General features: G+C 42.5%; 1 protein-coding gene across 1 annotated transcript; it reads right to left on the reverse strand.

The window, feature by feature from the left end:
* Positions 1 to 1,616: 1,616 nt before the first annotated feature.
* Positions 1,617 to 42,048, reverse strand: IGFBP5 (insulin like growth factor binding protein 5). Its single transcript, XM_063288840.1, has 4 exons — positions 41,066 to 42,048; positions 10,830 to 11,059; positions 8,447 to 8,566; positions 1,617 to 7,868 (listed from the first exon to the last, which is right to left on the reverse strand). Exons 1-4 carry the CDS (start codon positions 41,394 to 41,396, stop codon positions 7,737 to 7,739), a joined length of 813 nt encoding a protein of 270 aa, XP_063144910.1. The 5' UTR covers positions 41,397 to 42,048; the 3' UTR covers positions 1,617 to 7,736.
* Positions 42,049 to 72,089: the final 30,041 nt, after the last annotated feature.

The raw sequence follows: 72,089 nt of genomic DNA on the forward strand, positions 1-72,089 counted from the left end.
TATGCACTAACAGTGTTCTTAAACTGAAAATAAAGAATGTAACTTACCTCTTTAATGTGAAGTTGCCGAAATTTAAAATAATTTTTTAAATAAATCGTGACCTCCCAGGGAACCCCTAGTGACTTCTTGCAGAACCCTCAGGTTCCATGGAACCCTGGGTGAGAAACCTTGATCTAGAATCTATGCAAGTATCAACTTTGGTAGAACAGGGAGAGTTTGGAAAACAAAGTCAGTGCAAGAACCCATGTCCTTCTTCGTAGTCTCTGGGTTGGACTATTACCCAAAAGAGTAGCCTTTTTTTTGCAGACCTATCTCAGGACTGTACAGCATTTGTCTGGCAGAGGGCATACTCCCAAAGGTAGAAAAGATCAGAACAAAAAAGTGAGCAGAGCCAGAACAAAATGAAATTCCTATTTATGCTAAATAAAATAAAAATTTAATTATTAAGTACAGGCCAGATGAGAATAAAGTTAGTTATTTCCTTCTTCCATCACATTAAACACTTCAATTTGGCAGTAAATTTTAGATAGGCCCTGATGGCTTTAGATTTGCAAAATTTTGGAGGTCATGTGGAGCCTCAAGTTGTGCTTTTATACTTTAACTTTTCAAACTGACAATAGCTAGCTATTCCTGCAAAAATATCTCTCCCCCTACAGAATTCTGTGAGTTTGAGGATTGCTCAAATTGTCCCTGTTAGATCACTTCCAGCTATGTTGACTTTAAACATTTATGCAAGAAGAGCAATTCTGCAAGAATGAAGTGTTCCTTCCATTGCCCATTCTGGTGGGATTCTGTCCTTTCCTGCTTAATAGTTCTTTTTCACAGAAAGGGAAAAGTTATGTGTCATACTGGGAGATTTATCCATGGAAAGATGCTCTACTCCCTCAGTAAATTTCTGCAAATGAGGCAATGTAGTTTAATCATTCATGTGTTGTTTGAAAGCATCCTGGGGAGCTTGAGGCAATCGGTCTTAAAATAATTGGTAGGGTCTGAAATGATTGATTTAAACTCTAGCTCAAGATAGGGAAGAAGGATTTAGGGAGTCTAAAACTGGAATGACCAAGGAACAGGAAGTGCATGTTGCTATGTGACAGGGAAGAGGCCATGGCTTGAGACCAGTCCTTGACACCTTCTATCAAACAGTTCAAATAGGCAGATTTACTACTATCAAGTGAAGTAGGGTACATGGTATAAGGCATGTTTTCATGATCTGGTTAGGAATAATTTTGATACACAATGTCTGGTGTCATCATGGTGTAGATTTGACTTTGACCTAAGGACATTCCAAAGTGTACCTTCTCTTGTATGAACAAATGGATGCTATTTTCTCTTAGTGGAAAAGTAAAGTAAAACAGGTGAGGACTCTGATGCATTAAGGATAATACTAGCCAGTTCATCACTGATACTCAGCTATGCCATCAGGTGCCCTGTATCCTCCAAGTCTCTTGTAATATATACTGTAGGTGTTCTGTCCAGGCAGTCTCCAGCAATTAATATGTTTGGTAGTTCCAAAGAAAGTCCGAAGGTTCTCCATTGGCTCCTTTAATAGCAGGCTGGCCAATTTTAACCCAGCACATATTCCACACACAGACATTTTTCAGGCCATGCACACAGACTTAACTGAATGCATAACTTTATTAAATAAATGCTTTGTCATAAGAAAAGACAAAGATCAAAGAGTAACATAAATTATAAGTTGAATAAATAGTATACAGCAATCTTCACCTTTTAATAAAATGTGAGATTCTTTTTTTTTTTTAAGTACAAAATGCTAAACAGAGCATTACACTCCTCATCTGTTGTCAGTTTTTTTTCACAAACTGCATTTCCCCCCACTGGTAAGAGTATGAATATTGTTTACTGCAAAGGAAAACAAAAACAAAATAACCACAGAACTACTGTATGCATGTAAAGCTATAAGAGCTACTGTAAAACGTGTAGTGACTAATTTGTGTAATGAAAAAAAACTCAGGCAGGAATCTCGGAATCTTGTCTGTTCACTGTGCTATCATGGAGGGTAATCATTGTACTGTAGAGTAACTGTCCCAGAGCTATTTCGTGAGAAGGGCTTAAAGCGGGCAAGGTTAGAAATAGAAGGACTCAAGCCTTGGGGCATTAGCCAAGCTGCTCCTAACAAGAAGAGGGCCTGGGAACTGGAGTGACTGGCTAACTGCCTAAGTTATCTAGGCTCTGTTAAAAGTGAAAAAAGGAGGGAGAGAGGGATGAAGTGGAGAAATAGTGCAGTCATGCTCTTTGAACTAGTGGTTTCAAAATACAACTGTCCACCACAGTGCTTACAAAGGATCTTTTCCGCCTGAAAAGAAGTCTTGGCTACTCTAGAAGCTGCCTGCCTTGAATATTTCAGCTGCAGTGTGACTCTCTAGAGGATCCTTCCCTGACTTGGTGCCTTCCAGATGTATTGGGACCCTAACTTCTGGCCAGGGTAGCTAGAGATTTGAGGAGTGTTAGTCTAGACACATCTGGAGATTCTTCAGGTCAGAGAAGGCTGCTAGAGGTCTAGGTATGCTCCTAATTCCAACTGGCTGATGATGCTCTTGGAGATCAGAATTTACTTTCTTTGGTGCCTCCAAAGCCTCCTTGGTACTTCCATTCTTAATACCTCTGAAGGGAGCTTTCCCCACTGCTTTGTCCTTTATTGTTTTTCTTACCTCCTCTCATTGTGATTCACTCTTCTCTTAGGAGGAGGGTCATTTTTAGGAAGAAAATCAGGGGAGCCTTTTCCCTTTGGTCAAGGATGAAGATGGGATGCAGAGCAGCTAGGTGGTTGGCCAAAGAGACTTGCTTCCCTCTTCCTCCACCCAGGGTGTGGTTGATCAAATTATTTTGGCATTGGGCAGGAAACCTAGGAAGACCTCTCCCTTGGAGGAAAAAATACAACAGGAAGGAAAGAAGATGTACTGATTTTTATGACACCCAGAACCAGCTGCCTGAGGCAACCTCATCTTTCTTGCAAATGGTGGGACTTGAAGGTAAAACAGATTAGTAGATGGAGAAAGAATAAAGACTAATTTTAATGATAGCTGCCCTAGTGGGGAACAATACCCACCCACCCACCCCATTTTATTTACCTCCCCTAAAATAATCATAGCTTGCAGAGATGGCTTAGAAAAGGAGCATCACTGCCTTTCTGCTGAGATTTTAAGTGCTGTGGCAAGAAGTCCAGTGAGGTGGTCTTCTACGGGTTGAAGTCTACAGTGGTGATGTGTCCTCAAGGCTATTTAAGTCAATATTAAATAATACGGAAATAAGAGAGGTTCTGCTATAGCTAATGTACTTGGGTTGGCTTCTGTTCTTGCCTCAGCCAGCAAAGTACTGAGATGATGGGACTATCCTCAGAGGCAGTCTATGCGTTTCTGGGATGGTGATGGCAGAAGCATTGCATTGGGACTGGCAAGGGAACAGCTATATGGGGAAATTATTCCCCTGAGTCGCTTCTCTTGACCATAGAATTTGTCCTCATTATGTGTCTCAGGGATAGGAAGGACAGAGGCTTTCCTCAAGCCTGTTTACTGAGGAAGAAAGGTGTGTATTGTCTATGCAGGGAAACGTTTTCAAGGGTCAGGAAACAACACAGATACATATCAAGAATGATGGAGGAGGAGGAGAAAGAAATAAGATCATTTGAGTTGAAACTAGTCCAGGGAGGGAAGGAAGAGGGGTTTGCATTACATTCTTTTTGTCTTATGCAATTTAGGATGTATTTGCATCTCAGACTGACACTAACTTAACAATAATCTCTCTTTCGAACTTAATGGTCACTTCTCTTTCTAGGAACCTTAGGAAGTTCAGTCTTATAGCAGGATTCTGGACACTCTCAGCAAACTATAGCTGTCTGGATTCTTTGGGAAGAGCTAAGCAAACAAGCCAGGGTAATAGAAGACCAGCAGGGCCTGTAAATTTGCCCCACTTACTTTTCTTATGTGCCCAGTACATCTCCTCCCACTTCATATACTAGGCAGATTGCATGTGCACCTCACCTGTCTTCTTTAATCTTACTTTTACAAAAGGAGGCATCAATTTTAAAATCCTAAGGCTTTCTCTGTCTTAGAACAATTCTGTGTATCATTTGCATGGAGAGAAATGCTTTTGTTAAGAGTCCCTGCCCTATAGAAAGTAAAGAGTCTCCAACACATCCTTTGGCAGGGTCAGTTTCATTCAAACAGGGACCAAACTCAACCTCCACCATCAAACTTCAGAAGCTAGCAGATATCATATACATGAGCAGGACCATTCTGTTCCTCTGTTTAGTCTAGTTATAATGGAAGGAAGGCAAAGGGGTTTTCTAGATGAGTTTTTTCCTGGAAATGTCAAGAATTCCAGAGTAAAGACAGGAATAGTCATGGCAGCAATTGGTCATTTGAAGGAATTCTAAGACAAATTACTCTTTCACAATATTAGGTCATCCCCGCTTGGAACACTGGCCATTATCCCTAAGAGACCCCTGTCTGCCATTGGGCTATTGTTGGAGAAGAAATTCTGTCATCAGAACGTGGGAAAGCTGTGATCTAGCAATGATTGATGGGGATTGGATTCAACTCTTCTCAACACCTAATAGAAAGTCTGACAAAATCTAAATCTTGCACAAATCTCTTGCTTGGGCATAAGTTGCCACAGATCAAAAAGACATCTCAAGTTGCTAACAGCAGAGATTCTCTCCCTTCTTTCACCATCACATTAATATGTAGCCTTTTCATGCATCATATGCTTGGGACAGAAAAGTCCATTCATACAATTTCTGGATTTATTATATAAAACAACCTTCCCCAACTTGGTGCCATGGAACAGTGTTGGTCTACAGCTCCCATACATCCTAACAGTAGAGCTTTTCACTGGGAATTTTGAGTATCACTGTCCCAACACATTTGAAAGTCACCAAGTTGGAGAGGCTGGCATAGAATTTCTAAAAGAGCTACAGTATGTGATCATTGACTAGCATTGGTGGTCTCTAGCATTTTATCCATCATAGAATTGTAAAGGAAGGTTTAGGCTTCTGACTAATTATATAGCCAGCAGAGTTCTTTAGGATTTCCTTAGAGCAGAAGAGACAGAAACCATTCAACCAGTGACCAGCCCAGTGCAGATAGTAAACATAGGCTTATTTTCATCTTCCTAAAGCAGGATGGGAGGGGGGGGGAGGTACTTGGATCCAGCTGTCACAGGAGCAAATATTTCAGTCAAAGCACAGTTCAACCTTTGTTTGTATGAAAGCTCATGGTAGGCTCAGCCTGAACTCTTAGAAGAATAGCTATGAAATCATTGCTGCCAAAGCCCAGGAAAGGTGACACAAGGAGTACCTAGAGGTGACAATTTCTGGAAATCTGAATGTGAACAAACAACTGGATCAGATATCAGGATCTGGGACAAATGGATAGATCTGAATTTTTCTTTCACTGTTGATAGTTGTAGCAGACAATTAATCAGTCTTCAAAAACATGTATACCTACTGAAGAATTAAATGTGAATATCCATCCTTAAAAGGAGAGGATTATAAAGATCCATCTACCTCCCCCTTCCATAAAGTGAGGCCAAATATCCCAATTTTCTTGCAACTTCCCATATCCTTGCTAATGCCAGATATTTGTTAGCTTTTCAACTTAGTTTTGCAGCCTGGCTGAATATTAGTGGTGAAGGGAGGGGAGCTGAGGAGCAAAACCCACCACAGTCACTTGGATGCAGTAGCCAATCCTGTCAGGAAGATTTTTTATTTCCTTTCATCTGTGCTAGCTGTGAGTATTATGCATCGTGGGTGTCCTTCTTGTTCTCCTATCAGTGGCACCCTTTCCAGATGCTGGATGGTCATGGGCTTGCTGTGCCTGCTCTCAGGAAACCAGCTCCTTTCTCCATGCTTCTGATCAGCACTTTGCCTGGAAATGCTTGCAGCCAGCCCCAGCAAGGTCCTCAAGTCCTTTGGAGTCCTCCCTCAGAAGGGAAATATATTAAGGGCTGTCTTACATTGGCTAGATTGTGGTGGTCCAATATTTCTTGGTGGCTGCTGTTTCAATGATTCCTCCTACAGTCAGAATGGGAGATGTTCCCTTCTTGTTGTTTCCTTGCATTTCATTCATTGTTATGGGCATTGGAAAAAAACAACAACCTTGTTATGGCAGTGTCCATGGAAATATAACAAAGATTTAAAGCAACAGTTATAATTAAAAAGCAATTAAATGGCTTTAGTGGTCTGCCCGAGCCTGAACGGAAAAGCTGTCAAATCAATGGTTTCTGCAAGTGGTTCTATGGGCTCTGTTCTCTTCCTTTCCTGACAGGTCCCTAGGTCTTTAACAGTGGGGCAGTGTCAAAAATTAGATAGATACAGCTTCTCCCCAGGACAAATAACACATTAGCGTAGATCAAACCTCCACTGTTGAATTTCTGCCTACTAAGCAGCTGTTAAAGATGCTGAGCCTCTGTCTAGGGAGAGGGACAACCTATTTTCAGCCATTCACTCAAGTATGCTTTGAAACAGTAGAGGCCTCTGCCTACAGAGACTTCCTTAAAAGTTGTAGATATGGGGAAATGGTAAAACATTTCTCTTATTATGGATCATGTTTACATTTCTAGTATGTGTGATTTTATGAATATGAACTAGCTTCTTGGAAATGTCATCGCAAAGGACAACACTTGGGATATTATAGTGAAGTATCAGGTGTCCTTCCACAGTAAAAAAAGCAAAGGGATCTTACCGTTTTAGCCTATCAGAAGGTGGAAATCCACAGGTGTGTTTATATAAGTAACAAACATGTCATGCTTTAAATGCCTGCAGGATGTCTGGCAAACCATGTTTCAGCTTGGGCACTTATCCTGCAAATACACAACTCTGAACACCTTTGACTTATGCAAGCAGCCCTGAACAAGTTGCTCGGCTTTCATGCACAATTAAAATCAAAGGGCTTTGCATGAAAGGAAACGGGATTGTTCAGTTGAGAACAAAGAGTAAACATGTGCACACATCTGTATTTACATAGGAAAGGGCTGTACAAGACACTTTAAATAATCAGGTTGAACCCTCTTGCTCTCCTGGGAAAGAAACCACTTCCCACTGGGAACAGTAAGTTTTTAATTCTTAATTTTGCTTCATCCCACTGTAGGATTCTGTTGTCTTCTGACCTTTTGCTTTTTAGTCAAAGGGAACTCATAGAGGGCAAGGGCACCAACAAGCTTTAGTCCTTGGGAAAAGGGAGGAGAAGTTCCAGAAATGAGCTTATTTTAAAAGAAAGAAAGAAAGAAACATGCCCAAATAGATAATTTATATAAATGAGAGGCCTGCTTGTCCTAAGAGTCATCTGGTTAAACTAAGTACTTTTTAAACTGGAAAGGTCCTAAACCCGCAATATTAAAGAAGGGAGAAAAGGAAATATTATTCAAGTGCCTCTGAGAGCTTCCTAGGTCAGTGCTTCTCTGGGTGGCAGCATAGAGTCACGGGCAAGCAGAGTGGCCTATGAGCTCCTTTATGGCCCTGTCCCACAGAGGTGGCTAGCTTATCGTTATCATCCTCATGGTCATCTTCCTTCCTTCCTTCCTTCCTTCCTTCCTTAATGGGTTGCCTTTTCTCCTTCAGTCTCTGTCATTGCCACTGAGAGAAGCTGATGACGTGCTGTAGATTCCGAGGTCCACAGTTTCTTAAATGAGATGAAAGGAATCAGTCTCTTGGGGCATCGTGAGGTGTGGGTGGGTGATGGGTGGGGAAGGGCTCTGGCAGGGAGAGGCAACAGGGATATTCATTCTGTGTTTCCACTGTCAAAGTTGTGACACTGCAGGTCTCCAGCTACGTAATCAGTTCCTGGCAGCTTCAATCCATACTTGTCCACACACCAGCACAGCCCACGTTTTCGGCCCCGAGATGGTTTGCACTAGAGGGGAAAGGGAAAGGATCAACAGTGAGAAGGAGGACAGCTGGGATTGCCACTTCTAACACCTTGTTCATTTTGCAGGAAATTAATCTGAACTTGCAATTTATCATCAAGATATGAGGAGGATGGAAATATAAATCTGACTGGTTACTTAGATCAGCAGTACAGGTCCTATGGAAGATTCCCCCACTGCCAGAAATTCAATTATTTGGTATGTAGGAGAGGGCTATGGAATGCACTCCTGAGGAGTTGCCTCTGGCCTCCCCTCTTGCATAGGGGCAAAGATATCCTGTCTGGAACCTTGCCATATACAGCATTTGCAGTGATTCTGGATCTAAAATGTACCCCTGTCTCCCCATGGTATTCTATAGCCCTCCCGCAGCTGAATGACTTTAACTTCTGTCTCAGCTATGGCCCATGATGCATCACTCCAAGAATAGCTGTAAGACAAGAGGTTTCCCATGTGTGGGAACTCAAACTTTGTGTCTGGATTGATGATGAAAAAATAGTGTCAATTTGTCCCTGCTCCTTATCTGCAAAGCATATATTCTTAGTTTGAGTCCAGCAGGAAATAATACCTGTTTCCTTTTATAGAAACCTTTCCTGTCACAGTTGGGAAGATGGACAGCACGAGGGATCATTCGCTGGCTAGATTTGAGCTCCTGCAATGATGCTTCCATCTGCCGACGGCAGGGGCCCTGAAAATGGGAAGCAACAACAGAAAGGTTGGTTAAGGAATACTAAGAAAGTCCAGGCTAAAGTAGATGAACACTGAGCTTCCAAGTTGGGGCCAGATTAACAAGAACCTCACAGGGATGGTATCTCATAGGGATACCAGCCTTGGGAATGGTTCAGTTTATCTGAGTGTGAAGAGTAGTATGATTCTTTAAACTTATCGGCTGCCCAACTCCAGTGGACGCTGGGAGGCATACAAAACAAGAAAAAACATAAAAACAGCTAAAAACATAAAATCAGACAGTCCAGACTAAAATAATCTGAGAAACAACAAAATGAACAAAACAAAACAGGAGCCTTAAACAAATAGTAAACATCAACCACAGGCCTGGGACCAGAGCCAGGTTTTCAAGTCTTTCCGGAACCCCAGGAGAGAGGGTGCCATTCAGAGCGCGGGGGCCACAACAGAGAAGGCCCGCTTCCTAGGTCCCACAAAATGGCAATATTTAATGGAGGGGACCTGAAGTGCACCCACTCTGCTGGAACACACTGGGCGGGTAGAAATGATTGGAGATAAGCTGTCTCTCAGGCATCCAGGCTCTGTGCCATACAGGGCTTTACAGCTAACAACCAGCACCTTGAATTGCACTCAGAAGCCAACTGGCAGCCAATACAGTTCACATAGCAGTGGTGACACCTGGGCACACTGAGGGGCACCCATGACAGCTTGGGTCACTGCATTTTGAACCAGCTGTAGCTTCCAGGTGGTATTTGAGGGCAGCCCCAGGTAGAGCACATTGCAATAATCCAATTATGAGGTGACCAAAGCATGAATGACTGAAGGGCCTCCCAATCATGGAAAGGGTGCAACTGGTGCACAAGATGATCCTGTGCAAAGGCCCTCCTGGCCACAGTAAGCCACCTGCTCTATTGCCTTTTCCAAATTTGTTGAAAGATTATGATTGTTCCTTTGTCACATAAGCAGTAAGAGCCTCCCTCTTGTGTGGCTACTGCAGACATGATCAATGAGCCCCATTGGTTTAAGTTATGAAAAAACAGGGATCCAAACAAATTCCTCTGAATGAAAATCCAAATTGAGTTAATATTTCAGCATTTTTAGCAGGAACAAAATTACAGAAACTTTCTGATAGTGTCTCTTCAGATCATAGAAAGGTTACTGGAGAAAGCAAGAGAGAGAGAAAGCTCTCAAATTGACGTGCATCTATAAAATGGAAATTTTCATCTGAAATTTGGCAGGTCTGATAACCTCATAGAAGCTTGACAATGCATTGTTTGGATGGAAGACATGTATAGGAATGCCAATTAGAACCCTGGTTGGTTCCCCCACTTAAGTCAATGGAAACAATGAAAACAAATTGAGAAAAATGAAACAAAACTTTTGAAGTGAAAACATCAGGAAAAAATGGAATCACTGCTGATTCATGTTCAGACTGTTTTCTCTGTAGTGGCCCCCGCCATCTGGAACATCTTGCCCCTGGAGGTGAGGCAGGCCCCTTCACTCCTGACCTTCCAGAAGGCCTTGAAAACTTGGTTCTGCCATCTCGCCTGGGGCGGGAAAGTGGGTAACCATTCTTGGGGGTGGCTCACACCCTAGAGGCCCTCCCACCAGCTTGGAATTTTACACCCTCTTGGATTTTACATTTATTTATTGCATTTTATAATAATTGTAATGGGTCTGGTTTTATGAGATTTTAACATTTCTGACTGGAGTTTGATTTTATTGTAAACCGCCCAGAGTCCCTCTTTTGGGGGAGATGGGCGGTAATTAAATTTGAATAATAAATAATAAATAAATAGCTTTTGTTTCTCCTTATTAAATGACATCATGCTCCTCTCAGCCCAGTCTTCCAACCTGTCCAGATTAGACTGCAATCTTGTTCTGTCATTCTGGTATTGGCCAAAATGTTGCTCTTGTTCTGGTATTAGCCAGACCTCCCAATTTTGTGTCATCCACAAATTTGATAAGCAGCCCACCAATCCTATTGTCTAGGTCATTAATGAAAAGGTAGAACAACACTGGCCCCAAAATGGTTCTGGTTACTGTTTCCCACTCAGTGTTGAGCCTTTAATACTGCCTCACTGGGTGCACACATAGTGTTTGATGCTGCCTCACCTATGTCTCCCACATAGCGTTCCAAGCTCCTCTGTGTAATGGCCTCCACTCAAAGTAAAGGTAGCAGGAATATGAGAGAGAGAAAGGCAAGAGAGAAAGATACTGAAAAAGGAAAATATCTGTCTTAGAGGTCTAGGAAGGGCTGCTCTTACCAATTCAAATTCTGGTCTTAGCTCAGGAGCAGCAACTCGAGGGTGTGCGGTATTTTCTGCCCCACCCACAATCTTAGACAAAGTCATCTTCTTCTTGCGGTCTTTCTTCACTGCCTCTGCCTTCAACTCTGAGAAGCGCCCAAGCCCCTTGTTTCTATACAGCTTGGATGAATAGGTCTCCTCAGCCATCTCAGAAGTGGTTGGTTCTTCGTGCTCCCGGGATTCCCTTTCTAGATGGGAAAAACAAGAAAGAACATTTTCTAACCATGTTTGGACCTGTCATCATGTTCATCAGTGTATCTGATCCCGGCTATTACAAGAACAGGCACAAGATCCAGAAAATTCAGTATCTGTAATTGGGCAACAAGCACAACCGACATTCTTTCCACATCACATCTTTAGCAAAATCTGACATCCAACCAGGCAGTTGAAGGACTCTCAAATACAAACCCAGTTTGAAAATAAGCAACTATGGAAAGACAAAGGAGAGGAAAGAAGCATCAGATACTTGGATCCCCTGGTGGCAACCCCTCACTGTGCTGAGACATACTTTATTAGTGTTTAAAATTGTAGGCGTCCTCCCCACAGCCCCAATTGCATTTTTATGTAAAAAGTGTAATATGCCTCTTTGGGGGTGATGCCTCTCCTCTTTTTGTTGTTGTTGTTTGAAATCCTTTAGAGCAACCTAAATACATCCAAATTTTATTAGTATATAACTTTCTGCATTTACCATATTTATTCAAAAGCAGTGGGCCTCACTCAAACTCAGACATGAACTTGAAGCCTCACAGGCAGAGATTTATGGACCCAGCTTTTGATAAGAGAGTTTTATTGCAGATACTAGAGAATCTGTAAGTAACAAAGACAATTGTTAGACTCAAGACACATACACAGCAGACCAAAGGTTAGCTGTAGGCCTTTTTCTCCTGCCTGTGCATTGTGACACACTGAGATCCATTCTTTTCTGCAATTGATGCCTGTGCACTGTTATTGTGATGGACCTGTTCTGATCCCCATCTCTTTGCTTCTAACTCTGCCCATTCTAGACCTCAAAAAAAGGAAGGGGACTTTTCATTTAAGACTCTTAAACCAGGGCTGCCATTGCTAAATTTTTAATGATGATTCTTCCATTTTAAAGGCAAATTATGGGGTGGGGCTGGGTGAGAGAGAGCTAGTTTTCCTTTCAGGGAAGGATCACATTATGCTACAAACTTTTAAAGGCTACAGTCCAGTACATAGCCTGCTGTGTGAAGGCCCCAGAGATGTCTGTCAGCAAAGATTCATTTACATTGTCTATATTGAATGACTTGCTTTTGGCTGAAGGAGACAGTGGACAAGTATACCATGTTTATTGCATCAAGCCCCAGTTAACATGTGGACTGCTGCATTTTGTACCAAGTGCAATTTATGAGCAGTCTTTAAAGGCAGTGCTATGTTAAAGTGCACTGCAGTGGTCCAACCAGGTGGTGGTAGGAGAGTGTGTTACCATAGCAAGGTCCTCCTGCTCCAGGTAGGCCTATAAATGGTGAAGTAACTGAAGTTGCCCAAAGGCTGTTCTGGCCATGGCCTCCACCTGCTCATCCAGCAGTGAATGTGAATGTGGAAGACACCCAAGACATGGACAGTACCACCCCTTCAGGAGATCAGCACATCATATTTTGGCTTCAGCGGACATTCCTCAGCTGAATTTATTATTCCTGAGAGTAACGGTCACTATTGTCAGCATTGTCTAGAAGTGTACCTTCTGACAAAGGGATGGAAAATTTGGTCCATCAGAATTTTTTAGGTCGGTATTTCTTTTTTAGATCTCCTAAGACAAGCCTGAAATGCAGGTGCACAGCTAATTTTTTAACATGGATCACATCTGAAAAAAGATCCCCCCCAAGCATGTATTAGATAAAAGTATGCAGAAAAGAAGCATTTTACTATAGGAAAATATTTGCATTTAAAAGCAAAAGCATGTACAGAAATTCATATGTTAGGAAAAGTCTATGCAAAACTGGACTGATTTATGTTCATGTTTGTGTGAGAGAGGAGGAGGGAGAGAGGGAAGGGCTGGTAAAGTAATAAATCTGGGACAAATGAACTTGACAGAATTACCTGCCCCTATTCTGACTGTGGCTTACTGGCTGGAAACTAGCTAAGAAGTTTCCAAGCAGACAAATTGCTGATACCCTCCTCTTGCTAATCCTCACTATTGGATCACTAAAAATACATTGCCACTCAAAAGGAATGTTACTTTTCTGAGTATCATGGTCTGGCTGGTGGTTGTTCCTTGTCCAGGTATTTGTTTTAATTTTTTCAGAAAGCAATTTATGTTAGTGTTTTCCCCCATGTTCTTGTGGCAGTGAATTCCAGAGGAAAAATTCATCCTGTCTCTTAAATTCTGTACCTGATCCCTGCCAATATGATCTCTTTAATAGATGGTCATTTTCAGAACTCCAGAGTGGTTTATATATAGGAGCAACTTGGTGACAGTTATACTTAGCTAACTTGTGACCTTTAATATGGCCCTTAAAGCAAAAGAGGGTTATTTTTGGTTCCCAATTTAAATGAATCTTAACTCCCAGAGTCTATGGAATCCTGTGCTGACCATTTCTACTACTAGAGAGGTGCATGGGAAGCAGAGACTGGTAGCAGGGAAGGGTAGAAACTGACTTTTGGCATCCATATATCCAAAGAGGAAGGAACTTTCTGAGCACTCTCCAATCCCAAAATTGTGCTAAGCTTGTTGCCCCTTTTCCAAAAGAACTTTCCTTCCATGCTCATGTGACCAATGGGCATTTAATCTTTGGATCAGCCTTTCTCAAGCTGGCGCCCTCCAGCTGCGTGGAGGTGCAACTCCCTGAATTCTGAGGCAATTGGCTGATTCGAATTTCCCTTCCGGCTGAGAATTCTGGGAGTTGCAATCCCAGTTTATCTAGAAAGTGCAACCTGGGAAGCTTGCTGAGGAGTGCAAGATGTGGCTCCTGAAAATCTTTATGGAGAATAAACGCTCTTGGTTTCAACAAGATTATCTAAGTAAGTGCAGTGTAATCCTAAGCAATTAAAAATTTCTGACTGCAACCTTGAGAATATACCACTGAATTCTAAGATGCTGCCGGGCAAAATCTAAACCAGGGAACAAGTCAGTTTCCAGTGGTCCAGGCTTAGCTGGTATGCTAGCTATGAGCTGTCTTGAAGAAAGGTAAGTTGTCCAGCATTCTTATTATCTTCTGGTAACAGCATTATGGCACATTGTTCATTAAGCAGCCTTTGAAAACTGCTGAGAAACATCAGTTAATTCAAAATAGGCTAGTGGCTGAGAAAACGATTTCCTAGTATAGAAGACACTTCCTTGACTTCTAATCCCAAATGGATGTTCCTTGATTACATTTGTTGCTATTGCAATCTGGCATTTGTGTCATTTTTCTAGGCACAGAGATAAAGTGGTGACAGAATGCATTGCCTGCTCTTCCTATGCAATATATTGCTGTTAAAGGCATAAAAGCAGCAATAATAACAACAAGACCTGTTAATCTCACCTAATTTTAATTTTTTACCCACCTTGGTACATTCTCAAGATTGCAGTCAGAAATTTCTAATTTCTTAGGATTACACTGCAGTTACTTAGATAATCTTGTTGAAAACAAGAGCATTTATTCTCCATCAAGATTTTCAGGAGCCACATCTTGCACTCCTCAGCAAGCTTCCCAGGTTGCACTTTCTAGATAAGCTGGGATTGCAACTCCCAGAATTCTCAGCCGGAAGGGAAATTCGAATCAGCCAATTGCCTCAGTATTCAGGGAGTTGCAACCCCACACAGCTGGAGGGTGCCAGCTTGAGAAAGGAAGCAAATCTGACTATTGCTATCAAGGTTAACATGCAGTTTTTGTCTGACTTCTTTTTGTTGATTCTTAACTTTATATCTCACCTCTTCTCCAGGAACTCAAGGAAACCTAAATGCAGATTTCCCTTCATTTTATCTTCACAACAATCCTGTGAGGTAGACATGAGAAATAACCCAAAGTCACCCCCTAAGATTCCATGGTAGAGGCCAGATTTGATCCTAGTCTTATGCTTTGACAACTGTGCCACAGTATAGTAGCACTCTAGACTATGCTATTGGGCTATTTCAGGGCATGTGAGTGCAATTCATTTTTGTTGTTGCTGCTTTTGGGTCAATGCTGACTCCTGGCGATTGACTGGACAAGTCCCTGCAGTTTTCTTGGCAAGGTTTTTAGAAATGGTTTGCCCTTGCCTGCTTTCCAGGGCTGAGTGGGAGGGACTGGCCCAAGGTCACTCAGCTGGCTTCGTGCCTAAGGTGGAACTAGAACTCACGGTCTCCCAGTTTCTAGCTTGGTGCCTTAACCACATAATGTTAATGTGGCCCCTTAAGTCCCAATCCCAACACAGCTCCATGCTCTAAATGGTACCTGCTCCTGTCCTGACTTCATATTAGAGACAGAACCGAGCCCAAATCAAGTTCTATCCGTGGGATAGCCCAATTCAAGTTTAACCAACACTGGGCATGCATCAACCATTTGTTTGCTTGCTTAAAAAGAGTGTTTCTTTTTAAGGCTCAGCCACCATTCTCTGAAATAAATCAAAATGCTTAATGCTCTCTGATGGAGCTGCTCTTTTCCCCCCTCTCCAGGGATATGGCGTGAGAGTACAGCGAGAGAGAGAGAAGACGTAGTTTTGTGTAAAATTTCTTTCCCACGGATAGATTATTATCCTGCATCCTGAAGAGGGCACCAGAGGCATGCATAAAAACCTGAGAAATATAATCTGGTTATAAATAAACTAGGTTATAAATTACAGAAAGTATAAACAGTTTAAACCTGGAATCTGTTGGCAAGTCACAGCAGGAAAGCATTGGCCAACTTCTAATTCCTTTTGGGCCCTGGAATGGAGATCTGAGCAGCCCCCAGGAAGAAAAGAAAGATCTACTTTGGGAGGCTTGATGCAAATATGATAGAGGGGCGGTAATGCTTTGAATGATCTCTAATTCCTCCGGCGGATTTTAGCTTTGCCTCTTTAAGACTAGTTCATATGATCAGTGGCAGAGATTCTGGGCAGAATGGCTCTAAAACCTGGAAGATTTCAGAAGCCACAAAAAAGGAGGGTTGTTTGTGTGAGGGAGAAACAGAGAGAATGTGCACTCCAGCACGTTGGAGACAAGGAAAGTCTTCCTGGGCACGCCTTTTGCATATCTAAATGAAAAGCTGAATAGCAGACCATGAAAGCAATTGCTTTTTTTTTAGATCTTTTAAAATCCCACCTTTATTATTTTTATAAATAACTCAAGGTGGGGAACATAGCTAATACTCCTTCCTCCTCCTCTTTTCCCCACAACAACAACCCTGTGAGGTGAGTTGGGCTGAGAGAGAGGGACTGGCCCAAGGTCACCCAGCCAGCTTTCATGCCTCAGGCGGGACTAGAACTCTCAGTCTCCTGGTTTCTAGCCTGCTGCCTTAACCACTAGACCAAACTGGCTCTGCCTGCGTTTTTTTTTTTTTGCTGTTACTACAGTTAGACCTCAGCCTCTGCTTCTAAAAAGATACACTGCCTCTGCACATGGAAGTTTCATTTAGCCAGTATGGTTACATCGCTGACAAAAATAGCCACCAGGGAAAGCCATGCAGGATACTGCTGCCACTTCTTTTGTGAAATATAGTTTGAGGAGTAATGATGACTTGAGCTGTGCTAGTTTTTGTACATCTCTACCATCTCAGCCTTATTCTACTTCATTCAGCAGTATAGGTAGACCTGGCCTAGTCTGGGACAGGCCTGGGCTGCCCAGTTGCCAGAACAGCCCTGGTGTGGGTAGGGGTAACATTTTCAGCCCTTTTTGTGTGATTTGGGAGATCATTCCTTAAGCCCTCCCCCAACTGGCTCAAAATTCCTGTTTTGGGGGAGTGAAATAAAACACCCATTTTGTCCTCATGTCATCCAACAGACTATCCCACAAATGGCAGAAAGACACTGGTCTCTCTGGCACTGGTGCCGTTATAGTTCACCCTCTACTTTCCTGTAGCCTTGAGAAGTTTCAGTCGCACAAATAAGAGAAGTGCCATTCCTGGCCACAAGAAAGTTGCCAGTCACAATTTGGACCCACTGCATGATCATTCTGCATGCCATGCATTGGCAGAAGTAAGAAGGATCAATTAAGAAAAGATAAAATAAACACAAGATCATGGCCTGGGCATTGGCAGGAAAGCGATTCCTCTTTTCAACAGCTGCACATATAGCTTGTATCCTGTGGCTGATAAACAGAGAGCATCCATTTGAAAAGAGCCTTGTGCTTATGGGCTTCTATATCAGCTGACTGATATTAACAGCAGGTTGACCTGGGAGGGCCAGGCTAGCCTGATTAAACAAGAGGGTTCTTCCCCTCTTTCCTATCTTCATACTACTTAGAGAGCAGGCCAGATATGCACAAGCATAATTTGATTGGTGTGCAAATTGGTAATTTTAAAACTTCCCCATGCAACAGTGCCCTCCACAAAGCTAATTTCACAAGTTAAAAACAGCAGGAAGGAGGCTTGCTTAGGATGAGCTAGGAGATGCATCCCTGTAAACAGAACAGAAAGGATGACCAGGTTAAGCTCTCTCCATCCCCAACCACCTTTGCTAATTCTCCACCATTGCAACTGGTTTGAAGAAATAGTCTCATGCCCTTCTCAAGAAGCTGTGGAAGGTCTGATGAAGTTTTATATCAACTAAAACACTGCATAGATTCATTGCAGCCGAGGTGGATGTGACAATAAACCTGTTGGTCTTTAAGACATCGCACAGCTACAGTATTTGTTTTGCTGAGACTGACATGGCACTAGTCCAGAAGATGACCCATGGGAGTTCCATTTTTTGTGGGCAAAATAGCAACTTTTAACAGGAGTCCCAGCCTTCTTGCTAAACTACAACTACAGACTTTTTTTTGGGGGGGAGCCATGATAATATGGGATAAGTAGAGATATGCCTCATGTGTTGAAATAGAAACTGTAAAGAAAGTAAACTCTGGAGAAGAACGGAGATCGGTAACCCCAGATTAAGCTGAGTTTTGATGACAAGAATGTCTGAGCCATGCTGGATCTAACCTAAAACTTTTCTAGTCCAAGGTTTTTTTCTTTTGGAGTGGGGGAGGATCAATTTAATCATCATCCCAGTGCAGATACACACAACACTAATTTGCATAACATTTGTCTATGCTAATTTATACATACAAATGAAAATGTAGGGGGAAAAGGGACCTGGTGATTTGTTTGCTTGCTTGCTTGGTCCATTACTGTTAACAGGCAATTGCTAACTGCTAATAGGCTACTGAAAAACTCCTGGGCTTCATTTTTATACCAGACAGACAGGACAGGTGTTACAAGCATACCAAGCCCTCTTCAGACAGAGTACTATCTTAAGGCACATGGGTACTTATTAAGAAGACGCTAATGGACAATTAAAAATCAGGCTATAAGGAAATGGCCGCTTTGTTTCCAGGGGTAATATTCAGAAGTATGCTACTGATAAACCTGGTGGTATTATATAGTAATCACAAATGAAGATATAATCACGTAGATGGAATTATGTGGGACAGATAGGAAAGGTAGGCCAGTGACAAAAATTAGAAAGAAATAGTATAAGGAAGAGACCCAGCATTATATTATTGAGAAAAAACTGGAGGGATACTTAGGTGAGGTTCACACAATATACTAAACCTGGGTTAGTAAAACACCAGTGCTCTGTTCATCTAACATGCAGTGCCCAAACAAACCATATTGTGGCATCAAGTAATTGTCTGGTTCACTTAACTTACTAAAGCAGGGGCTAGGTTCCCATTGGGAAGTGGGGAGAGAGGGGATGGAAGCAATCTAGATTAAATAAAGGGTTTGTGTTTTATAGACTGAAATCATTGTAAACACTACTTGAAATAGGGTAGCCATGATCTTACTCTGCAACATTAGATTGGAAGTCATCTACATTTTTAGTTTTATTGCCAGGCAGGTGCATATCCATGCCTGTGCATTGGTAATCCCGAAATCAAATTTCAGCTCTGATGCCATGCCTCACTTGTCATGGGATGTGGGAAGGAGACCGAGAAAGGCAATAACTCAAACAGACTACATTTTGGGCTGATCTCTCAGCCAGGCCTTGGTTTTAAAACAAAACAAAACAAAATCTGGCCAGGTGGCAGACGTAGCAGCAAACTGGTTAGACTGGTTGAACCGTAGCCAGAGAGCAGTGCTTGGTGGTCTCTTCATCTTCAGAATTCCTTTCTGCCTGTTGCAGTGAGAACAGGGAGGAAGAGGGGGACGGCTCCTGGGTATTAAGGGTGCCTGGAACTGACAGGGTGGAACGCTAGCTGGAATTCTGAAGGGCAGGGGTCTCTCTGCTTTCCTCTCCCTGCCCAGAAGCTTGGTGGGTTTGTCCAGGGATCATGTGTCCTCTGACTAGAATGCAGAGGAGCAGGCTGCACCGGTTAAAACAAACCCACTCCGTCTGGACGTGTTATTGGTTCTACCTTGTATCATTACCTGCTATTGTAGCTGGGCTATAAAAATTGCCCTGAGAATTTTCTGTATCTCTTTGCTGCCATCTGATGGCCATCTGGAGTTCTGCATGCCAGATCTGATAGCCTTGTTCTTGCTACATAACGTGAGTTGAGCTTTGCACCAGGCTTACTTGGTATAATTAGAGTTCTCTACCCAAGTCAAACACACATTAAAGCATCTAACTATTTTAAGGATCCTCCTCCTACCCCTACCACAAGAACATGACAGAAAGGGATGTTTGATACTTTCATCCTTAAGATAACTAGAGAATGGAGTAGGGAATTTGTAATCCCAGTAGACACCAAAGGAAGGGACCTTGACAATCATATTCATGCCTCCAGACAATAGTCCTTATTCTTAAAAGTCTGGAGACATCCCTATTAATGGTAGCTGAAGATGAATCAAGGATGCCTTTTGTCACAGAGCTTGAGCAAAGCAACCATATGGATAGTTGGGGGGAAGTTGAATACAGGTAAACTGGAGCATGATAATCCACCACTTCTTACATCTTAGGATCAGTGTTTGGAATGGATAACCCTGGAGAAGTCAATGCTCTTGCATTTTCAAAAGCATGTCAACATTGGTTTCCAAGTTACCATGCCAGGGGCAAGTTAACTCATAATGCTAGAAGTTGAGGTATTTCCAAGTTTCAGAGAATGAGTTATTGTAAAACCAGAGGTCACAGTGAAATATATTACCCTTCTTTTGTCTGAAAACAAACATGGAGACTGAACTAGTATTTGTACTTTATCCTAAGAAGTATACACCATTAATATTCTTAACAGGATTCAAACCTCAGTTGGGATTATTCACTGATGTGTGGCAGTGTTTCAGAAACAGAAATGAGAAGTAAAGTGACAATATAACTATTTGGATTACATATTCAGGTATATGTTCTACCAAAATACTTTGCATTTTGGCCTTGACACACCCTTTTCAGTGAAAATGATGCAGTAGAATAACTTAAGATGTCCTTGATTCTCCTTAAATGACTAATCCTCATGTAACTATTGTTGAGCCAATTATTATGAGATAGAAAAAGCATAGCTAAATGTACTGCCTATTTCTCATGGCCTGGGGCCAGCCTACAAATAGCATCATCTACCAATTGGATGCAATTTCAAGCTTTGTTTCATCTTTTACTTTCAAAGGGCAAATTCTTTAGTTCATGAAGTCAGCATTTTCACCATTTTTTAAAATCAGCTTTCCAAGTGGATGGCCAAAGACCATATTGGTTGGGAATAACAACTGTTATAGTCCAAGACATCTGGAGAAGAAAATCTAATTCAAAATGTTTTTCAGGATCAGGAATTTGGAACACAATTTCTAGAAAATGTATCTGGCAAAGAGAAGAACAAAGAAACATAGTAACAAAATATTTTCCTCCTCTAACCAAATGAACCAATGTAGAGGAGTACAAAGATGACCTTGGAGAAAATATGCTGTGACCATTAGTAAAACACGAGCTTAGCCTGGGAAAACAGGAATGTGTGAGAAAAAAACTCAAGACTATCCTGCCTTGAGTCTCTTTGGTATAAGAGGGAGGGAAGGGGAAACACAGTTAGGCTTTCAAAATTCTGTTATTATAGTTTATATCAATAAAGTGGACTTCTTGTATTTCTTGTGATTCTGTTTCCTGATCTGACCTATCTTGAAGAGCTGGCAACCAATGGCTTGATACAGATGGTAATTATTTTGAGGGGATGGCAGAGATTGGGTTAGGAATGATAAGGCTTTTTGCCTACTACCACTGGGATTAATTTACAAAAAAAGCTAGTTATAACCTTGAAATCAAGACAGTTGCATGTCAGTGATAGTAAGCATGTTACCATATACATGATCATGCTTTACAATATGCAAACAATACATTTTTTGGTTTACACTTTCCTGGAATAGTCTATAACAAGTCATCTTGCTTGTTCATATGTATTTCTAGATAGTGTTTTTCATCTCATCCTTAATAGAAAATGTGTGTTTGAAGATTTGTGTGGTTTAATTATTCATAAATCTCATGTATTGATGGTACACTTGCAGCCCCCTCTACCTTCTTGTTTAATACAGTCTTGGCAAACTCTAAAAATATGGCCTTTAACTCTAGAAATCCGAGATCCTATAACCTGGGAGACAAGGTGGTGAGTGAATCAGACTTAGGCTGCAGGGTGAACATAGTGCAAAGGCTGTTTGCATAAAGTGCATAGTCTTTTTTTTTTTTAAGTGATGGTGATAGCCTTATCCTATACAGGCTAAAAAAAGTTAAAGGCAACTATCACTGAGTGTGTTTGTGTGTTTTTCTTCCCCCTGGCCAGCTGGTAACTCTAAATATTTTGTGCCAAAATAAAGTAATTCCTTGTGATACATTCAGACTTGTTGACCTCTGTAATGTCGCACTCTGCAGCTCTGATAACAATCACAAACTCAGCAATGTGCAAGTGAATTTTACATTTTTCACCAAATTGGGAGCAGCTGCTTGTTGAGATTGCATCAGGACACCAATCCCCACTCCCCCAGCAGCATGCTTCAGCTCCACAGTGATTGCAAAACCAAACAGAAACAACCCCATTGCTTTCTCCAAATGCATATAAGTTCTTATAACATCTTTTGGGACTTGAAACAGACATGCCAGAGTAAAGGATCCCCATCAGAAATGTCTCTCTCCTGGCTATAAATGACTCCAGAGATGAAGGGTAGGTAGACATAGTAGTTCAGAATCTGCTCCCAGTGATGGTAACAAGAGAGGGATCTTTTGCTTCTAAGATTCTCATTTGGGCTCCTAGCCATGTGAGTGGTGAGTGAAAGCTGTTATCAGGTGACAGCTGTTGGTGCCCAGCTAGCAAAGGGGTGGGGGGTGGGGGGAGGGGAAGGATTAATCACAGTTTAGTTTCTAGAGATAAAGTATCTCAAAGTATCTCTGTAAGAAACTGTATCCTTTGCTAATGCATTTTAGTTCCTTTCTTGCCAGAAAGGCCACAAGCTGGAAGGTCTAGGGTACCAGGACAGAGATGCTATCTTAAGAAAATCGTATTGCTAGGACAAGCAGAAAGGATTGAAGGTGAAATACCTGCACTCTGCTCATGGTTTGCACTGGATATGCTGCTGATTCAAAGCAGCCATTTCCACCATGGGCTAGGGTGATGCGGAGGGAACCCCTGTACTGATTTAAGCAGGGTCAGGCCTGGTTAATACTTGGAAGGGAGTCTTCTGGGAATTTTGGAGCCGTATGATAGATCAGTCAAATAAATAAATAAACAACTTCAACAAATCAAATAAATAACCTCAAAAAAGACAGTGACAAACCACCTCCCTGTTGTCCTCAAGAAAACATCATGAAGTCATCAGGTGTTGAACCTGGCTTAAAGGATACTTTATCTTGACCTAATCAGGTAAGGGGGAAATCATCAGAAACCGAGAGGTAGGCTGGACAATTTTTCTTCCTGTAACTGGAGGCACTGTGCATTTTGCAGCTGCTTTTTAGAATGTGAATTAATGGATGAACATGGGGGAAACGTGTACCTTGTCTATGATGCAACAGTTAGGGGCCTATAGCCTTCTGCTAAGGTTAAAAAATCATAACTGATCCAAGGCCTGGATTTGTGCAATTCACGTACACAAAAAATCCAAGTCATGGATTGGTACAATTCACACATGAAAGTTTTTTTTCAAATCATATATATCCTTCACTAGTTTGCAAAGCATTCAGCATTTTGGATTCTGTACTGTTAGGGAGTAGGTAAAACTGCATATTCCTGTCTTTCTCTGTATTTACAGTATCTACAGGGTGTACCAAAAGTCAGGCACCATAGGCCATTTATTATATAAATTATATTAAATGTTTGAATTAGTTGTCTTTTTCTTCTTAACACTTCCTATCTCATTTAACACGTGATCTTTGAACATTCCTAAGTACAGTAACACTTCCTCTGGAAGAAATAATAAAAGATATTATGATTGACCTATGGGATCTGACTTTAGGTACATCCTGTGTGTATTTATAAATTAATAAATAAAAATTAATAAAACATATTATGATGAGCCTATGGCTCCTGATTTTTATTACATTTTATTATATGTATGTGTATAAGATTATACTGTATAAGATTCTTCCAGGATCTTTGTCAAAGGTGTCCAGGTCTTAATTAATTCCTACAGCTGTTGTCCTTTGAAGAATAAATTAACCCATAGGAATTAAGAGATGATGACACTAACTCAAAAGAAGGCACTGACATAACTATTTTTCGTAAGTGGACATTTCCTTTTGTGATGTCTGGAACCAGAATCTAAAGTGGGGAGAGTTATCGTATCTCTCTCCAAAGAATGCCCATGAAGCAAAGTTTCTGGAATCCTTGGAATGAAATGTCCCATTGGATCATCAGCCTAACAGGAAAGATATGTTAGGGCATGTAAAAGCTTCCTTCATTGATATCTTGCCAGCCATTTCTTGACAATTTCCACCTCATAATAAACTGTCAGGCAGTTTATTCCATCATGAAACAGTTCTTAAAGTTAAGAAATGTATCTGAATGCTAACTCAAACTTTTTCCTTGTTTTCAAATTATCATAATTAGAAACAGAACATTTTCTTTATACCAAAAGAAAATGTAATAATAACCATACACAAGCATCAGGAGAGGACTGGAAAGAGACCAAGGAAACATATAGGTCTCAGCACTTTGTGCCTGCTGCTTTATTGACTAGTGCAGCCTGAAAGATGTAGCAAAATTAACTAATTCATTTATTTACCTTTGAACACTGAACACCCTTAATGCGGTATATACAGTTTACTCCTTGACTCTTTCCAATTTTGATAGATCTCATTTATTAAATATAAAAGTAAAGATGGCATTGTAAAATGTACGGGCCTCAGCCCACCTAACTCCCTCTAATTTAAGCAAGAAGGTAACCTATTTTTTGGATCTGCATGCTGGCTTTTGCCTCTGGATCAGCCATTCACCTCCAAGGGAGTTAAAAAATCTGACTCTTCAGAGGTGGCAGAAATATAGCTCCCAACATCCCTTACCATTTACCATTTTGGCTAAGGTTGTGGGAAATTCTAGTTCAGCGACATCTCCAGGGCGGTTGACCTCTGCTGGCTGAAATTTCAACATCTACCAGCTAGTCCGCCTTGGGTATGAAAGCTGGCTGGGTGACCTTGGGCCAGTCACACTCTCTCAGCCCAACTCACAGGGTGGTGGTTGTGGGGAAAAGAGGAGGAGGAAGGAGTACTAGGTATGTCCGCCGCCTTGAGTTATTTATAAAAAGAATTAAGGCAGGATACAAATAAATAAATAAATAAGGTTGGGTTCTCATGACTTTAGGGGGTCCAACATCTCCTTGTCTGGAAGCCATGCTGCAGTCCTCCCTTCAAGATATGAAGTGGGTGGTGCGGTCTGGAAACAGGCTTTCTCAGCCATAAGTTCCTTGCACTGGAACTGCTCAATGAGGTCATATTGGGCCCTTCCCTCTTGCTCTTCTGGAAGAGCATTAAAACAGTGTTCTTCCAAAAAGCCTCCAGTGCAGGGAAAGAGCTGCCAGTTGAGGGTTGTTCTCTAGGGTTCAGATGATGTTTTAGATTACAGTGACCGTTTTTAATTTGTATTTTATTGTGGTTGTAAGCTGCCTAGAACCGACAATGAACTGGGCAGCCTACCAGTTTATGCAATAAAGTATGCTGTAACAATGCACAAATAAAACGGTACACCACTCCGTAATAGTACACAGAAGTAACCTGCGTGAGAGGTTAACCTTCAACAGGTGCTGTGCTTCCTGCATCGGGACGGACCCCCAGGGAAAGATGCAGCTGTTGACGGCGGGGCGATGGTCAGGTTATCGGCAGTGACTGACTTGCGAGAACTAAAAGGCTGCCAAAGAAACCCCACTCGACATTTCACGGCCTGGGTACCCAAAGTGCTCCTGACACTCTGGAGGAGCCCATTTATGTTTCAAACGGTCTGCTTGGGTGATGCTGAGTCAATCCTGCCTGCTGGGAAGAATGCGATGTGACAGCTGCCAACTTTTTCTTTTTTAAAATTGGCAGGGCTCCTGCACTGACAACAGGTGTGTGACAGACCGAACTTCTAGAAATGAAGCTTCTCTTTCTCCACGCTGTTTGCTTTGGAGGTGAATTATTGGTATTGCACTTCTTTTAAGAGTGTTTATTTTGGTTTTCACAGACTGTTTTTAACCAAGGCTACAGAACCCTTAAGGTTTCCATTGTAAAGGGCTCCAGATGCACTGCGGAACAGAACAGAACAGAACAAGGTGATCCTCTTGCATCATTGCTGAGAAGGAGAAGGCAAGGCAAATTGGCTCTCCCACTCCTTGAACTCGATATTTGGAGTGTGGAATTGACCAGACAGGAAAGCCAGCGAGAAGCAGCAGTATCTGCATCGGCCTCCCTTCTTAGAGGATGTGCCTGGTGAGAAAACTCTTGTATGGAAGCTATCGCCATTATGTAAAGGGATGTCTTAAACTGCTTTCTAGGTGGTGGGCTCTCCCAAGTAATTCTTTTCAGCAAGTGACTTAATGGTGAAACCCCCCCTCAGGCTGAGTTCAAATCCTGGTGATTTTGTGCTAGCACTGATGGGTAATGAAATGCCTGCAAGCAACCAACCAAGCTCAGGGAGCACCAAGGATGCCACAGTTCAACCCTGAGCCACATATATTCTCTTCTATTGGTGATTTCATGGACAGGTCCCTGTAGATTTCTTATCAACAGTCAAGAAATGGTTTGTCACGGACTTCTGGGATGTGATTTTCAACTTCCGAGTCCTGGCATTTCCCATCCAAGAGAATTCTTGGCTCCCACCCAGAGATCTGACTCTGCTTATGCTTTTCTGTTTCAGATCAGCTGGGGTCAGCTTGGTCCTGCCACCAAACTGGGCAATTTATTTTAGGTTCCCACTAAAACTGCACCCAAAGTGCATTTATTTTAAAGAGAAAAGATGGTTGGTTGTTAAATATAGTAACCATTTTGGTTGCTTCTATAAAATCTCTCTGCTTTTTAAAGCAGCTTCTGATTCAGCTGTTTCGCTGATAACCTCTTTTTCTCCCTTCGGTTGCAAACGCAGACGGACTGTCTCCACCAGCAACCATGCAGCTCAAACAAATGACACAGACAGACAGGTGGGATCTCAACATAACAAAGTCTCAATCACACCCTACTGCTGAGCTCCTTCAACCCTTTCTCTGAAGTGGCTTCTCAGCACTCAGCAGGATGGTCCCCCAGGGCAGCTGCTTGGAGGACATACACCTGGTGACTTAGGGAAACCCATTTACAATGTATTTATCCTGTTTGTTTACACAATGTATTTCTGTCCCTGTGTTTTGGCTGAAAGAGGGATTTCAACGAGATCCCTGAAAGGCAGAATACTGGCAAGGTCTGCAGGGTGGAGGAGTTGAGTGATAGGTAGGTGGGTCCTTGAAACAGAAAGCAGGGTTTGGTCTCAAAAGAAGCATCATTATTTTCTTATATTTGGTCCAGCCAAAGAACTGCCTTGATGTGGTGGGGGAGGCGGCCTGGTTCCATGAGAGCTAGACAAATTTATAAGCCCTCAGTTCCAGAAATTGCCAAGCCTAACAGTATTAACTTGATTAATCCGTGTAATTAAACCTATCAATAGCTCAGCACCATTTCATTTCAAATATTGGCTGGATTTGCCAGAACCATCTGGTCTGCCAGTGAGGCTTGAACTCCTCCAATCTCTGGAGATAAATGACAAGAATGTCCTCTTTGGGCATGTTGTGTACATGTATGTGACACATAACAGTCATTTGTACTGCTAACTAATGACCATTTCTTTTAGATAACAGTGTAAACACTGGTTCTACTTTCTGATTCACCCATCCGAATGCCATCCATCCAGCAGCTTGGTGGGTGAGTGCAGAGAGATATCTGTGTATACTTTTATCTGTGGCCTCTATGTGTGTAAAGATCTGCAAATGGAAGGATGCATTGTTCAACACCGGCCAAAGAAGTAAAATAGAACAGGATACGGCTCATCTCATCCTTTTTTTTTTTAAATTCAGTTTCTTCAAGTCAGTTTTGACTCCTGGTAACTGTCTGGACAAGCCCCTGCAAGTCCAAGTTTCTTGGAAGTGATATGCCTTTGCCTTCTTCCTAGAGCAGAGAGAGAGTGACTGCCTCAAAGTCATTCAAAGGAAGACTAGAACTCATTTTAAGAGCATAATTGGTCATCAGCCCTGGATATTAGAAGTGAGCAGGGGTATAGTACTCTGGTTAAAAGCTGTTGGCTTGTGGTTGTACTTAGAAAAACCTAAAGAGAGGAGAATCTCTAGATTCTCTGGATTATTATGAGCACTTTTTGAAGTTTGCTGCAGAATAAATTGTTTTTCTTAGAATCTGTTTTTCATCCAAAGCTTCTCTTCTCAAATCCCTCTGGCTGGGCTGATAAAACAGGCTGGGCTGATAAAAATGCTGAACCCCCTGGAATAATTTGCTCTGAAATGTTTCGCACATGGATGCCACAGTATAAGGAAATCCTCTCTCCAACAGGAGGAAAAAGAAGGCATTGTATTAGGGACCAGGAATGGGCAGCCACAGTTATTCTTTTACAGATTAAACAAAACAAAGGTTCTCTTTCCCCAGATTTGAATCTTAATTTTAACAAAGTACAAATTTCATCATTAGCTTCCAGCTCAAGGGAATGACCTTTTGGAGTCCACTGGAGTTGGGTGGCCAATACATTTAAATAAATAAATAAAATATTCACGCTGACTGGGCCTAAACTGTGGCCTGTCCTATACAGATGAAGTTGGCAAAATAGCACAGGTATCAAAGGGAGGCACTATTGGAGTTACAATATCCACATCAGTTGCAAGATGCAGATTCCTTCTTAAATGCACCACTGATTTGGGAGAAGAGAGCAAGGCATCATTTCAAACCTTGACCTATTCCCCCACCCCACTCCAGCATTATTATTTTTTTGTCAGTGTATTTTGTTTGGTATAATTGCTCATTACAGTATGCAGGACACAGGTGGAAGAGTTAGGGATTAACCACTGAAGTCCAGCTCATAGTGGGTTAAATATCTGAACAGTTCAGGCTATGCCTGTATCCTTTAGAAAGTCAAGGCCTCTACCTACTTGCACATGCAAACTGCTCTGTCTGCAAAGACAGGTCAGGACAGCCACAATGCAAATCAGAGCTGGAAAGCAAATGTTAACAGCCCCCTGCAGTACATTTCACTTTATGGCCCCAATCAAACTGCAAATTCTAATATGGTGTGAGCAGCTCAGCTTTAATGCCTCTTCATTTATCTCACCCACTTTTGGGTGTTCCTGATAATAGTGTTACTAATTCCTGATCCTGCCTGGGCTTAGAATCCATCTGTACACATTTATTTATTTATTCTCTATCCCGCCTTTATTATTATTTTTATATAAATAACTCAAGGCAGGGAACATAGCTAATACTTCTTCCTCCTCCTATTTTCCCCACAACAGCAACCCTGTGAGGCGAGTTGGGCTGAGAGTGTGTGACTGGCCCAAGGTCACCCAGCCGGCTTTCATGCCTGAGACAGGACTAGAACTCTCAGCCTCCTGGTTTCTAGCCCAGCACCTTAACCTCTAGACCAAACTGGCTCTCTCCACTCCCTCCCTTCCTCCTTCCCTTCCTATCTGTAAACAAGTGGTACAGCAGGCAGAAATCAAGCAAAGAAAAAGCAGGAACTCAGTAACTGAAAATTTAAAAAGAGAAGCAACTTTATGCTCATTTATTTCTTTTGCTTTCAAGATCCCTGCTTTTGTCAGCAGCTGCCTCTGTCTCCACAGTAAAGGATTCTTTGAGAAGTGCTATTCAGTGTAGACAATGCCTTATAGATCTGTTTGTTGTCTAAGGATGGTAACTGTGGATAGAACTAAGGGTAGTAGTCCTACAAGGACAGCATTTAGCCCAGGGGTTAGAGAGAGGGTTCCACAAAGGGATGGAGAGGCTTACTAGAGAGGGTTCAACAAGGGATTTTGCTGCCCAAAGCTAAGTCAACTGAAGTGGAAATTGGATGTCCCTTAAAATTAGTGACTGGAATGACCTCTACTACTGTATATCTGAGGGCAGCAAGCTAGCTTAGCAGGTGCTGAACATGCACACGTAGATCAATTTACTCATGGTTAATTGAACCATCGTTTATTCAGTCAACCCACTGAACCAGAAACTAAAAATACAGGTTGGGCTCTGCGCAACACTCTTGGCCAGGAGTGGTCAAGAGCTACACATACCATGACTGAGGGCTGCAAAGTAGGTGTGGCCCTATCTCACACGTGGGTGGGATTTAGGGGCTTTCTTCATCTTAAAAGTGGAATGTGCCTATTTTAGAGCTTATTATGGTAGGTATGGGCGTCCTACAATCCCAAGGCTACATGTGCCACTCAAGTCCCCATTTTTTGACCCCCACAACTCCCTCTGATAATAATGCCTAAAAACTAATGGCCAAATCTGAGATGGGAAATTGTAACATAATTTCCCACCTCAAATTTGGCCATCAGTTTTTAGGCATTATCATCAGAGGGAGTTGGGGGGGTGTCAAAAATGGGGACTTGAGTGGCACATGTAGCCTTGGGGTTGCAGGATGCCCATGCTTGCACAAGGCTCAGATGGGGTCAGCTAGTTTGTTATTTAGCACTTCACATGCCAGGTGCTAGATATTCTTCTCTAACATTTCACTCCCATTCCTGCTTCCTCTTTCAGTCACTGCTGCTTCTGGTGGCTGGCTCAGTTAACCTCATGGTAAGGCTGACTCCACTGTGGAGGATGTGCTTAGCTTTAATGCTTGGCCCTGTTTTCAAAATTGGCAACTTATAATGGGCTAATCCTTTCCCCTGAGACCAATGGTAACTTTACCTTCCCTAGGATGGCAGGACCCTGCCTATGCTAGCTGCCACTTATTCCGTGCTATCTTCTCCTTAGTTTCCTCCATCATAACCTATAATAGGGGTATTAATTGTCCAATGGGAAAACAGGAAGGAGAAGAATGAGCCTGGCTGGCTCTTTAACAGTAGTTTGGTATGCAAAAGTCAGCAGCTGAAATGTTTCAAAGTATGGAGCTATATATTATCAAGTGTTAATTGCTGTAGATAAGACTGCTGTTAAACAGACAGGGAGTGTAAGTTTACATCTTACGTTCAGTTGTAAAATGATTTGTTTGGTTTGGGCTTACCCTGTTGTGAAAGCTCAACTGATTGAGATACATTCAATGAACCATAGTCAAGTAAACCACAGGTTAGCTGGTTGTGTGATCCCAGCTGCAGTATCCTGTTGAGGAGCTGGTAATCCTTCCCTGGGCTTTGAACTGCGTAATACCCTGTTCATCTAGTTGGCTACACCACACAACTCCAATCTGCTGCTGAAGGCTGGTTTAGCTAATCTCACCTAGCTAGTCTGTTTTAGAAAGCCTCTAGTCTACATTGTTTCTGCCTATTTCCCAGGATAGATGGATGGAATCATGAAAATAATATAACTGGTACTAATATAGGGTTGGAAACCCTAACCCATTAACTCTGATTGGAAAAATAACACAAATATAGCCCAAGAATATTCAGAGTATTAGGAATTCTAGAACTGCCTAGATTCCAAGAAAGAACCATGGACAAGATAAAGATCTATCTTACAGACAGGGATGGAGGTTGTCTGGGGAAGAGGCAAGCCTCATCATTTGTCAGTGATGAAAATAATGGTATTGAAGGGGGACAGCCAGCTGAACTGGTTGCCAGTCTAGTTTTAAAGTCTTCATACCTTCAGTTCAGATTCAGTGTTAACTGTAGGAATGCAGTACCCAAATATGGTAGTTTTCCTTTATTAGACATCCATCATGGAATTTTATGCACTACAGATCTAAATCTCTGTAACTGCTATATAGCTCAGCTCCCAGGTAAGAAATACAAGGAATGGTACTGGTGTAAAGATGCTAGGAATTTTTGCTAGAGATAAGCATTATTTCTAGTTAGCAAATATCCAGTTTTTATTCAAGGAATAAGAAAAGTACAAATGGATTTATTTTTTTAAAGAAGCAATTCTGCTTAAAGATTGCTTATCCTCTTCTGCCTGAAAAAGCCCAGATGTTAAAGACTGTGATTGTAAACATAGGTACTCAGGTCACATCCTGTCTGAACCAATGGAATTACCAATAACATTACCAAGGTATAGTGTTATCCACGGATCCTTGAACTGCAAAGAAAATTATATCTGCAGTAGTATTTCCAAAAAATGATGGTGCCAAGTTGACAACATGTGGACATATGCATTGTCATTGCCTGCTGTAGACCATCTATATATTCCAGCATGAACTTTGCTTCCCCATTGCCGATCCCTATCCTGTCTCCATTCCCGGTCACTGCCAGTCATCTGTCTTCTCTCCAAGACAATGGATGCCAAAGCCTAACACATGTCAATGCATCTTGCGGCTACTTCCAGATGGTGTTGGAATGAAGGAGAAAACACTCCTTTAACACTGATACAGCTAAGGATGGCTTAAGCTGTCTCACTCATGGGCTGAGGACTATCTGAAGGAATTGTTGTGGGGATACAGTAGAAGAAAAGATATTGCCAAGGCGTGTTTGTGTCGTGGTTAGGTCCAAGTGGGAACACAACATAAAGCTGTGCAGGGGTGGGCTACAACTCATTCACTTGCTAGAAGTAAACCTGGTTGAGTTCAAGTTTGCTAACTTCTAAGCAACAGGATAGTAGGTGAGTTTGATGCAGTAAAATGGATTTTACTTCTGCAAACTGCAGGGAGCAAAAAAGGACATGCTTGAAGTCTCCTTTGCATTTTTTTTAAGGTCAGCAAGTTGAAAACTATCATACACAGAAGCAGGTTGCAAAGAATTCTTTGACTTGGTGATGGCTGAGGTTAATCAAAATTGGACTTCCTACAAATTTGGAGACAAACAGATTCCCCATCCCAGTTCTAATGGCTGTACAGGGCGGGCCACAGCGGGCTTTGTTCTGAGTAAATTGCTTCCAGAATCTTGAGGCAGTTACTTAAGAGAGACAAAATTCTCATCCTTTTGGGACTTGCCCTTTCATAGTGTGATGAAATACAGTCAGGAGGAAGATTAACATTTCTGAGCACTTAATAAACAGTGCGCCCTGTTGCTGCAGTCAGCTCTCCAGTAACATCTATTGTGGATTGTGTCAGAACTGTGCAATGCTACAGTGCAGAAAAGCAGAGGAATACTGTCCTTGTCTTTGTCTCATCAGCCATTATAAGAACATTATAGGCTTTTATAAAAACAGAAGCCCCTTGTTCATTCTGAGAAAGAATTACGGCTTTGAACTGACAGTGTATAGAGCAGCATTTCATAGCTGATTCTGCCACTAGGCAGGGCAAGCACCCTTATCTCAGAGATTGGCCTGTTGGGCCTATGTGGTGGTGATGTGGGAAGTTGAAGAGCTAGATTAATACCCATCCCTCTTGGAAAGGCAAACTGGGAAGTAGTCAATGAGACAACCCTCAGGTTAAAAGGAAGCAGAGTGACTTCAGGCAGGCATATGAACTCAAGAAATTCAGGGAGATGATATGGTCTTTGAGACATCTCTGGTAAGATTCCCAGCTAAGTAGACTTTCCTTCCAATGCAACTAAGTCCCTGGCTTGACATAATCATGGACAGCATGGAGATGATTAGATGATCATGTCTGCATGCCGTGCTCTTGAAAGGACAGCCACTTTAGCATCATATTGTATTGTATGTGCTAGGAATAGGCACAATCATAGGCCAGTCTGCTTTTCACCAGGTCACATTTTTGGATAACCTGCTATGGACTAGGTTTGCACAACGTGCTCAACTCCAAACAGGTAAGTTGCCTTTTGGTTTAAGACAATCTGAGTCCACTTATGGAACACAGTGCCACACAGGATCTAGAACTGTAGCTGGTTTTGTGTCTGCAACAATAACATGATTTACAGGCATTAGTGGATGATGAGATTTGTCTCCAGTGTATCACTCAGGACCTGTCCTGCGTAAAGTTTACCATGGTACCATCATGCCCTGATAGCCTGTTCTCTCTCTTACTCATGAAGGAAACAGCCTTAAGATATGTTTGCATGTGTAGGTGTTGTTGGCTGGTCCCACCATCTTATTCTTTATATAATTTTTCTTTATAATCATATTTATCTTGTACTTTCTGTCTGTTTGGTTTCATTGTGAGCCACCCAGAGTCAGTCTGGAGTCAGGTGGTGCCTAAATTGAATGAATGAATGAATACTAAGCCCATAGTATCCCATTACAACTTTAAAAGTGTGTAAAATCTGTGATATTTAGTCTCTCATATTCTCGGAAGCAAGCTCAGGTGTTCTGCAGCAGATGTGACCTTAGATGTACTTTGGCAGTATCAGAAGATGGGGGTGTGCTCTCTCCACTTGGGTCACCAGCAGGCCTCCATCACAACTATTTCTGCCCTCTCCATTAGCAGTGGTTGTTTTTAGTTCTTTGCATACCTTTCACCTCCTTCCCTCCATCCATTTTTAAACCAACTTCTCTCTAAACTTCTAACAAGGTAGGTGAAAAAAGAATGGTGGCTTATTTTTTTTAAAAAAGTCTATTTTATTCAGGGAAGAAAAGGTGGATATGGTGCAATTCAGCTTTAATGGTATTCTGAAATGACCTATTTTATTTGGGGGAGAAAAGGAGTGTATTTATGCACTTCTGGGTTAATATATGCAGAAATGGTATCTGAATGTTGAACCAGGCTCTTCAGTTTCAATCATACAGGAACTGAAATAGAAGATTGGTTGCCCAGCAGCTAGTCACTTTCAGTAATGTAGGATCTAGCTTCATGTTCAGTGATGGGAGGGTCTGCCCCCTGTCTCCTTCCTCTCTGAATTTACTTCTACTCTGGTGTCCTGGGTGAATCTTCAAGCACCCTATAATAAAGCCCCAAATGAGACAGCAGCAAAGCTAAAGGAGAATACCAGTCTCCTTACCTGTACTGGCTAGCACACTCACAGATCAGGACAATACAACTGGAACCAATGCCGTACAGCAAGGACAGGACTGGCAGCAAATTCAGCATATTTTTGATGGCACAGTTTTGTTCTGACTCAAGGAGGAGTGGATAGCACTTGGATTAAGTAATGGGGAAAGGCCTTCAGAAGAGAAAGTCCGTTTTAGTTAAAATAGCCTGGAGTTTAATAAGTGGTTTGCGCCAATCTCTCCCATCCCCCAGCTGCTGGAAGTGGCAGACATTTAGCAGGTACAGCTTTCCATCTTCCACCAGCTCAGGATGTTGGGCAGGTGTCAAAGGCGTATTTATGCAGCTGATAACTGCAGCACAGAGCAATGAGGCAAACGAGGCGCTAGTGGACCAGTGAAGTCAGCTCAAACATTTCCTAGCATTTCCAGGAAAGATTTGGAAAGACTCCTTCTGCCAGAGACCCTGGAGAGGCCCTGATTGTCAGTGCTAAGTGGAGAACCCTCAGCTCAACTCAAGGGACTCGTTGACTCCTTGCTCAAGGCAAGTGCTAGGTTTTCTTCATCAATGAACAAGTATTTATAGGGTACCCTTGCAGTGTGAGGCTCTCCACCCAACCTGCGCTTGGAAATTGAATGTTTGAGGAGATTCTCCCACTGCCCTGTCCTGTCCTGTTTGTGCATTGAACTAATGGAGGCCCAGTGGAGGTGGGACCTGTCATTCTCCCACCCAAGGAAATGCAACCATGTTTCCTACCAATTTTTGGTTATCACTGTGCTGCTGCTTCTCTGTGAAATGATCACATAACATGAAATCATCTGGTGCAGTGGCTTATGTCATTTCCAGAAACCTGTTCCTGTGCTAGAAAACCAGGTGCTACTTTTGCTCTCGGGAGCAACTGCCATCTCTCCACAAAAGAAGAGGAACTCAACTTTCTTGCTCAGACCTGATGGATTACACTTCTCAATTCCCCCCTCTCATATATATCATAGAAGATTAAACAAAGAAAAAAAAAAGAATGGAGTTTTTCCAGTTTCTTGGGGAGCCATGGGCCTGTCGCTGCCAGCCTTGGCTATAACAGTACTTGGATCTGAAGCTGTCTTGGCTTTGTGTGGTGAGAGAGGAGAAAAGCATCCAGCTAGACTTGCCGGTTGCATCCCAGACGGTAGATGCTCACGCTTGCAGAAGGCACACCATTTACTGCTCCCATGACCCTTGCCCCAGCCCTCACCCTGCCAAACCCCAGGTCACCCAGAACCTCCCTTCCCCCTTTCTGATTCTGCACCTGCCGCCACCCTCCAGCCCCAGATGTTCCTTTGCTGCTGTTCTGCCTCTGTTATTACTAGCCCATGGAAACTCACTTGCACACACACTGCAAGGGGAACTATGTCTGAGATAAGAAAATATGGAATCTGCAGCCTACCAGGACAAGCCCAGCCCCATCTTCCTGCTGCTCTTGCAAACGTGACACAGCAAAACTGTGACATTTGAAAAGACAGTTATGAGGCGACCTCCTTCCTAAACAACAGCCTCTAAACAACAGCTTGGGTTTACTCTTGGTCTTCTGAATCCATAGTCTAGAGAGATTCTCTGTTTCTTCCAGAGGGGGGGGGAGTGGGGGGGAGTGGGGGGGGAGTGGGGGGGAGTGGGGGGGGAGCAGAGAATTTGGGATCAATGTTTTGAGATACTCACTTCCCTAGTAAATAGTGTTAGGAATCCAGATAAACAGTCCTCCATTTTGCTGCATTGTTTTATAAACCGCATCAAGTTGTCTCCTCTACTCTGTGTAAGTGAGCATCTCACCACTCAGGCAGCAAATGCATGTAGCCAAAGATATAAATAGGTGGCAGGGATCTCTAATCCCTAGGTTCCTCACCCATACAAGCCACGCGGTAGTTGTGCTTTGCAAATAACATTTATGGTTTCCCTATGACTTGTTTGGCAAATCATGATTACTGCAAATATGGCTTGATGCATATTTGAGCCATTTGAACCAGGACATTGTCCTACTGAACCCATGATGGTAAGTTACTCATGGGTAGCAAGTAGCAATGGAGGCAGAGCAGGGACTTTCCACCTCAGAGATTTGACTACTGTGATCAGGCCAAAATATCAGGCTCCTCTGCCTTTAACAAAAAGCTACAAGGGAACATTTCAGCCACTGCAATGCAATTGGCCTATCTCAGAATTCCCACTTCTCTGCAATATTGAAGAGGCAGTAACCTCAGGTCCTTCTGCACCCAGCCATCATGTATCATGTATGTGCAAATAATGTACATGAAAATAATCTGTTCTGCCACAAACATATAGCTCCCCCACTTTTAATGAGCAAGTTAAAAATGCAGTGTGAGAAAATAACTCACAGTGGGTCTTGCTTTTAAGACGTAAACATAGGCTTGGACTACTAACTTCCTTCTCCACCTCACAAGTTAAGTTAGAGAACAGCTGGCGTGGTGTCACAAGGCCAAAGCAAGCAGTAAAAAAAAAGAAAGAAAATCCAGGACAGCAGTAATAACCTAGAGGATACTGTATTTTATTTCTTCCATGCACCTGCTGTTGCAGCATGTAGCCACTAGGGGTTGCTTCTGTAACGACTGCAAATGTGTCTGGGAGAAAGCCTTTCCCTCTCAGGTAGGGTTAAGGGGTGTGAATGATCTTGAACAAGAGCAAAATGTTCAAAGAACCTCCTGGAGAACCTCTTCCAAATGCAGAAAGGGAATCAGATGTCCCCACCCAAAACCTCCCAGGACATGAGACTCAGAGGCGAGGATTTTGAAAAACATCACCTTCCTTTTTATCTGCTATTTTTCTACATGCAGAAGAGATATGAAAACTGCCTCCATGGAGAAGTATGCAGAACTCACCCACATACTGCAATATGGCTCTATCCCAAGAAATAAAATCAGTGTGTGGTATTTCTATCCATGTGTTTTTTGCAGCTCAAGGAGCATAAGAAAATGAATGGAACTTACACCATACTGTATATACGGGATGGTTGAAAAACCTTGGTTTCTTTTTAGGGGCAGGCAGAAGTTAACCAGCAACTGTACCTGAGAAATTAAGGTGCAGGGATCATAGCACTGGAAGTGACCTTAGAGATCATCTAGTCCAAGCCCTAGCTCAACGCAGGATCCGCTAGAGCATCTTTCATAGGTTATCACCCAGCCTTAGTCTGAAGACCTCCAGCAAAAGCAGACTCATCACTTTGTGTGGCGACCTGTTTCACTGGCTCATAGCTTGTATCCTGGTTCTGACCCTGCCCTCTGGGGCAGTAGGGAATAAGTCCACTTCTCTGTGAGAACCCATCAGATATTTGGACATAGAAGGCTGACTGCCACTGGTTTCCCTGGATTGGATGTATATTCATACTGTTGCCTCCCATAGCATCTCATGTCAGTGAGAAAGGGGTCTTAGAAGTTTCTAGTGGTCTCATCCCATATTTCATATTCTGTCTAAATAAAAGTCATGCACTGCAGCTGTTTTGCATCAGCAACAAACAAGTGCTTATTGTTATATAAAAAAGTGCATGACTTCCATTTAGGCACAGCCCCTTTTGCCCTTTAATTGTTATCCAGCACAGGGCCAGTTCCGATGAATAACCACATCCAGGACTCGCTCCTTGGAGTCTTGTCCAACCTTGGCACAAACCTTCAATGAACTTCATTTCTTCCCCTTCACCAGTTGCTTAGAAACATGCCTACAAAAAATACACTTCAGTGTTCTCACATTCTGCTGTTCTGATGCTAAGAGGTTCCCTCCCAAGTCTTGCCCTCAAAAAAATCCTGCTTTTAAAAAAAAATTGCAGACATAAATATCTGATTATATCTGAGCCATCCCATTCCCATCAAGCTTCTGTATTTGGGGAAAGAAGTCTTTGGTGGTCCACCTTTAACATTATTGGATTAAAGTTTAACTGAGAAACAAAGCATGGCATTTTGAAATTAATTTACAAGATTTGGGCTGGAGAATAAGGTGACTGGCAAGCAGCAAAGTATTCCTAATGGAAGAGCTATTTAGAATTTTGCAGCCCCATTAAATTGCTATGACAACCTTTGAAATATGTTATGCATCACAAGGAAGTACCTGGTATTAACAGGTATCTAAATATCTATCCTGACAGGCAGGGATATGGATCAGTCTATGCCAATTGTTCCCTATCATTTTAGTAAGGCAAGCTACCAAGGACAATCTGGTTTTGATCAGAATCTGCCTTTTGACCCAGAAGGCATCAGAAACAACGGCACACCACAGATCAGCAGCCTGGTGATCTGCAAGCCTCCTGCAATTCCATCCTAGACTCATGGTCACTTGGCTGAGGTTCATAGAGCAGCCATTTGTGCCATGTTTGTTCTGTTTGCCAGTGTTTCTTAAAGCATAGTCCAACTGATAGACACTTTCAGAAGTCTTATTTATATAAAAAAGACAAAGAAAAATGAGTGATCCAGATGCATTGGCTGATGACACATGTGCTAAGCCATGGTTTGTTAGTTACTGAATAAACTACAATTGGCTGGATCATTACAAGACAGTAAGCCATAAACCTGGTTCACAAGCTCCCCTGGTTGGCTTCACACAATACATTAAGCCACACCACCCCCTGAATTACATGGTGTAATGCAGTGTTTCTCAACCTTGGCAACCTTAAGAACTGTGGACTTCAAGTTCCAGAATTCCCCAGCCAGCATGGCTGGCTGGGGAATTCTGGGAGTTGAAGTCCACATGTCTTAAAGTTGCCAAGGTTGAGAAATACTGGTATAGTGTAATGTATAAACTTTCTAGCAGCTTGTGGACTGGATCAGGCCCACCTGTCCTCGGAGGCAGTCACTTGGCCTTTGGACTCCATTTTGGTCAAGGCTGACAATGATTTTACCCCCATGGAGGAAATTCTTTTTAACAGCCCTTTCAACAGCAACAGGCAAGTGAGGGAGGTGCCATGTTTTGCTTAATCATGTTTTGGTCTTCACAAGGCACGCATCAGCCTGTGGCCACTGGGAGATTTGAGAGGCTGACCCCCACTGCTTTGGAGCACCTGCTGCCCAGCTGGGATCAAAAAATGTGAGGGGGAATGGAGGGTGAGAAGTGGGCTGATAGATAAAATGCAAGGGAGTGTTCAGATTAAATCCAAACTCAAAATGCTGCAGGTTTCAGCAGTCTGTAAGGGGCACTGTTGTAACTCTGAACAGAGGAGGGTGAATTGCTGGACACGCTGCTGTCCCTGTAGGTAGTTATTCTGCTTGTGTTCCTGGCCAACATGCTTGCAGACACACGTATAGGTACTCACAATCTGAACTACTGCAAATGAGTGCAAGGAGGATATTTTACTTAGCTGCAGCGTGAGCAGTTCTCTGCATAGTTTCTGAGTTCCAAGACAGAAAATCAAATCAAATCTCCTCTCCTCCTCCCACTCCATCAGACTAGTTTCACCCAAATCTCTGGCTTTCACTTCTTCCAAAAAGCAGCAATTGAAGTTTGGCAAATTTGGTTTTTTTTTTAATGAAGCTTTTGCTCTGCCAAATGAAATGACAACCAAGTTGAGCTGCTAATGCTTTCAAAGAAGAGAAGCGGGGGTGGGGTGGGGGGACAATGAATGAAACAAGATTTATTGAGGGTTAGGAAGACGCTTATAGCTGCAGTTCCTCACTGCTTAGATACAACCAGTGCTCAGTGGATGCTGGATTTTGCAGAAGGGGAGAACTGATAAAAAAAAGTGGCTTTTTTGAGATGGGAAGAAAAGAATGAAGCTTTTTGGAATTTTGGTATGGAGAGAGGAAGATGAGGCAATGGTGCTAATAAGCCAGGAAAAAGTAGAGTCAGGGTTGGATTTGAGGGTTTCTTCCTAGGAAGGAAAGCTGACCAAGGTTTTCCTTTCAAAACTAACTCTTTCTTTCCCTCTCCAACTCTTTTTCATTACTCTGTTGCACCTGCTCATTTTGATGCCACCCTGCCTTCCCCTGCAATGACCTGCAGATGCAGCCAGAGGGAAACTCAATCTGGGGAGGGGATGGGGCTACATATACAGGTATGAAAAGTCAAATCAAATGGGACCCAACTGGATATCAGTGTAATTCTGCCACATTGATGCAAAGGGTGCCATATTGAATCACAAAGGCCTAAGAAGAGAGACTGCTGCTACGCCTCGCACCATCGCGGCAGGGAACTGATGATGGAGATCTGGGGGTAAGTACCAAAGGCAGTTACCTGTAGAACTGGGGACTTTATCTTATGCCTCCCTTCCTTTAGATGGCAATTTACTTCAAAGTAGAGTAAGCTAGCACTACTTTCTTAGGGACATCCTGCTCATTCTGCCGAGTGGCCCGAGTTATCTGCCTTAAAGTCCTCTCCCCTCTGACAAAAGGGTGAAGGTGCTTGGGTTGAGCTGCGAAGAGAACACAGTAAGGACTGAAGGAGGTACGATGTCTGAAATGCAGCCAGTAGTGAGGGAACTTCATCAACGGGAGAAACCAGGGTCTAGGCAGGGTAACAGAAGTTATGCAAGATAGGAATGCACATGAAGACTCAGCTGGGGAATGGGAAGACAGCTCCAGTTAAGAGAACTGGCACTGCCAAAGAAAAGTGGGAAGGGAGGAGAACGGCAGAGAGGCACAAGATCTGAGCAAAATCGGATTAGGAAAATGACCTGCTGATGCCTAAACCGTGCTCGAAGGAGGTAGAGAAAGATGTTCAGAGGATGCTTGGTGCATGGCCGGCAATAAATAGGTGGCAAAGCCCTCTCCCCGGCAAGCAGAGCAAAGTAAAGAAAAGAAGCCGAGCCAAGGCCCAGCACAGAACTCACCATTCTTGGCTTGCTCTCTGTAACTCTTTTCATTGAGGCAGACCCCTCTGCCATGGAGCAGGGCGTGCAAGGGCTTCTCCTCGCCTTGACGTGGCAGGCAGCGCAAGCCTTGGGCACATCGCTCTGTGTACACCCCACAGGACTGCCCTTCAGCCAGGGCGCATGTCATGCAGCATCCGCAGCCGGGCTCCTTCACCAGCTCACAGCCCACAGGGCTGGGAGGGCACATGGAGAGGGCTTTCTCATCGCAAGGTTCACAGTGCACAAAGGAACCCAAGCCCTGTGAAAGCCCCAGGCACAGGGACAAGAGCAATGCCTGCATCAGGAACATCTCCAAGGCTCTGCCAGGCACAATGCTGCAGGATGCGTGAAAGGAAAAGCAAAGTCCTTTTTGGAGGAAAAAAAGTCCCTCCTCCTTCAGATTCCAAAAGAGCTTAATCAGAATGCTTAAGAAGAGTACCTATGTTTATTTAAAAGAAATTTGTATCACAGGTTGCCTGCAGCTGACAGTTGCAAGAACTACAGATGCAACAGGTTGGTAATTCAAAAAGGAAAAAAAAAGTCACCGGAACAGGGGTAAAAAAAAAAAATTAAAGAGCAAGAAGAGCTTTGGTGAGGCTGCACAAAGAAGTATAAAATAATCCACAAGCCCCACTAAAAAACAAACTCTGCAAGAGGCTGGGGAGGAAGCAGAGAATTGAACAAGCTTCTTTTCGACTGTCCTGATATGATCTGCAGCAAATTAAAAAATGTCTGGAGTAGCACTAAAGCAGGTAAAGCTGGGCTTTGTCAAGAAGAGATTTAGCTTGGGACTGGCTGCAATTTTTTAAAAACCTCCTTTTCCTAGACTGGGTTAAAAACAACAAAGAGGTTTTCTGTTGAAGGGTTTTTACAAAGTCTCTTTGACAAAGAGAGCAAAGGAGGAAAAGAGAAAAAGAAAAGAATTCCACTTTGTAGATCTCCCAACACTTTCCCCCTGGAGAAGTTTCTAAAGAGACTGAATAGTGCCGAGCAGGCATGTCTTTTAAATAGACTGCCCCTGGCTGCCTGCCAGACCCTTGCTGCAATCTGAGATCCCAGTGACACCTCAGCCTGAATTGGTGCCAGGAACCAGGGCAAGCTCAGTGCACACTCCAAGTGTGTGTGTGTGTGCGCGCAAGTAGAGAGGGGAGGGAGTGGGGTGGGGTGACTGTGCAGCTTTTGACTTCTAGGCTTCCAACACACACCACCCAAAGGCATCCAATTGCCACCTTTATGCTCTGCACGAAGAAATCAAGGGTTGTTTTTTTTCCCCCTCCCTCTTCAAACTGCAGAGAAAATTTCAAAACGCTCAGAGGTTTGGGCTCAACTGGTGTTGTGTTTATTCTCGATGCCCCAAATTGTAAACATGCATTCCCTTACTTTGGAGCAAATTCCATTGAACTCATTGGGATTTTACTCAGAGTAAGCATGTGTAGGGATGGAGGGGTGTATCAGATTGCCAACTTTTTTGTTAAGCACAGGTCTGCTTCTGTACTTCTTTTAAATTAGCCATAAAGTTCAGGAGTTCGCAGTGCTTATCTCCATGCTGTGCAAAGCTTTACCAGTGGTGGTTCTTAAGTCAAGAGGCGGTAGAAGGCACAGAAGCAAGCCGAACATAGTTTTGTGTGGTCAGCTGGCAATGCTCACTACAAGAGTGTAACCTTGATGTAGCTGCCATTACCTTGCCACCACTACATGCTCCATGCCTGAGAATATCCCCAGGACCAGCATCGGCTTCCTTGTTGTTGTCAGGCAGGGATGCATTGCAGCTGGGCTACGGGGTTCCTTGCAGGATCAAGTTTACACCTCCTCTAGAATCAGTTCTGGCCTTGTAAGTTTTAGCATGATGGGTGTGTCTATATATGGCATGATATCGCCCTACCCAGACGGTGGCGCCTCTGGTGCACTTCACTGATGCCCAGTCTGTTCTTTAAGGCTGAGCCCTCGTGGCCTTTGTTTTCACTCTGCATTTGGGTGTGGGAGATAGAGATAGATACATGACAGCCTCCTACCCCTCAACCATACTTAAACTGAAAGCAGGAACTGGGGGCAGAGAAGCATGTGGGTGGTGGTGGTGGTGGGGGAAGAATCCATGGAAGTAAACCCCGTGGGGTGGTTACAGTGTAGGACAAGGGGATTCTGACTGGTAAGGCACACCCCACAAAGGTTTCCTTTCTTTTTCCACCTTTCTCACTGCAAAACTTTTGAAAGTATTCACAACTTGGAAAAGGAAAACTTCACCTCTGCCATTCTAACTGCTAAGGTGATCTTTGGTGCATCGCTTGACATGTGACAGAACAACCTTCTCATCTCTCTTTATTCATGGACAGGCTGAGGAGGACCAGCTGCCTCCCCAGTGTCCTAAAATTCAACTGCTGTTTAGAAAGAGCACAGTCCCCTTTCCCTCCTCTCAGTCTTTCTTTCTCTCTAAGCACAGTCCAGCCCTGCTGCAGCTTGCCTTTCGCCTAAAACCTGGAAGCTGGCTGATCAGCCCTTTAAAGGAAGATGGGATGCCTGTGTGACTGAGAGTCTTTTTTGTTTGTTTGAGATCCACAAGCAGAACTCTCCTCTCTGCCTCCTCAAGTTAGATTCCAGCCCTCTTTTTGCAGCCTTGACAGAACCGCCTGCACTGCCTCACTTCTGCCACTAGGAAGCACCCTTCTCTATGATAAGTCTTTGAGCCTCCATGCAAAATGTATTGTAATCCCTTTCTGCTAACCTGACTGTACTTGAATCCTTTTTACCCTGGCTGCTTCGTGACTGCCTCAAATTCTCCCCCCATTCCACTTATATGTGATTACAATCCTCAGAATTAATGGGGGGGGGGGGAGAGAGTTGTCCAAATAGCGGTCAATTTCTTTCTCTATGTGGAATCTGGCAAATCTCCAGAAATTAATGGAGTACTACCCCCTTTGATGATTCATGAGGTGTGGCTCCTTTTTCTCTGATAGAGGCTGTGTCTTCAAATGCCATGTGACAGGCAGAAACTCAACCGATGCAAGTGTATTCAGTGGTGCAGTTCCAAGTGGGACAAAACTGTACAGAAGGCAAGTGTTTATTGCTTCTGATGGTGGGTGTGCTGCTCCTCAGTGGTAGGCGCATGTGCATCCCTCACTTACAACCCCCCGGCTTGCCCCCGGGCACCCTCCACCACTGGTGGGCATTTGACAAGTACCTTCTCATCACAATTTGCTTTGTGATAATTGGTTCCTCCTTGCAGAACCCAGGAAGACAATTCATATTCCAAGCCTTTATGGTCTGCTAGATGGCAGTGGTTTTTTTCACAGCTAGCAAAATGACTTCTGGATGAACAGGGGTTTGAGTCTCTCTTGTACTCCTCCTATCTATCTGACTTGCCAAGTGGCCAAGAAGATCCCAGTTTCATTTTATCAGCAGAAATCTACTGCTGATGCTTTTCTCAGCATTAGGATAAGCATTTCCAAATCATCCTTTGGGGCAGAAAGGTGTAGTCCCTCCTGCATCTTCAGTGAGGAAAAGCAGCTAATCCTGCTTTCAACCTGGCTTTGATGCTGAGAGGTAGATTAGCCATAACTCTGTGGTTGATAATACTATTTGATGAAACTTGTGTTTCTTTAAGCAGACGTTGGAAATATGTAGCTTCCCAGATCCTGGTCTACAATTCCCATAGTCTTTGTCTATTGAGCATACTTGGTGGCAAAGATGGATGTTAGGAATCCCACAGCACCTGGAGAGCCACATGGCAGCTTGGAAGACAGGGAGTGCTGTTGGCTCTGGTTTTGACTCTGTCAAAAATCTGAGATTTTTGAATGGCATCCATGAATTCAAGTACCTTTATTAACTTTGGTTGGAGCACTTGCTGATCTGTTGCTTGAAGATAAATCTGTCCACCTTCTTCATGCAGGAGTAATTTCCAGAACAAATTGCTGTAACCTGCACTGGCGTGGTACCTCTGCATGTGTTGGACTATAACCACTCATCAACTCAGGCCACACTTCCAGAAGCCAAAAGATGGGATGGGATGGTTTTGAAGAAGTTTTAGAACCAAAGAGGGGCCAGAATTTCTTTTTCCCAAGGTGCTGACAAAGTTTGGAAAAATCAATGCAGAGAAATCAGCCTGGCCTCCATCTTCCTCTTATTTTTAGATTACAGTAGAAGTAAAACAAAATGGTTTATGTAGTGATCTTGAAAGAAGGAAAGTGCAAAATATGTAGCCCCTTGGTAACATGTGGCTCACCAACACCTTTTTGCAACACTAGGTCCCTCAGAATGGAAGGGGCCAAGAATTCAGGATTTTCATTAAGTTCTGGAGGATGTTGGGATTTTGTCCCCCCAGATAAGACTAACTTTGGGATTTGACTCATACTCTTCTCTTGGAGTATGGCCTTCATGCTGCACACTGCCTTTTGTGCTGCTAGAACTTATGAACTTGCTAAACACTCTCATTTGGAGAAAGGCCTTCTGAATTCACTGGAATTGACTTCCGAATGTATAGGACTGCACTGCTAGAAAGTCATTCACTGCATTATATTGATATGCTTTCAGAAAAACCTTTTTACTGATTGGCAAGGTATTAGACTTGTTCCCATTTATTGTATATTCAGAAAATTTGCCATACTGTTACACAATATTCACAAAATTAGGTAAAGAGGCTTGATAAATATTAATAAGGCCCCAAATATCATCCAGGAGATAAAAGAACGTCCTTGATGAGTTCCATGGTACATCTTAATTGATGAGGGAAAATCCCATTTGTAAGAACTCAAGCAGATGTACTAATACAATAGATTTCAATCTGAGAAAAAGTTAAAACACTTTATTTTTTAGAACATGGTCCTAAAATTTAAGCCGTACCATATCAAAAGCTTTTTTGTGGCATCTAAGAAAGCCACAATGAACATTTCAAGTTTTTTAGACTCAATTGTTAAAATATCCACATATTAACTAATAATGGAGTTGTTTCAACTTTTTAAAAATTGATTTAAATATTTATTTTCATTGGAAAGTATCTTATAGAATTTATAAACAAGAAACCCATTAAAAATAATCCTACAGCTTTATTCCAGGTTGATTTTTACTTTAGGAGCAAATGCTTCTGCTTATACAGGTCAAAGTGTAAGTGTAAATTCTATGCACCAATGCACGTGCCTGAATTATATCCATGGACTTGATGAGTGCAGAAGTGAGAGCTAGTCTGTCTGGTGAAGGACTTTTGTCCTGCTCTGTTTCTAGTTGGAAACTGTGAAAGGAGTTTCAGCATTTATTTTTCTTCACCACTCGTTGGGGCCAGATACTGGCTCTCTGGAACAAAAGACTGGATTTAAGCATTGTAGGGTCATCCAAGGTGGAAGGATCTCTAGATACTTTGTTCATTGCTGCTGCTTCTGAGTATATGACTGGAATTCACTGCACCACTTTGTAACATGTTTTATATTTTAACGAATAAAACATTTAGCTTTCTAAATTCAGATGAAGAGATACTGCATTTATTTTCTAGAAAGTTTGATTTGATACGTATGTATTCTGGTTCTCTGTTACATTAGGCTTATTTAGGGGCATGCAGAAAGATTTATTTATTTATTTGTTTGTATTTATTTCTCACATTTCTGCACTGCCCATCTTGCAAGTGAGATAGATGACTCAAGGGTAAGAACTGACTTTTTCTGAAGGGGGTTTTACCAGGATAACTTGATAAGTAGAAGTAAAGAAACAAATAATAAAAACTTGGTAAATAAAGTTTTACACACCTAAGAAAGACTGGTCATGCATTTTTTTTAAAAAACAAGGATGATGTTTCTTAAACATTTAAATATCCCTGCATTCAAATGTCAGAAGACAATGCCAGTGAGAGGATGAAATGAGACAGTGATAGGAGAAAATGAATAAGATTTTATTGGCCAACCAAATTCAATTAGCTGATAAAAGTGGGAAACAAACAAACAAACTGGCATTTATTTGTTTTCTTTCAATGTGGTCCTAGATCTTTCTTTCCAAGGTCAGAGACAAAGCCCCAGCCTCAGAAACTGAAATCCAGTCCAATCTAATCCTCCTGGGAGAAATCTGATATTAAACATTAAAAATTCCCTGCAACCTTCATTGTTGTTTCTTTCCAACACTGGAAAGCACTTACATTGGAAAGGCCTAAATCAGGACGTAGTGGGGATCGGCCATTACTGGGTTCTGCCACAGCTTCCAATTCATGAAAATGGAGTCTAGTTTTCAACTACTCTAAATGTATTTCCTCTCATTATTTGTACTAGCAAGGATTAAAAACCACCACCACCACCACCCCCCCAAAGTATGAGGGAGTGTACAAAATGCTACTCCTCTTGACTTTGACATACAGTACCTGTTCTGTGGCTGGCAGGGCCATGGGAGCTGTTCAGTGAATGAATTTGGATGGCTGCTGTATAAATACAAAATAGAGATGTTTGAGAAACTGGCCACCTGCCTTGTGACCAGAGAGATCAATTAAAGGAGTGTGTTAAATGTATTGAATCGATCAATACATTCAAAATGAGATACGTTAAAAGGTATCTCATATTTAAAGGGAACTAGATAGAAGTATCCATTTTTTTCCAGAAACAAAGAACAGCATGGAGTCCTTGGTGCTCTCTGGGCCTTGTTGTTTTCTTGCAGAACTATTAACTCAGGCAATCAACCAAGCAGCAAACAACAGCCCAATCAAAGAACTCCCAAGGAGAGAACTACACCCCGACCAACACAAGCAGGGCAAGCCACGGTATATAAACTGAGAGCAAGGCCCACTCCCTCTTTGCACTGAAGATGTTGCCTAGTCTGGCAATGAAACATCTGCAAGAAAACAACCAGGCTCAGAGAGCACCAAGGACTCCACAGTTCAACCCTGAGCTACAGATATTCGCTTCGATTGGTACAAAGATCATCATCATCACCATCATCATCATCATCACCACACACGCACACACACACACCTGAGAAGTCATCTGAAAGCTGTATTCTGGCAGTGATTTATAGGAAGCACCCTCAACCCTGCTGTGATCATTGCTGTCATCATAATGTCCTACAATTGTCCCACCAAAATGTACTGTATTTTTTTTTTGTACAGGGGAGGGGGGATTTTGGACTCTTCCACTTAAAGCTGGAAGCACTTTGAAAACTTGTCAGTCTGGTTTGACTCGAAACTATGATGGAACATATACAGATTCAGGCACCTGTCTTACAAATGGTTGTGTACTGTTAGCAATGAATGCTCTTCACTGCTGCCTCCAGGTTTTTGGAAAAAACTTCAGGCTATAATGTGGGGAGGTGATAATTTTGCCATAGCAGCATTTAAGAGCTGATGGAGGAATTGCAATGCCCAGATGCAGTTCTGAGTGACTTTGGGGTTACTGCAATGGAAAGGTAACCTGGTCTAAAAGGACTTAAAATCTATTCTGAGTTGTTCAACTGTATGTAGCATTATACAGACCAGGATGGGCTATGATCTGAAGCTGAAACAGCTAGTCTAGACAGAAGACTGGAACTGTGTGAGAGCAAAGAGGTCTCCCTGTTCCCCCTCTGCAAGGATCTGAATTGTATGTGGAGCTGATATGATTATGGTGGTCTCCCACATTGCCTGCCAGTGTGCGGAGGGCTGAGCAACAGGGATGTAATGGAGGACATGAGTCCCCAACATCCCACCTATTCCTGTCATGTGACATAAAGGGGTCTTGGATGGGAGCTCCAGATTGCCACATTAATTCCTAGATTATGTGAAAGGTGAAAAGTCCCCTGTGCAAGCACCGAGTCATGTCTGACCCTTTGGGGGGATGCCGCTTTCGCGACTTTTTCTTGGCAGACTATAGAGGGGGGTGGTTTGCCATTGCCTTCCCCAGTCGTCTCCTTCCCCAGCAAGCTGGGCGCTCACTTTACTGACCTCGGAACGATGGAAGGCTGAGTCGACCTGAGCCGGCTACCCGAGAGAGAATCCAGCTTCCGCTGGGATTGAACTCGGGTTGCGGGGAGAGTTTCGGTTGCAATACTGCTGCCTACCACTCTGGGCCACATGAGGCTTTTTCCTAGATTATATATGGCATTAAATCAAATGTTGGAAGCTTCTATTTCTCTGGAGCTCTAAATCCACGATTTCATGTGTAAATGAAATTTGCAGGAGTGATTAGCCTTAGTGGGTTTTTTGGGAGGGAAGATATTTTCTATTTTCTAAAAGTCCTTTAGATATGAGAAGAAAAATGAATCCATGAATTAGATAACTTAATCCTTACACACACACACACACACCATCTTCCCAATATACAGAATTTGGATACAATTTCTAAAGGCTCTCTTGTATCTACTAAACCTATTAACATGGGGGGCGGCTACATTGTTCTACAGTCCCCCCCCCCCCATGCCTGGAGCAAAGCAAGAATGTGTTGCATGAAACAAGGACTCCCTTTTCAGTAAAGCAGCATCACTAGAATTTTGGCTGTGTTTGTTGCAATCATCATGATCAGGGCTAGGGGGCATCCTGGATTCACATCTGCTCATCTGGAAATCATTTCACATCCTGCCTCACACACAATTGCCAATCATCTCCATCTCCTCCTCCTCCTCCTCGTGTCCCCCCGCCCCCATTCTGCTATGGACTATAAGCAAGTGCAGCAAATGGTGTTGACAGCAACAGTGTTTGGGTTGCTCAGGTGTCCTTCAGGAGGTACTGACTTTAAGGGAGGCGTCAGTGAAAGTCCCCAGTACTTGGATCAATGTGTTCATTTCTCAGGTAGCTGGTCAGGCTATCGACATTCTCTAAGATCAAATGCACTGTTATAACGAAAAGTAGGCAACAAGGACAATTAAAAAAAACAATTGGGTTAGATTTTTTTTCTTCTTTTCTCCTATCCCTGTTCCTTCTACCCCTTTAGAAGAGTGTTTCTCAAAGTTTCTGCAATCATAGATCACTAAATAAACATTTGGAAAATGTGGGGACCACCCAGTTAAACAAATGCTTCCCTCCCAACATTTCTATCTTTAAGAGCATGCAAGTTTGTTTGTTTGTTTGTTTATCTATCAAATTTGTCACCACCCATCTCCCCCGAGTGGAGGAACTCTGGGTGGTTTACAATATAAAACAATAAATATATAATAAAATTTCAATATAAAACACACTATAAAACAATTTCACAGAGCTACCAAATATAATAATTCCAATCCCAAAAAGTTCCTATTTTTGGCAAATAAGATAATGACTATGGTTGCATCTGTGTTTGCCTTCCCCTCCCCTCAATTATTAAAGGTCTTTTTAAACTAATTTTTGTGCAAAATTTTTAAAATCCAAAATTAAGTATTTATTTACTGCTTGAATCGTTTTAGGTACCCCATGCTGTAAGAACATGCACTCTTAGCACAAACCTGATGATCAAGATGCCTGTCAGTAGAAATCTCTGAGTACCAAGGGCAAATAGATCTTCAGCCTGATACCCCACCCACTTTTTAGGTACTTGTCACTGTATTTCCCATTCACACATTTCTTTGGGGGTTGCTAGAGCAAGATCACAGTTCTGCTTAGCACAGCACATGTAGACTCACAGTTAATAACTGCACTTGAGACCAGTTCACTGTGATCAGTCTTCTGAATGTTATTTTTCACATTGCTACTTGCATTATCACCAGTATGCTTCAGTAAAGCAGTTTTTAGCTGCTGCTCCATACTTATGAACTAGCTTTTGATGTGCAAGGGAGGTGAAATTGAGGAAGGAGTGGGCTAAGGCCTGTGAACGTGGGAAGATTGAGGCCAGTGTCTGCAGGCCAGACCTTGAGATTCATTGCTTTAGAACAGAAGCTGGAAAAGTCAGATCTCTACCAGAATCATAGGAGTTATATCTTTATTCTTTTCTGATATGACATTATCTTCATTATCTTCTTTGCTTCTTGGCTGTTGTGCTGTAGCATTTGCTAAACAGTTCTCATGACACAGCCCTGCTGCCCATATGGTGCACTGGTGATATCCATGCTGCATAAGATAATCTAGAATATCCACATTTGTTAGTGATATACTGTATATGTAACAGAAATGTAAGAATATATTTTAAAAAAAATCTTAATTAAAAAAAGTCTGGCCGCAATACCCACATAAGATCTACTTATCATGTTCCTCTTTGCCAGGGAAAGTTTCCAAGGGTAATCATGGTTAAAATTAAACCTTACATATCTAACACAGGAAGTTGCTTTATTCCATGTCAAGCCATTTGTCAGCCCAATACCATGCAGCAAAATATTATCTACATCATGCATACAATACTGATAGTTTGCTGGCTCCATGTAACACTTTGGGGTCTTCAGTGTGGCCCTCATCAAGTGCCAAAGCCATCCTTCACCAAATATTCTTCCTCCACTCTAATTTTGCTGCCTCCTTATTACTTATATTACTGCTAGTGGGGGGGTATGTTTTCTTCTTGATCTAGTACAGAAGATTAATGTCCCTATCTGCTGATTCGAAAGGATGTGGGTTTGTTTGAACGCCTAAGAGAGAGGAAATGAATTGAAAGAGATGAATGGAGAGATACTGTAATAGAGATGTCCTGTATACTTCTTCTTCACCTCGCATCCTTGTATATCTGGCCCCATCATCCCCAGTTTATGGCTTCCTCGAACAATTTCCCTCTGAGCAAATGGCTTGCAATGGCTCTCCAGGGCTTCAGATAGGAGTGTTTCCCAATCCTACCTACAGGTAGAGCCCAAGGCTGTTTGAATGCAAAACAAATGGCCTTTACTACTGACTTGAGCTCTCCCCTGAAAATGTCATGCAGGAGATCTAAGGACAAAGCAAACTACGGGTGGTTGCTTTCAGACAGGAGCCAACTATGAACACTTCTGCATCTGAATCCAGTTCTCAAGCCAAGGCAGCCTGCAGGACTTTCAGTAGATGCCCCAGTCTTTTATCAATCAGTGTCATTCTGCTGATAAACTTTGGATACTTTTCCATGTTATCAGAAACGTCACAAAAGGGAGAGGGGAGTCACTCTTCCTTCTATTTTTTTATTTATGTATTTACTTCTTTCCTTTTTGGATCAACCAACAGCTGGGTAGTATACAGTTAAATTAAAAACTACAAGGTCATAATAAAACAATAAGAATCAAAGAGCACATAAAGAAAGCACTGGCAGCATGCAGTGAAAACACCATGGGACATCAGTAAACACAATTAAAACCTACTGCAAAAATAAACCAGTGCAAACATTTAAAAGCACTCCAAATAGTTTTTGAAATTTCTTAAAGAATGGAAAGGTGCTGAAAGGGCCAGGATGCAGATGTTGGGCAAGAGTTTTCTAGCAATGGCAAGGCATATTGAGGAGCCACCATTGAAAAAGCTGTCTTCACCACATTTGGCACTTAGAAAAAAGATAAAATAAGGGCTTTAAGTTCCAGGTAAGTACTGTAAAAATGGGAATAGGCACTTCTTCAGGTCACCTTCAGATCAAACTGGGCTTTAAGCATTAAAGCCAATCCATGGGATTGAGTCCAGAAATGGATTGGCAGTCAGTTCAGATGTCAACATCTTGACACTGGTTGCATTACAATTGGTGTGATCCAGGAAAACATGGGACTATGAATCACAGCTTGCCAAACAACATCTCTTCCCGTTTGACTGTAATACCAGGAAATATATTGTATATAACTGTGTGGGCTGAGTTTCGCTTCATGGGTCACAGGGATCAAAGTGATGAAGTGATTAGCATATGATATTAAGACTGAAAAAATCAAGTCTGACTTTACACTGAGCCACAAGAAGAAATTTATTTATTTTTATTTATTTGACAAATTTATATGGCCACCCATCTAACCAGTGAAACTCTGGGTGACAAACAGAGATAAAAACATAACAGAGTTAACCAGCTAAAAGAAAAACCTAGAAAAACAAATGTTTTACCTTATGTGTAAAAGAAAATCAGTAACTACCCCATTCAGATTGTTAGAAGATTGATAGATATACATATAACAGGTAAATTATGGTTAAAAGGTTATATAGGCCTGGCCTGTTACACTGATTAAAAGCTCAAAGTGATGCAGTTCAGGTACTCACTCAAGCCAAACACAAGACCCAAAAGGTCTGGTAGCTGTGTGGGTACAACATACTAAATTTGGTTTGTTCTAATCTTGGCTAGTGTATGTTTTAACATGTTGGGTGAATTCAGCCTGTCAGTTTAGTTGTTAGACCTAGCATGGGAACCAGAAAATTCTGTAACTAGGTTAAGCATATTGTGGCAACAGACTTGGCCTTCTTCAGATGACATGAATAATTCAGCCATCCCATGTCCTAGTCAGTTAATTCATTTGTATTATATCAACTGATCATCCTGGGAGATTTGATCAGCCATCCAGTGGCCAGGTTAATAGTCCTCCCAGCTGTTGGAAAGGAGGCTGGGAGACTACTATTTTCCCCCCAGCTTCCTATTCTTTCCACATCCACCTACCTGGGGAAAAATGTAAACAATCCACAGGACTTTGATAAGAGAACTACAGCTACAGGCATGATAGGAGGGACTGTATAGATTTCTACCCCCCTTTTATTTTTGGTCAGCTCAAGGGTGCACACATGTCTAATCCTCCTGCCCCCTATTTCCCCCATACCAACAAGCCTGTGAGGTGGGTTGGGCTGAGAGAAAGTGGCTGGCACAAAATCACCCAGCTGGCTTTCACACCTATGGGAGGACTAGAACTCTCAGACTCCTGATTTCTAGCCCAGCACCTTCACCACTCCCCCGAACTGGCTGGCTGTTTCTGCCCTTCTTTTTTTACTGCTCACAAAGACAGAGTGTTTAGAGAGGCCTTACATGTGTGATCCTGGACCTTGAAAGGGACAGTTAACATGCCAATAAGTCATTTGCACAGCACAGAGGAATTAGTTTAGTTCCAAACAAACCCAAATCTGTTTGGGCTAAGCCTATTTAATTCCGGGTGAATTGGCCAGACATTTTTAGAATTCGCAAGATGTACTTACTGTGTCCCTCACTTCTTCCCCCAACCCAGTTAAGTGTGTTGTGTGAACAGGACCATAGATTGGGGAATATTTGATCCTCCTCTTCATCTCACCTTTTCATTTGAAACTGCTTGTTTTGACATCCCAAACAGAAATGCAGCTTGGTTTTCAACTGGGAGGTAGGGAGGGGAGAGGAACAGATGGATTGCTTCCATCTGCTGAAGCCACAGGTATCTGGCTCCTTCTGCATGTCACTCACTCTCCAAACGGTGACAGAGGCACAACAAGGGTTGAAACTCATTGAGAAAAAGGGAAACAGCCAGCACCTGAAGAGCAGATAGCACCTGCATCTCATAAAAGCAAACAAAAACCACTGTCAGCAAGCAGCAAAGAATATTGATTTTAAAAAAGGAAGTATAAATCCAGCATGGTCTTCTCAAAAGACACAGACAGATACTTTAACCTCAAGTTCTGCAGGCACTGTGTAATGATTTCTTTTGCCTTGCAGTGAAAGTCAGGGACTTGGCAGGGCCATTGGTAGGGAGCTGGTTGGCCTTCCTTCCAGGTCTAAGAGAAGGAGACTTGAGTGAAAAGAAACTGGAGAAATGGAGAAAGTAGGTGAACGAAAGACACCTCTAGGGAATGAATGGAGCATTCCTGGATAGATTCTTCATTACTATTTAGTTCTGCCCATGTCCATCACAGTTTGCAGAATCAAATAAGCTAGTTTGATTATATGCCTTTTTAAAAAAATGTATTTATTTATATTTGCCTCCCTTGGTTGTGGCACTTAGCTGCCTTGGCTGATTTAGAAAGCTAAGCAGCATCAATCCTGGTTAGTATTTGAAAGCGGTTCCACCTGGAAATCTCAGTTGGAAAAACATCCTCTTAGAAGGCAACAGCAAGCCCCTTCCATATTATGCAAAGAAATGCATGGATGTGTCTATGTGAGTCACCAGGAGCCAAGCTCAGCTTGAAGACAACTTGACCTTTAGTTTTACTATTTTTTATATGATATGCTGTTTGATTTATCTCCATGTGGCCCATCACAATCAGCTATTTGGGCAGTCAAAAACTGCAATAAATAAAGAAGCAGATGAGCAACTCCAACCTCCTAGCAACTCTTGATTACATTTCAGAAGTGGAGGGACACAAGAAAATGAATGGAAGAAAGAGAGAAACCTGAGAGATTAATCCGTCTTTCCTTGACTTTGGGCTTTGTTTCATTTGACGATGAGAACTAAATCACCAGAAGAGAAAAGTCTGTTCAGGTCAGTCTGTACTTCAGGAAAATGAACAGGTCATTCTCTCTTTTTGAGTCAGTGCATGGAAAGAAGGAGCACTGGGGTGTTACGTTGCAGAATGCTTGGATTTGTCCACTCACATATTGTTTCCCCACTGAAAGTTGATAGAAATAAAGCATAGGAAATGTATTTCCTATGTTGCCTTCCATAACAAGGTCCCAGCATTAACAGGGGAGCCCAAAACCTTTCCAGGCATTCAAAAATGAATGCAAGGCAGAAAAAGGTGGCTCTGTCCCTCCCCCCTGCCATTTCTCATATTACTTCCACCAAAGGTTACAGTGCCCCACAGTTATAGGCTGCATATGACTAGCAACATCTGTTGAAATGCCCTCTTCTATACAGTTAAGAAATGTGCAAAAACACTAACCTTATACGTGACTGGTTTTCTTACACAGAACTTTCCAAGCTGCAAGGTTGAACAGCTCACCCCAATCATTTTGTTACCTGAGACAAGGGACAAGAGGGCACCTCACCTGACTCTACGTACAATAGATGATTGTCTTATTTTCTACCCTGGGAAAGGACAGGATCTTCCACTGGGAGCATCAAGATAGCTTAGCTGTTACAGGACCCATAAAAAAACTCCAGCAGTTTGCTGCCTGAGATGACTGCTCCACTCTACCTAATGGTAGGACCAGCCCATGTCAGCCCTTCAAGGTTGTCCAGGCTCCACAAGAAGACTTTATTCCCCACTGAATCAGGGAGAAGCCAGACTGAGTCTCTTCCTAATATTACCTTCTTTCCTAAGACTCAAGGAATGCTTCTGACCTTTTTGTTTTTGTAACAACTTCTGAATTTTTTCCCTCAAAGCCCTCTCTATGGTGCTCTACAGCCCATGTATTGCCCATCCATTCTTCCCTCCTGATTCTCACTGATCCTTTGGCTTGTACATCTTCAGCTTCCACTTTGAACACCGTTGAAGTTTCCTAACTGCTCTCAAAATTACTGAAAAGTGCTCCTTGATTGATTATCATCATCCATGGCACTTGTCAAAGATCTGGACTGCCATGAGACATAATCTAACCTAAAGGCCAAGCCCTGATATCCTCTATGATATCATGGCAACTTTGTGTGCAGTTACTATATTTTTCCTCATGTCTCCACTTTCCTTTTGTTGCTATTCCTTACTCTACGCTTATTTTAGTACCTTGCTCTCTATGGAGAAACTTCAGAATGATGAACTTTAGAAGTGGATTTTTTCCTCAAAATAAATGAAAGAATCCACTATTGCATAGTTCTCTGAGCAATCTGAAACTTGCATTTTAATCAATTAATCAATTAAAAGATGCCTCTTCCTCCAACAAGTTTTAAAGCACTGGCTTGGTACAGAGAATTCATGTCAGGCCTGTTGCACAACCCTTTCCCTCTCTCTCTCTCATAACAACAACACTTTCTGTTATGGCTGGGGATTCTGGGATGTGTAGTTCCAAATACTGTACAGTTTTAGGAAGCACCACTTTAAGGGAGGTTGATCACAACCTTATACAATTAGCCTGGATTCAGTTGGCAGTGGAGAAATAAGCAGCTATCAAGAAGCATAGGAAACGTTCAATTGTAAAATATTTTGAGACTCAGTGGTGGCATAGCTGAGATGTGCAACCTGATCTTGTGCATGTTTACTTAGAAGTAAATCCCAATATTTGACAACACATTGTCTCAGTTAAGTGTGCAAAGAATCACAGCTACAGGGTGCTTCCAGATGGTGCTATCCATCAAAAGATGTTGTCTTCCTCTCGTAACATATTTTTCTCATGGAAAATGATGAGAAAATATGGTAAGGTTCCAAGTAGAAAACCATGTTACCTGAATCACACACACATTCATAAAAAGCTGTCACTGAAACAGGATGACGGCACAACAAATCAGTGCCTGGAAATATCCTGAAAGGAAATTCAGAATTCTATACTGATCCCCCCAGTGAAATGTCCAGTCACCAAATATATCTTGTATCAAAGAAAACAGCTCATTTATTCTATTTAAGAATTGCTTGTTGGATCAAAGATTCACTGAGGAAATATGGGGAGAGGAACACAGTTGTGTGTTCATGGAGGCCGGAGCCTCATATCTTTACACACTGTGCATATGGTTGTAGAGAGGGCTGCAAGCATGGTCCCACTCTGCATTTGTTCATGAAGGTCAATTAGTGGGTGAGTCTTGTGTTCTCTCAGTGCATCTACTGTAGTCCCATGAGTTTTAATGCCTGTTCCACTGGAAATGGAACTCAGGAAATAGGTTCATACTTCCTAGTACGCAAAATGCTGCTTGTTTGGTTTGGAGTTAGCATGTGATTTAAACCTAGCCATTGTGGTTTGTAAACCATGGTTTACAGACGAGCAGATTGTATGAACCCAGACAATTGTGGATCATTCAATAAACCAAGACTGAACAAACTAAGACTTAGTGCAATGTGTAGAATAAGACAATATGCCCCATTTCCTATCAAACTGTCATGGCCATAGGAATATGCCAGTGTGATATGTCCCCAATTCCCATGGCAGTAATGTGAACCAGCAGTTTGGAAGATCCACAAGGTGCTTGCAGATTTACAGAAAGTAGAGGACCTGTGTGGTCATATGGTAAGTTCAAAGGTCCCTTATTCTGTTGGGCTTCTGAGGTTTGGGAATGGCTTGGCTTTGTGGAATCATAACAGCCTTCGAGACACTAGGCAGGGAGCCAGATGCCTGTAATGTCAACCTGTCATAAAACTGTTTATAGCTACAATCTTTCTTTACTGTAAACCTGCCATGAGGACTCAGCAATTTGGCAGGGTAACAAGTGTAGAGGCAGATGTGAAACATCTGGAGCTGTATGCAAGATCATAATGTATATGTCTGGTGTTCTGCACTTGTTGAGGAATTTGGGGAGCTGACTTCTGGATGGACGCATATATACAAGTAAATGGGGAGAGATGATATGGTGGAAACATGGAAAAGGCCTGGATTAAAGGAAATCTGGGCAGAGATGGCATTTAGCGTTTAGGGCAGAGGTGAGCAACCCATCCAATTTTTTTTCTTACAGCCAGCAGAATTGTCCACAAATGAAATTCTGGGCACAGATACCACAGAATTGCCGCATGACTTGTTGTTACATGGGGGAGAAAAATAAGGAAGCAGGAAGATATAAAGGAAAAGAAAAAATACACTGAACCTCTGGCAGGTTTCACAACTCTCTCACACTGTATAAATGACTAAAACAAGGTAGAGACAGCCTGCAGAGCCTCTGGGTCACATGACCAGCGGGAGGGAGGGAGAAGGGAGAGGGCTTAAGAGTAGAGCCGTTGGCATCATTCCAAGCCATTGCCCATCTGCCTCTCCCAAAGTGATGGCTCTGGGTGGGTGGGGGAGTATTTTCTGCATTTTTTTCTCTGCAGCCCTGGTTCTGATCCACCTGTTTTCCAACCTGATCTTTCTTTAGCTAGCTTCTCCCCACAACACCAAGTTTGGTCCTGTTCTATTCTGTTTTCAGAGAGTTATCCTGTTGACAGACAGACAAAGGGCTGAGCTCCTTTACATAATTTCATTCCAACATTTCATTGGATAGGAAAGAACTTCTAAAAAAATACTACTAGGAGTAATTTTTATTTAGCGTGCACTTCTATCTAAGTGTAGAGCCACAAGCCAGTATCTGTAGCAGAGCAATATGATAGTCTCAGTATAACACATTTCCTAATACCAGCACAACCGCAATGTAAATCCGAATGGAACAATGACAAAAGAAGCTACCATGCCCCTATGATATCATCGTGTTGCTGCTCTGCCTCCTGCAGCCTTGAAGGTTAAATGAAGTGTTAACACAGAGAACCAGCTCTTGGATGCAGAATGATCAGCCACGGCTGGCTTATTGGAGTATTGAAGGAAAGGCAAATGCAAGAGCTGATATCCAGTGGCAGGAAAAGAAGAGGGAGTGTCCTAACCAGACTATGAAGCCAAAGCTATCGTGGGCAGCAGACTGGATCATTAATGATCTACAACTTTTTGTGTTGCATCCACACAGCAAATATCCAGCGGTTTGTCAATTTTCCCATTTGGCTTAAAAGCTGTGGGTTAATCACACTTCTGGGTAGCCTTCCAGATCCACAAACTGTTTCACCTGCTGCTGTCTCTCAATCCCGAGTCTGCCCTTTGCTCGTAGTCCTTGTATGGTCAGCAGCTCTTTGTACGCATTGCTCATGTTCTCTGAACGTTTCTTGTCCATTCTGCTAATGTGAAACTTTTCCTCTACGGTGTCTCTCCAACCTACAATGTCTCCTGTGTGATGTAGGGAGATAGAAAAGACAGGACTACAGACAAGACTATTAGAATACAGTCACCAATGGAATTGAACTCTCTAGCATTACAGGTAGTCCTCAGTTATGGACCACTTGTTCAGTGACTGTTCAAAGCTATGACTGTGCCGAACGAGGAGACTTACAGCTGGTCTTCAAAGTTGCAGCCGTCGCAGTGTCCCCCTGGCCACATGATCATGATTCGGGCACTTGGCAACAGGCGTGCAATTACTGGCACAGCATCCCGCGGCCACATAATCACCATTTGCAAACTTCCTTGCCAGCTTTCAACAAGCAAAGTCAATGAGGAAGCTGGCAGGAAGTCGCAAGTCGTGGTCATGTGACTTTGCGCTTAATGACCGCAACAGGAACTGCCAGGACTGATGTGTAAGTTGGGTGTGGTCACGTGATTATCCACTTTACAACTGCATTGCTTAGAGATGGAGTTCCTGGTCCCAATTATGGTTGTTAACTGAGGACTATCTGTATTGCGCTTTCACAAGAATGCTACCAGCAGGCCACACCCCCTGGAAAGAGCAGGCTAGCTAGTAAAAGCATTTGTTGCATTTCAAATGATAAAGGGTAGAAATAATTAACTGAAAATTCCAAGTAAGATACAATGAAGGAAAAAGGAACCCCGCTAAACAGAGGGGCGGTGTGCCATTAAATGTATAACTGCCTCTGTAGTTCCAAAACATTAAGCCTGTATCAAAGACCTGAGATCTCTCCCACACCCACATTACATGGCCCTATATGAAAAAAGCATTTCCTAACCTTTTTGAATTCTGAAGTTGCAATTCCTTGGGTGAACTGATAATTGCCAACAATGAAATTGGAGGCAGCTGAAGAATCAGATTGGTACAGAATCTGTAGAATCTACAGTATAGGCTTTTGTAGGTGAAAGCAATCTCTTCCTGTACCTTTGTATAAGAATGTCCTGCAATTGGGAGTTTGGGCTACTTTTTCTTGCTATGTTATGGCAGTGTGATTTTGCTACCAGGAGCAGCAACTGCAAAGCTTTAGAAAGTGAATGTGTTGGAACGTGCCTCAAAAAGACTATTTATTGGCTATGCTTAAATCCCAGCTTTCCTCCAGGGGCTGAAAGGTCTCCCTCGACCATATATTATCCTTACAACCCTGGAAGGTAAGTTAAGCTGAGAGATAGTGGCTGCCCCAAAGTCACCAGGTGAGTTCCACATCTGAGGGGAGGGGGGGATTTAAATATGGTCTTTCCGGCCTTAGTTCAACACTCAAACCACTACATCACGCTGGACAATTTTCTGCCGGTGTGCTTTGCATTAACTGCAGGGGAAACAGCTTGCCATGTAATGAAGTTATAATGTCCAGATGCTGAAGAGAATGGAGAGGAAAGGGGAGGGGGGCATCAGTATGACAGAAGAGGGAGCCTCCAAGGTGCACTGGAAATGTGTACTTTATTAGGCTCCGTAGAGTTGGAGCACAGGCATTTTGCCCAGGGTACCACATTCTATAGTCTTGCAATTACTTTGCAACGAAGGGCGCCCTGACAAAGAGCCTTCCTTCAAAACTACTCATTTCCAGTGCCCCTTGGGGACTTCTTTTGTTGCAGATACAAAGCATCTGTAAAACCATCACTGCAGAAGAGGGAAGTTTGGCTAATGTAACTTACAGTGCAGGAGAAAGCTGCTACTTAAAAAAAGCAAAAACAAAATACCAGCTCTTTCCTACATAAGAAAGCCTGGGCAGGAATGACAAAAACTGAACCTGCAGTATTACTGAAGGTATAGAGTACTTTCTTGCATGTCTGGTTGTTTCAACTAGTAGCCCAAGTGATCTCGGTTTCCAAGGGTGTCCACACTACCAGCATAATGAATTTCTCAATGGGAAATTATTGAGATTAGGGGTGGGTCCCCATTTTTCAGGCAGGGGACCCCGTTTTGCTATTGAGTGGTGCACTTGGGGTCTCCTCAAAAGTATATAGGCTGAAAGCAGAAGAATGGACACTGCCAAGTGGTGGGTGAAAATCATCTACCTTTTAAAGAATTCCAAGAAAAAGAGATGTACCCAAGGAAAAAGTAAGGTTTCCTGAAGGGAAATAAAACTATGTAACAAAGAAAGTTGAAAAGCTGTGCTACCAAGTTTGGGCAGCATATTTTGCCAACCAATTTCAGCCCTGCATTGGCCATGGCCTTCCATTGATAAACCAAGGTAGCCCCTTGGCCACAACCAATAGGCCAAGGATGCCCACTGCTGCTGAACAGGGACACCAACTGTCAAGGTAACCTTGTCTTTTGCTTAACCCAGGACAGTTCTCTCTTCAAGAGTTGCCCAAAGGAATACCCTGTTTTCTCTCCATCTAATACAGAGAGGCCTAGGGGGGTCATAGGGTTGTTGGGGCAACATTTGGAAAGGCAGGAATTGCTCTTAACTTGCAGGGAGGGCACCAAGGGCTGCCTTGGGCAGGGCAGGGACTGAAGAGTGGGCCATATTATCCACATAGAGTTTTTCATTTTCTTCTGGGTGGTGGGGGTGGGGAATTTAGAAGTTCCCTTTGATTATTTTGTAAAGCACATTAGGCTTTCAAATGAGAGCCAGTTTTGTGTAGTGGTTAAGGTACCAGGCTAGAAACCAGGAGACTGTGAGACCTGGTCCTGCCTGAAGCACAAAGCCAGCTGGGTAGCCTTGGGCCAGTCTCTCTCTCTCAGCCCTAGGAAGGAGGCAAGGGCAAACCACTTCCAAAATCTTGCCAAGAAAACATTTGTCCAGGCAGTTGCCAGGAGTCAAGAGTGACTTGATGGCACACCCTCCCCCTCAGGGTGAAAGGTGTGTGTGGGGGAGGGAAAGCCTTCAAGTGGTGGGAAATGGGGTCATGGACTTTCAGCAACCACAGTTTGAGGGGCTTCTGGGAACTTGGAGGTGGCCTGGAGTCATAGGGCACTAGGTTGCTCGCTCCTGATTAACTGAATGTATCTGAGGCCTTCTGTTTTTTCCCATTTTTTTCCAAATGTCACTTCCAAATCCAGGCCATATCTTTGGTGTACCACATGCTCAGCCACAGCATGACACCTACATGCTTTTAAAATGTCTGGAGGATAAACCTTGAGATGGAAAGTGTATGGTGGCATAAAGCCATTCCCAGGAGCATTGCGTGGGGAAAAAAGATGGCTCCCATGAGCCCATTTCCTCTTTTTTGGCTCCACTTGAGTAATCTGTTTACCAGTTAATAATACTTAATGAATAAGCTAAATAGACTTTTTTGAAATATCAGCCCAGCAGTTAGAGTGCCCTTTGGCCAAGTGTAAAGTGTATCCCTTTTCAGATTTCTTACATCCTTGAAGATGGCAGCTGTTTCTTTATTGTATGACAGGAAATCAGCTGCCACATTCCCATCTGTAACAAAGTTTTTTTTTTAAATATAAAAAAGGGGGGATAGCCAACCAAAACTGAGAAGTAGTATATCAGCCCATTCATACAATTGGTCCACCCCAAAGATAAATTCAATGCATGCTGCAGCTGGGTGCACACACACAAAAATCCAATAATCTTATGTCCCCAAAATTTTGCTTTGTGCATTTTTTTTTCCTCTGAAAAAGAAGTTTCTGTTTGATACTTATTCTCAGGGTACTTGAAAATCTTTTTCAGTTTTTCTTGGTGGTATTTTATGGTGTGGTTTTCTAATGCCCATTTTGAAATCAGTCTGCAGCTTCCTTGGTTGTCCACATTTTCCAAAGGACAAGGTCAGCAGGAGGAATTCCCTCATGATGATATCCTTTGGGATTTCACTGAAGTGGAGGAAGCCAGGGAGGCAGCAAATGAAACGAGTGATGATTATACAGTACAATGAACATTCACACATCCCCTTGGCCCCTTTGTTACTAAATTAATGCAGGGACACTCCATTATGCCCATAAGAACTTTACCAAAGTTTTCTTCTCTTGTAAAAGAAAATTCAAAATTCTTTTTCATTACATTGAATGCAAACTGAAAGGAAAAAAGGACAGGAGAATTTTTCTGCAGAGCATTAATTCCTGCACTCAGATTGCTGTTTGATATGCAATGAGATGATTTGTTTAAAAAGAAGCTGAGCTCATTGTGTGTTCAAAAGAAGACCAAGCTCATGCAAGTGCTCATGCAACCATTTTGTTAGAGTAATGTGCAATGGTCATATTGTGCCAGAAGCTTAATATGTGAGCATATGATTCCGCCTTAACAGTTTAACAAGAAGTTTGCAAACTCAGGGTGGGGTCAGGGGGAGGGGGAAGAATGGCTTTCTGTGCCTGGGGGAGAAAAGGACAGTGTAAGATGTTTGTCACAATGGATTAGTACTGAATGAAAATTCATGTGCTGGTATCATGTCTTTGCCCCATCTCCCTTCATCCTTTAATGCTTTATGATATGTCATATGCATAGAGGTGGCATAACACTTTCTCAAATTAATTGAATATGATGTTGAATCAGTTGAATGCTTCAGTGGCATGTACTTCATGTTTTGGGGTCCATTGTCGTCTTTGTACTAGGCATTCTTGGTTTTTTTTTCCCCAGATGATACCACAGAGATTGATGACATAGTACAATGAGACCCATCAGAATGAGAAACACATGAGGAGTTAAGAAAAGGGTGTAGGTGTGTTTCTTTCAGCCAGAGGATAGATTACCAAGACTGGGCTGATGGAACCAAGGATAAACTCTTTCTGATGTTGAAAGCAACCTACTACATACATACTGTATGGCATCGTCTAAGAGACAAGGAACAAGGCTGCCACTAATTGATCAGAAGACCTTTTGTCCTACACCTCAAACCCAGAAATTTCCTTCAGGGCTTCTTTTCTTGGCACAGAGTTAAGGTCTTACCAGACAGAACTTTATTAAGACCAGTCAGTGTGAACAATGACATGATGTGTTTGTTTTAATGAAAAACATGAGCAGAAATGGGGTGATCCAGACCAGGGCTGCAGCATAGGGAACAGAGGCTTAACTCTTTGGCCTGTTCATGATTTTCCTGAAAACTGGGCCATCTCATGCTTCCAGTTGCAGGGATGTGCCTCCATCTGCCTAGTTGCAAAGTCAAATCAGGCTGCTTGGAAAAGAAGGCACAGATTTTGATCATAACTTTCTAGGAGTAGCCACTATCAGGAAAGTAACAAACATAGTGAATTCCTGGAGCATTCCATTTTTTCCCCTTGATTTCATTGTTTATTATCCACCTGCCTCTTAACCATGGATATAAATATACTCCTGTCTTTGGGTGGTAATCCCTACATCTGATAAAGTGACAAAATGTGTTCACTGTTAACAGGATCTAAGACACTTTTATTTTGTTTTATATAAGAGAGGAAAGATCCTATTGCCAAGGCTTACTCTCCCTTTTCTTGGTATATTGCATGCAGTGATAATACATACCAGCACAGCAAGACGGAGAATGGCGCAGTTGCTAAGGCAGCACTGTTATCTCAGTAATTGGACGTCCTCCTTCTTCACAGGATAAGCCAGAAACAAAGAAGTAGGTTTTTTTTTCCTTTGAAGATAATACTATCTTGCCAAATCTGACTGGCTATGTGGCACTATGACTTTACCATAGTCAGTATGTCATCCCTGAATGGGATTGTACACTAGAGAGAGAGGAAAAAAAAAACCTCTTTAAAGTGATAGCAAAAGCAGAGCATCTTGGGTTAAAAAACAGGCGTATGTGGAAAAAAGCATATTCTTTGTAGGAAAGGACAGTTTTATCTCTCAAAAGTCCAAATTTTACTTTGAACCCTAGTTGGAGAATTTGGTGTAGAGCTAAGAAATCTTTGCAAGACCCATAATATAGTTTCAGTTGTGACAATGTTTAAAGAAAAAAGACTAGGCCTTGCATCCATACTCAACACTTCCATTTTGTCTGTGAATTCTACCTGAGTTTTGCAGGATGTGATTTTTAAAAAAAATGTAGTTGGAGATTAGATAATTGCCTAGGGTTAAATCAAATGTTATTTATTATTTTGTTTATTAACTGCATCACTGTACTGTGATATTTTATTTATTTATTTTATTTAGTTTCTATCCTGCCTTTATTATTTTTATAAATAACTCAAGGTGGCGAACATACCTATTACTCCTTCCTCCTCCTATTTTCCCCACAACATCAACCCTGTGAGGCGAGTTGGGCTGAGAGAGAGTGACTGGCCCAAGGTCACCCAGCCGGCTTTCAGGCCTAAGGCAGGACTAGAACTCACAGACTCCTGGTTTCTAGCCCATTGTCTTAACCATTAGACCAAACTGGCTCATATATCATTAAAACTATAATGTCATAGTATTAAAAATGAAAACAGTGAAAGCAAAATTACTTAGAGACCTGGACGGTTATTTAAAACATCTGAATGGAAAGGAATTCACCTGATGCTAAAAAGACCATAAAGATGACATTAAACAACCTCTTTGAGATGACTATTCCATAACTGGAGTGCCACCACAAAAAAGGCTGGTTCCCAAGCAGACCACTTTGTAATCATTTAGCAGAAACATTCAAAGGAGGGAAGGGATTTTAAATTTTGGAAGAAAGCATGTCTGCCCTCCTTCATCCTTTTCGCTCTGGGTATAGAACACAGGCACTATACACTCCGAGAATAGCCTAATATTTTTTCTCCCACCATGAATTTTCCTTGCTCTGTCTTTCCCAATACATTACCAAGGAGGCTAGATAGTTTTGGGGGCAACAAGGCACACACCAGGAAACATTACAGATCTCTCTGGCTCTACAGAAAAGGTAATTCTATCACCGTAAAAGCTAGCTATCATGCAGGAACTGAGCATGACAAGAGACAAAACAAGATCCTTTTCAGATCCCTTCTACGTGAAGAATAAATGAAGGAGTGGGTGGGGGGAGTCTTGATATCTATCCTTAAATTTCAATCTCTAAGAAAAATGTCAGTCTCTCCCCTGTTTCCCATTATGACCAGTGCCCAACATTCATATCTTGCAAATAAGAATAATAATATTCAGAACTAGATCTGTTCAAGATTACAGTATTTGCAAGTTCTCCAGATTACTGCATCACACTTTCTTTATTGACTCAATGGATTTATTAAGTTCCTCATCCTCTACCAGGAATGTATCAATCATGATGTGCAAATGCTGGTGGATGCATCACCATGAGCCAAGCCATCCAGCCCGTAAGCAAAGCCCATCACTGATAGATTAACACAGGCAACAGGGAGAGTTTAGCTCATACTGGCAACACTAAGATGTGATATCCACAATATACAAATGCTTCAGAGCCAATGGGGTCTGACTGAAGGACACAGCTGCTTTCAGAGCTGCCGCCAGGTGCTGCATTTGCTCGTGAGCCCCCTTGTGTGCTTTGAAGCACCTTTTTGCCCTTGAGACTACAGTGCTTCTCAGCCCTAACAGCTTTATGTATTCACAGTATTTTGCTAACCTCGATGCTCTCATCGTATGTGAGAGAGGATTGCCCTCTGCTTTCAGGCTAGTTCATTACCACAAGAGGAGATAGTAATGAATGATTTGATTGACCCTTCCCTTCCTTTTGGCCCTTTTCCTTACAGTTTCAGTGGATAAAACCAGATTCTTCCCCTTGACAGTGACCTTAACAATATTCTAAAATAGTACTGTAGGGAAGGAAAAAGGAGTGCAAATGGGAATGGATGGACATGGAATCATAGAATTGGAAGATGTTATTTAGGCTGAGTCCAACCACCCCATTTAGTGCAGGAATCCAAATTAAAGCATCTCTGGTAAATTGCCTTTGCTTGTGTAAATCCATAAAGAGAAGCCAATCACATATGAGAACAACTGGTTCCAGTGATGAACTGGCCTTACCGTTAAGAAGCATTTTTCTAACATTTAATTAGAATGTCCCTTCCTGTACATTTATTCTGTCTTGGAATCTGGAATGATAGAGAACAAGTCCTGACATTCTTTCAGGTATTTCAAGAGCGCTATTATAGCCTCCCTGATTTCTCTTTTCAAGGCTAAACATACCCAGCTCCTACAATCTCTCTTCATAGTTTCTGGTCTCTTGAGTGTTCTTATTTTTTCTTCTTCTGCCATTTAATCATGTCCAATTCTTGGTGACTGCCTGGACTAGTACCTGAAGTTTTCTTGGCAAGATTTCAGAAGTGGTTTCCCTTGCCTGCTTCCTAGGGCTGAGAGAGAGTGACTGGCCCAAGGTCACAAAGTTGTCTTTGTGCCCAAGGCAGGACTAGAACTCACTGTCTCCCGGTTTCTAGCCTGATGCCTTAACGACTACACCAAACTGGCTCTCTCAAGTGTTCTTATTACTTTTCTCTAAATCTGCTCCAGTTTGTTTAAACGCTTCTTAAAATGTGATGTCTAGAATTGGACACAATATCCTAGATGAAGCTGACTAATGCAGAATAAAGTGGAATGATTACATTCTGTGATTTGAAAACTATATGTCTGTTGATGCAGACTACAACCAAATTTGCCTTTTTTGCAGTCACATCACAATACTGACTCATATTCAGTTTGCAAACAACTACTATTCCAAGATTGTCTTCACAAATGCTGTTATTAAGAGTTTTGCATTTATCTTTTAAATGTCATTCTGTTATTCTCAATCCATTTTTCTAGTCTAGTAAGATCGTCTTTTAGTAAAGACTGACTCTCACCCATTTTGGTGTTCTAAACAGTTGATAAGCATTCCCTCCACTTCCTGGACTATGAGAAATCTGGAACAGCTCATAACAGTACAGCTGTTGTTTCCAGGCCAATTTGGAAAAGAGGGAGGGAAAATCCCTCATCTTGTGCAATGTCAACAGCCTCACTGAGAATGGCTGTCCTTGCCATAGTACACATAACTATTAAATCACTAGAGTCATGCACTCATTGAATCCAGATCTCCAGCACATATAATTTGCTACGTATCCAATTTGCCCTGTAATCCATCATTTAATTCAGTTGGACTATCATTGCGTGTGGATGTGAGTGTGAAGGAAGCTTTGGGTTAGAATGTGGTTTTGATGGAGAGCTTAATAGATGAGGCTGTTCAAAACCATTAGACAAAAGACCTGAGTCAACACAGAGACACGAATACCTTAAGGTACGCTAATAAAAAAAAGTGCCACTTGGTTTTCTAGTTACTTGTTTTAGCCTGCTCTTATATGCTGTGCCCTTTTCACCGATTTCAGGATTGCTTTTATTCGCATATTTATTCTATGGATTTGTTTTAGTAATGTTACAAGCTGGGTAACATTTCTACAGAAAAGTGGGAGAGAAATGGTTGAATGAGTAAGCCCAGCAAAAATACTGCAGCCCTGTGGGTTTCCTTTTCTTTTAGTTTTGGATGGGCTAGTGAACACACTTATAACCTTGCAAAACATGCACCACGGCAGTTTGAAGATAGGGAACCCCCTTTTCCTGGTCAGACCATCATCTTGGTCCATCTTGCTTAGCTTTCCTTCTCCAGGGACTTAGGGCAGGTAGGAAACTTCTCCCGTTGACTTTTAAAACTAGAGACAGCAAGGACGAGGCTTGGGCCTTTCTTCCATGCAACCAGTCCTTCTCTGTGAGATGCCCCTCTAGAGCCAAATGGGAAGTTGGGAGAGCCAAAACTGCTCACTTCAGCATATAATAAAAATGAGCAGTGCAAAACTGCTGTGAACAGCCCTGGAAGGTGAGATGAGCTCTATACCTCATTAGCTCTAAACTTTATATGTACACTCATGTGAAAGCAACTTTTACGTAAAGACATGGAATTTTGAGGGTTTTTTTTAAATTCACTTTTTTGACAACCTTCCCATTTGAGAGGTGAAAATGACAACATCCCAAAAACAGTGGTAACCTCTCCAGCCCCCCTTCTTTGTGAGTGTCTTAGTTCACAGAGTTCAAGACATCAGCTCACTCCTCAGAGTTAAGGCAGTTTCAGATAAGTTCATTGCCATCTGCTCGGCTCCGTAGAGTGGCTTTAAATATTTCTAATGATATGGGGTGGCAGACTCACTGGAGCCAGCTTTTCCAGAAAAATCCTGTTGCATACAGGCTGCATGAACTATATAATTTGCTACTAGTCTTTTTAAATCTGAAGTCAATATCTATAAAGGCAGTGGTGGAGTGGGGAGGTGTGGGGGTCGGGAGAAAACCCTTTGGAGTCAGTGTGATCTGATCACACTCCCTCTGCAAGGAACAGATTTCCAAAGAATGAGAAGAGGAAAAATAGCACTGATGTTCAGAATGACCCTGGCTTCCGATCTCTGAATCATTTTATGGCAGTTGGATGCCTTTTAAAGTGGGTATATTTATGTGGGTTTTCATTTATGGTCTTTTTTTCCCCCCTCCTGCATACTTAAATATTTTTTTTTTTTGAAAAAGCATGAAAATAATAAGGCAGTTGCAAAACCATTGCTATGTTGGCTCCAAAAGTGTGCTGGATCCATACAGTCCTAGAGGAACCACAGAAATTGACTCAAAACCATGACTCTTGGGGGAAATGCATGGCATCATTCCAGAGTGTTGTCCTCCTAGATTATAGCACTTGGAACAGCCACCTTAACACACCATTGCTCGTGTGCCAAAGAAAAGGTTCCTGATTTACATTCAAAGCAAAGCAAAGGACAGGATTTCTGTTTTAAATAGCTGCATCGCAGGACAGGGCTTTCTTGCAATTGGGGCAGGAAGGATCTGGATGAACCATGGGCTGGGTCTTTCCACGAATGCTATGTCCAAATCTATGGTTTCTTAGATATGTCCTTCCTTCCTGAAAGGGGCTTCTCTTTATCCCTTCTTAAGGTGCTTTGGAATTTATTTCAACTTTTTCTTGGTATTTTCAAGCTAGTTGGAGGTGAGGGTGGGCACAGCTGCTAATAGTATTGCTGTTTTCTATTACACATATTTTCATCACTCTGAAGCTTCCCTGACTTTCCACACTTCTCTCTGAAAATGATCCATAGGAGGAATTTCCTTATGTTGTTGTTTTTCAGCATTTAATTAAAGTGTGGGCAGCCAGGGAGGCTGCAGATCACTAGAGTGATGGATGTATAATGAAAGGTGCCCTCATATAACTACTTCATAATATATACTCCATCTGAGAATTTTAACAAAATTCTATTTTTCTTTGAAAGAAATGTCAAAAGCATTACATTCAAGGAAAATAGTAGGAAAAAATGCAGGGCAGTTGTTCTGACAGCACTATTTTCCATACCTTCAAGCATCTGCAGGAAAGGAAGATCTAAGAATCAGGAGATTTCTGTATCACTGATAAGCATACCACAAATCTCATAATGAGGTTATGCAAAGATGGGGACTAACAGTGCAGGCATTGATACAGCTCTGGTTTTGAGCAAATAAGAACCTAAAATGATTGTGATGGATAAAACCACTTCAGATTCACACTGTCATGTTCATCGTTCCAATGCTTTGCCTACATCGTAACGTTTCACATGTCATGTTTCTGACCCGTGTCTATCACCTGCAGGGTGAGGAATTCCAGCCCTGCCAGGCTGTTATCTTTGTGTTACCCTGAAGGAATGTGTGTTTGGGTTATGACATGTATTCAAGGTTACTTTCCCAGGCAGATGTGTGACGCTTGCCAATGCTGGGAGGGGGTGGTTGCGATGCTGGGGTGAGGGGCGGGATCGGCTTGGAGGCAAGGGTTTTTAGTTTGTATTTGGTGCACTTTTGCTTATTCTCAGCTTTCTTCGTATTTGCATACTATCCTTTCAATAAATCAGTTTTATTCACTAAACTCTGGTGAGACTGACTTTGTTGGGATAAGGCAATCATTACATAAAGCTGAGAATCATCAAAGAAATTTACCCCGCTAGCCCCTAGCCAGGTTACCTGTGACGGGGAGCACTAGTGATGTCTGTACTACGAGAAGCCGAGTGGATTGAAGAGGAGCCGGACACCACGACGGTGCGGGTGGCACGGAGCGCCTGCGTGGAGAGGGCGGCCCGCCGGGAACAGCTGGGGCTACAACCCGGCAAGCAGTTGGTAACGTCGGAAACGACGGGCATGTCAGGGGCCGAATATAGAACGGGGGACGAGGACGAGGACTCCGCTGTAGGGGACGCCCAAGAGGTCCGGAAACCAGGACCTCCGTTGTCACCTACAGTGGTAGTGGTAACCGGTGCGGCCGAAGAATCGGTCACCCCTGCGTGAATGAAGGCTTTAGAGGAGAAGTTGGAGTCTTTGGCGGTGATGCTAAAGGAAAGCCGTGGGAAGTCGGGGTCGGCTGAGGGAAGACGAAAGGGCGCTAGGGATCAGAGCGCCAACCCTGAGTCACCACCCCCATCTCCGCGGGGAAGAGGTCGGACTCAGTTCCGACAGTCAGCGACAGGGAGGAGGACACTAGACGTGACTGGGAAAGCCGAACGGCTGGAGGCGGTGAGACCCCCCCCTTTCCTGTGAAGTTTGACGGTGATCCTACAAAGCTGTCTTTCTTCATTACTAATGCTGATAGCTACATGGAGGATTGGGAGCAGAGCTTCCGCTCCGAGAGGGGGAAAATCAATGCCATTGCAAATAGGCTGAAGGGGAGGGCGGCGGATTGGTACGTCCAGCTGTGTCAGGCAGAGGCCCCAG

Source organism: Candoia aspera, chromosome 1 (assembly GCF_035149785.1).
Source record: "Candoia aspera isolate rCanAsp1 chromosome 1, rCanAsp1.hap2, whole genome shotgun sequence".
Lineage (NCBI taxonomy): Eukaryota > Metazoa > Chordata > Lepidosauria > Squamata > Boidae > Candoia > Candoia aspera.

Excerpts from the sequence above, each read along its gene's own strand:
- IGFBP5 (XM_063288840.1), bottom strand. The coding sequence starts at position 41,396 with ATGTTCCTGATGCAGGCATTGCTCTTGTCCCTGTGCCTGGGGCTTTCA. Across the intron at positions 11,060-41,065 it reads CAGAGAGCAAGCCAAGAATG|AAAGGGAATCCCGGGAGCAC; the intron begins GTGAGTTCTGTG and ends TTTCCCATCTAG. Across the intron at positions 8,567-10,829 it reads TAAGACCAGAATTTGAATTG|GGCCCCTGCCGTCGGCAGAT; the intron begins GTAAGAGCAGCC and ends TCCCATTTTCAG.